The sequence below is a fragment of the Eumetopias jubatus genome, unplaced genomic scaffold (genome assembly GCF_037043125.1).
Source record: "Eumetopias jubatus isolate StellerSeaLion01/CBP00866 unplaced genomic scaffold, mEumJub1_p1.0 scaffold_11, whole genome shotgun sequence".
In the NCBI taxonomy this organism is placed as follows: Eukaryota; Metazoa; Chordata; class Mammalia; order Carnivora; family Otariidae; genus Eumetopias; species Eumetopias jubatus.
Window position 1 is genome coordinate 39768219 of NW_028274817.1, and position 72089 is coordinate 39840307.

Consider the following 72089-nt stretch of genomic DNA (forward strand, 5'->3'; position numbering starts at 1 on the left):
CAGGATTGGTTCCTTCTGGAGGCTCTGAGGGACAATTTGTTTCATGCCTCTCCTAGTTTCTGTTGGTTCATGCCATGCTGGTGGTGTTAAATATATATAAATATATAGATATACATGTATATATATTTATATATGTTATATATGTATTTGTGTTAATATAGTTAATATATTAACTGTAGTATAGTAGTTAATTATATAACTATATAAATAACTAAAATTATGCTATAGAATCTATATAACTATAGTTATATAATAAACTATATAATTATATTTTATATTATATATAATACTATACTATATTTAATACTATTATTACTATTAATACTGTTAGTATATAAATATTTTATATATACACTATATTTTAATATATTTTATATACATAATTATGTAATTACACATATAAATATATTTTTGCATAAATTATGTAAAACATAAGATTATGTATAGGTACATATATATTTATATATGTAACATATTTATATATGTATATATGCACATTATATGCATATGTATATAACATATTTTTATTATAAATTTATATATAAATATAAAAATATATATTTATATACATAAACTATATTTTACATATTTTATATAGCTATAGTGATTATTTATATATTATATTAAGGGCCCTTATGTGGGCTTAAGAATCTTAGGGGTTCACATTAGACAAAAGACACACATACAACTCTTACTTAGATAAGCCTTTTTTTGGTGCATACTCAGAGCCCATGCCCCAACCCTAATTATGCTACAGGTACCTGGGGCCCTGAATTTGTTCCCCAAATGGCCCCATATCTCAAGCCCCAAGAGGCCTGGGTGCTCCTCTTCACTGAGTCTGTGCTTCTGAGGGTTGAATGACATTGTCCGTGTTATACTGCCAGGAGTGAGAGGTAACCAAGAGGTGATGGTTATATGCAGGTAACAGGGAACAAGTGGGCTACATTATCCACATAAGTGCATGTGAAGCCTCTCTTGATGAGGGAGGAAGCTCAGGTACATAGAGAAGGGGAGTAGGCTGAGTTCTAGGGATTGGGGTGTGGACCATGGGCCCAAGGTGGGAGGGCCCACTCTCCTTAACATCACTAGAATAGAACTTTGAGTACTCTAAGTATGGAAGGCAGACCCTAAATTGACTTCTAATAATCCCAGTCTTCTGGAATTCATACTCTTATATAATCCCCTGCCCTGTGATTTCCTTCTACACCAGGCCCAGCAAAGGGCAGCCCTTGACACTTCAGGTATCCAGATGTATAGTTCTGAACTTCACACAACAGACTATTCCAGACTTATACTCATGACTGACAGATTGGTGTTTTTAAATTTTCTTGATAAACTAAATAAGAAAACTATATTACTAAAATACACCCAGTATACTAAATCCGAACCTGGTCTTTCAGATTGTTAAAAAGGTGAATTTTTCATGTTATTGGAGATAAGATTTTATTTAAGTTTATTGGTTGATTTAAACCTTTATATATGGCAAGAAGTCCCCAATTGAACTCTTGCCCTGAAACCTTTAAATATTACAAATGTTACTGGTGATCCAGCTTGAATATTTGGTCTATTACCCCTTACCCTTCCTTGCTCCCTATCACACTTTGTTACCTAAGGACAGAAAAGGTACTGCCCCTTACTTTGTAAATGTAGCTGGATTCTATAGTCCATAACTCTATGGGGCTTGGACCTATGGACATAGTCCCTGGGCAAGGCTAAAGTATAACCACTAGCCATTCTGCCCCTCTGCTTATACCTGACCCCACTGACACTCTCTCCCACATATCTCACTTCCTATGCATATATTGTGTGCACAAATCCACTTAAGACCACTTCTCTCCTGTGAAAATAGCTAGTGGGAGGCTCCCAACCATCATCTTGTTCAGGCACACCTGTATGGAGCCCATTTATGATCAGCACAATCCTTCTTAAGAACATTTTCCTTTTCTGAACTTGTTAACATTCTATTTGATTTCTTTCCCTATTGCAAACAGACTGAGGTGCATAACAGAACAATTTCTGTTTTTGTAATTTTATGTTTTCATAAAGCAAAGACCAAGGATGCCACAAAAAAGCTGGGAACTTGTCAGAGTGTGACTCTTCGCATTTAGACATCCTTAAACTCTTTATTGTACACAGAGTTTTATTGCTAACTTTTGAAAGAAAATATTAATGGAGGATTTTTTAAAGATTTTATTTATTTGAGAGAGAGAGAGAGAACACGTGCACATGAGCTTGGGGGAGGGGCAGAGGGAGAAGCAGACTGCTCGCTGATCTGGGAGCCTGATGCAGGGCTCGATCCCAGGACTCTGGGATCATGACCTGAGCTGAAGGGAGACACCCAACCGACTGAGCCACCCAGGTGCCCCTTAATGGGGGGATTTCCAGAATGAGACTAACCTTACATTGGTTCACTCTGAGAAAAAGTAAAAGGGTTTGAGGTGTATCAGCTAGCATAAAACACAATTATCTTGGCAATGGTACCTACCTCAGTTAACTATTTGCCACGGGAATAAGAAGGAAATATAAGCAAATGCATCACCTCTAGGAGCCTGAAAATGCTCTAAATAGCATCCCAGTTTGCCATAATTACTTTAAGTGCCATTGCATTTGCTGAGATATTGACCAAGTGGCAGAGCAGCTTGCATGGCAGCCTGGTCCTGTTGTCTCTTCTTACTCTGGTCCTTGCTAAAAATTGGAAGCCTTTAGATTACTCAGTAAATAGGTAGGAGTTGTACTCCTAAGTAAGTGTCAGTGTGGTCAGTTAATAAGTTGTACTCCAAGGGCGCCTGGGTGGCTCAGTTGGTTAAGCGACTGCCTTCGGCTCAGGTCATGATCCTGGAGTCCCAGGACTGAGTCCCACCATTGGGCTCCCTGCTCAGCAGGGAGTCTGCTTCTCCCTCTGTGACCCTCTTCCTTCTCGTGCTCTCTGTCTCTCATTCTCTCTCTCTCAAATAAATAAATAAAATCTTTAAAAAAATAAGTTGTACTCCAAATACATTGCCCTCAGAATCAAAAGAAGCCCACTACTCATTGTGCCTATTTCTTAATAGTAATTGAGGCCTGATGTGGTGACTTGTCCTTCTCTTTGGAAGGGATGTTTCAATCTGAAGAGGACGTTTCAATATCCCTAGGCTTATAGATCCCTAGATAATTCACCAGGGAAGACTGCCTTTGAATTTTTGTGGAGTTCATTTCCCATCCTCTGACATGCATGCATCCTACCATGGTGTTTAGAATAGTTGCTACATCCTGTTCATCAGGTCCAATCAGCATGATATCATCAATGTAATGGGACAGTGTCCTGTGGAATGAAGTGGAATTTTGTGAAATAAAGAGGCAATCAAAGTCCTTGAGAACCAGATTGTAACATAGTGCTAGGGCACTGATATAGCCCTTCATACTGTCCTTGTAGATAAGAGTGTTCTGATTACTCCTAAAGAGTGTTCTGATTACTCTGTAAAGATCACTGTGTTGGGTCAAGCACTAGATGAAGTCTGTGGCTTGAGTTCAGGGGCCATAGCTATACTGTTTATAAAATACCCATCTTTGCTCAGCAAACATGGGAGGCTAAGGGGGCTCCAACAGCCTGTGCCTCCACAGAAACACCAACAAACTGAGCAAAAATTGTCAGAGTAAACTGTCAGAACTCTGGAATATTACCAAAGGACTACAGTAATCAAGTGAATGCTGAATTCAGAAAAGGGGACAAATATGGTAGGAGAGCTTTGTTGTGGCACTTAAATTTGCCTTGCCCCACTCTCCTTCTTGGTGTGATGCCAGACTTAAGGATGGCAGCCTGTATCTACCCCCATTCCCACCTCCGAACCCCATGGGTACCTGGTTCTAGGAGTAGAGTGGAACTTGTTCCCAAGGAATTGTGTTTGTCTGTTTTGTCTGCCTGGGGGTTCCTTGAAGCACTGAAGCAAGGCACTTGCCTTTGTTCTGCCCAACTCGAAACTCTCAGGATAGAAAAATGGCTAAACAAGGGGTGCTCCTTGAAAATATTGAAAGGCAAGTGAACAAGCCATTGGTGCCTGGGGCAAAAGATTATAGTCTGAATAAATAGTAAACACATCAAAAGCCTGGGAAGACAAGCTCTGGAGAGTTACTTGGGGGAATAAGGGCTTTGGAAAGCTTTCACATATAACGGGGAATCTTAAAAAGCCACATGCATGCCCAGAGCATGATGAATGTTTAGACAAGTCTTGAGAAGGCCCTCACCTTTCACCAGTGGCTGATTTTAGGCTCAGACAAGCAGAACATTAAGGCTAAGGTAGTATTATAAATGGATTGGCTAAGCACTTAGTGTTCCAACACACAGCCAATCTGCAAAGACAAGAAAGGTATTTTTAAAATTATTTTTATGAACTCCAGGAATTTAAGAAAATTCTTGCCAAACCACCAGTTGACCACAAGCTAAAGTAACAGAGACTTTAAAGACAACACATGACAAAGTCTTTTAAAAACTAGTTTAGAAGAACCATGAAACCAAAAGCAACAATAACACACAGCAAGCAACAACAAAGCCTAAGAAGAAAAATCTGATTTTCAGAGTTACTACATTATTATATCCAAAACATCCAGTTTTTATTTTAAAAAATTAGAAGGCATTGAAAGTAACAAGAAAAGTATGGCTTATTCACCAGAATAAATGATATTAACCGTAAATGTCCCTCAGACATAAAGACATGAAAAGATGCTCAATATCATTAGTCATTAGGGAAATGCAATCAAAACCACAAGGTAATACCACTTCACACACAAGAGATTGGCTATAATAACAAAGACAGATAAGAACAAGTGTTGACAGAAATATGGAGATACTGAAACTCTCAAACATTTGCTGGTGGGAATCTGAAGTGGGTGCAGCCACTGTCGCAAATGGTTTAACAAAAAGTTAAACATCTACTTTGCAAATAACTCAGCAATTTTACTACTAGTTATATGTCTGAAAAAACTAAAAACAGGCATTCAATCAAATACTTGCACATGAATGTTCGTAGCATCACTATTCACAATGGCCAAAATGTAGAAATCACCCAAATGTCCAATAATGGATGCATAAATAGACAAAATTTGTTGTATCCATCAAATGGAATAGTATCAACCACAAAAAGGAATGAGTACTGTTACATGCTATGACATGAACGAACTTAGAAAACATTATGCTAAACAAATGAAGAAAGAAGCTAGAGACAAAAGGCTGCATATCGTATGCTTAATGTTCAGAATGGGCAAATTCATGGAGACGGAAAGCAGATTAGTAGCTGCTGGGGACTGGGAGAAGGTGGTCACTGCTTAATGGCAATGAGATCTCCTTTGGGAGTGATGAAAATGCTTTGGAACTAGATAGAGGGGATGATTGCCCAACATTGTGAATTTATAATGCCACTGAATTGTTCACTTTAAAATGGTTAGTTTTATGTTATGTGAATTTTGCCTTGATTTTTTTTAAATGTTCACCTTTAACCACAGGAATCATGCTTAGAAATTCTCACAAGTCTATGGGATCTCAGGAATGAGACTAAATGAAATGACATTTGGATCAAGTCTTCACCTCATGCTCAACCTCAGTCATAAATTTATTGATAGGCAGCATCAGCATCAATTCCCTTTCCCTTACTTCATATCCTTTGAATATTTGAATATATATAGGATATGTGAATATTTGAATGTATATAGGTTATTTGAACATATATAGGTTAAATTCATAGATTTAACTCCTCTATCTAACCCTTGCTGACTTACCTGCTCCTCCCTCCCTTTTCGCTCTTGCCGGGTAAGACTATCCTAACCAAGGCTTATTACAACTGACTGCTTCTTCTCACCTTTACTTTTTTTTTTTATTATTATTATGTTATGTTAATCCCCATACATTACATCATTAGTTTTTGATGTAGTGTTCCATGATTCATTGTTTGTGTGTAACAGCCAGTGCTCCATGCAGAATGTTCCCTCTTTAATACCCATCACCAGGCCAACCCTTCCCCCCACCCTCCTCCCCTCTAGAACCCTCAGTTTGTTTCTCAGAGTCCATCATCTCTCATGGTTCCTCCCCCCCTCCGATTTACCCCCCTTCATTCTTGCCCTCCTGCTATCTTTTTTTTTTTTTACATATAATGTATTATTTGTTTCAGAGGTACAGGTCTGTGATTCAACAGTCTTACACAATTCTCACCTTTACTTTTATTATAGAACTTGCAATCCCCTCAACTCTCAGGAAATTGCTTGCCCTTTGTTATTAATTTATTCCTGGCCTTGACCTGCTGCACACTGAAAAACTAGAGCATTTTCAAATGGGCTTCCTGTTTCCTTAATCTACTAAACTTTGTCCTTCCTACTTGTACCCATTCTTTAGTGTGTCACTCTGTCTTTGGAATCCTCTCCCCAATATATAATCGTGAAAATAAGATGCACTACACGATGGACCACTGAGAGGGATGTTCACTTGTTAATTAAGTATTACCTCTCATAGTGAACATCCACAGAATGACTCAGCAGGAACCTGAGCTTTCTCTTTTGATGATTAATTCTATCTTTAAACTGCATTAGATTCTTAAGAATAAGATTAAGATCGAATCAGCAGGTGCTCAATGAATACTTGTGCACTGAAGCAAATCAATAAAATGGTGTTTAATGCTATGTATTGCCTCTGTTTTAAAGCATATTGGATCTTGTTTAGGTCAGTGCAGGAGGGTGGATGCCTGGGGGTGGAGATAATGGCAATGATGATAACCTGTTCTGTTGCATTAAGCCCAAGCCAGTACTATAAGAAACAACCCTCAATTAACAGGTAGGGTAAACCTCAGGACAGAAATGACTTGCTCCCATCAGCGTTTTTTCTAGCACCAAGCACAGTGTTTGGCACATAGTAAGAGTTCATTGCTTGTGTTTAAATGAAAGAATGAATGAATGGCCAGATAAAATAAGGATTTATGCCTGCAATATGATTAACAAAAGAGGTGCTGTAGAAATAGCATTAAACATGAAATTAGAATCTCTAGGTTCTAATCCTGATCTGTGGACTCCATATGTGGCTTTCTGTGTCCTTTCCTTTTTCTAATCCTCATACATATCTGGAAAACAATGGTTTGGTGGTGGTGAAGACAATGGACAAGGTGATTTCTAAGGGCATTCTTACCTCTCTAATGTTTTATGACAAGAGTGACTACATCTTGATAAATGATGAATTGATCAAGCACAGGGAGTTGGAACATGGCTGTGGAGTATGCCATCATGGGATTCAAGTTTCAGCCTCTATTAGAGAATGTGGAAGAAACAAGATGTCTCAGAACGTGCAGACTCAGAGGGAAAGTCAGTGGCATTTGTCATTGTTAAAATATTTTCTCTGCTATGCTGGACAGTGGCACTGACTAAAGCTAGAAGCCAATATAGCATCACCCTGATGCAGAACCTTGGCTGAAAAGAGGGAAATGCCGAAGGCCTAGGGAAATTACAGTAAAATCAAGGGTAAGTCAAGGGCTGCATTAGTACATAGATCCCTAGGAAGCTGGAACTTGAAAGGTCTGGAGCATCTATCCAATTCAACCTCTTAATTGAAGTAATAGTAAAACAGACTCACAAAGGGGAAGGAAATTGGACTAATGTTACATACGCAGTACATGCAGTATCAGAATCAGGGCCAGGGCTGCTAATTTCAAGTCCAGTGCCACCACTGTGTCTTCAGATTAGAAGCACCTGCCTCTCTGTCCCTTTGGTCTCTCTGTTTCTGTCTCTCTCCCTCTCTCTCTCTTCATTTTCTTATAGCACATAAGAGGAAAGTCTATGAATGATCTAGAATTGGAAGAAAAGGTATGATCTGGGCATAATTTTGCCTGTACTTTCACAGGATGATCAGACCCCATGTTAAGAAACTATGTCATGTAAGCTGTCACAGAATTCTAAAAACTCAGGGCAGGAAAGGACTCTGTCACTGAGTCCACTCTTACTGAGCATTTTTGACAGCTCTGCTGTTTAACTATTTTCTTTATTAGAAGGTTTTTCTGATATTCTAATCATATCAGAATTCTATTGCTTTTGGCTAAAAGCCATTATAACACTCAGAGTGGAGTGGATATGATGTCAGCTTTAAAATAAATTAAGAGGATTAAAATGGATCAAATGAGAGTACTTTACTAAGAGTGAGTCATATTTTAAGATTGTGTTCATAAAACATGTTCTCCAATTCATGCATCTGTGGTCATTTTATATGTAGCATTTAAGCCAGTTTTCACTTGGATTTCTGATATCATCATCACAAAATAAAAGACTACAGGTTATGCTTGTATCCATTCTGTGTGGTAATTAACTTTTTTTCCTCTATAATAATTCTAAATTCTTGGGATTGAGGAAAAAATATCATAAATGTGGAAGGACCTCCCACAGAGGCAGAATTGCAGGGTTGGGAGCATCCATCTGTAAAAGTCAGCAGTGGATTCATGGAAGTTAACCTGAGGTTGAAAAGATAAGATCAAGTGAAGATTGACACAAATTTGTTAGTTTGTTCCAAGTACTAACCTGTGAGATTCTGTTTTTTTAAATATATATATCTTTTTAAAACCAAACCAACTGTTTTTTAAATAGCTTCATTGGGGTACAACTCACAATTAACTGCATATATTTAAGTGTGCAATTTCATTTAAGTTTTGACATATGAACACACCTATAAAACCATCACCACATCTAAAATAGTGAACATATCTATCATTCCCTAAAGTTTCTTCATTTTCTTTTGTAATCTTTTCCTTGATCCTCAGATAATCATTGATCTGCTTTCTGTCACTGTAGACTAGTTTGCATTCTATATAAATGAAATCATATAGCATGTACTCTTTTGGGTCTGATTTCTTTCAGTTAGCATAATTATTTTGAGATTCATTCATACTGTAGCATGTGTTAGTAGTCCATTTTTATTGCTGAGTAGTAATCCATTGTATGGATGTGCCACAGTTTGTTTATTCATTCACATGCTGGCACATGTCTGTTGCCAGTTTTGGGCTATTACAAATAAAGTTACTATGAACATTTGTTACAAGTCTTTGGACATAGGCTTTCATTACTCAGGTAAATAGAGGTGGTATGGGTCATATGGTAGGTACATATTTAACTTTTAAAGAAACTGCTTAAATATTTTACAGAGTGGTTGTACTGTTCTACATTTCCAACAGCAGTGTAGGATTATTCCAGTTGCTCCACATCCTTGTCAATACTTGCTATAATTGGTCTTTGGAATAGATGCATTCACTACTTTAGTTATTGGCATCATCATTTGAGAGTGATCCATGTATCTTTATCTCCTTCACCCTTCCATATCCAGCTATTCACCCTTCTAAGTATCTCTTCAAAGAATCAGCTTTTGATTTCATAGATTTTTCTCTACTGATTTTTTACTTTCAATTTCATTAATTTCTGCTCTAATTTTTATTATTTCTTTTCTTCTGCTTACTGTGGATTTTATTTACTCTTCTTTTTCTAGTTTCCTAAAATGGAAACATTGCTTTTAAATCTTTTTTTTTAGTTTTTATTTTAATTCCCATTAGTTAACAGTGTTATATTAGTTTCAGGTGTACAATATAGTAATTCAGTACTTCCATACATCACCCTGTGCTCATCATGACAAGTGCACTTCTTAATCCCCATCACCTATTTATTCTTTCTAAAATATGCATTCATTGCTATAAATTTCCCTTTAAGCACTGCTTTCACTGCATCCCACAAATTTTGATAAGTTGTATTTTCATTTTAATTAATTTCAAAATATTATTTAATTTCTCTTGAGATTTCTTCTTTGACTCGTGTTATTTAGAAGTGTATTGTTTAATCTCTACACATTTGGGGGTTTTCCAGTTATCTTTTAAGTTTTTTTATTATTATGTTCAGTTATCTTTCTATTATTGATTTCTAACTTAGTTCCATTGTGGCCTGAGAACAAACATTATACAATTTATATGTTTTACAATTTGTTAAGGTGTGTTTTATGGCCCAGAATATGCTCTAACTTGGTGAATATTTCATGTGTGTGAGAAGAATGTGTATTCTGCTATTGTTGGATGAAGTACTAAGTCTCTCTTGAGCTCATTTCTTCATTTCCTTATTAATTGCCACACCTTTTGTTCAAGTCACCAGTTTTCACCTGAATTACTGCAATAGTTTCTTACTCATTTGTCTGTGATCGGTCCAGCTCCCTCCAGTGCATCCTCTATTGTGCCACCAGAATCATAAGTTAAAAATTTATGTCACTTCCTATTGCACACATAATAAAGTTGAATCCCCTCAAGCTATCCTATAATGCGTTGCGTTATCTAAGCCCTGACTGCCTTTCTGGCCTCATCTCTCTATTCCATGTTCTACTCACCAGTCATCTTTCATGACAGGCCCTTTCCTGAAGCTTCCATTCTCTCTCCCTGCATTTGTACAGTTACCCATGCTGCTCCCTCTGTTTACCTCTCTCTTGTTTTGCCTGACTAAACAATTCTACTCATTCTTTAAGACTCAAAATATCTATATTTTCTGACATTGTTTGCCTAGTAAGGCTCTGTTTCTACATGCTCTCATATTACTGTAGCAGTTATCTTACCATATTGCAATAGATTGCCTATTTGACCTCCCTTATTGCCCATGGGCTTCATGATAGCAGAGTCCTTAGCACAGTAGTAAAGCCAAAGTTAAACATTTTAAAATTGATTACAGTTTCAGTTGACCATTTCAAGGACAGAAATATTGTGATGGAGTAGGACTATTTTAGTATTTATTCAACAATACTTTGCTAAGCATTAACTACTGTTTTGAGGGCTGACACAATGGAAATGAGTAAGATACAGGTTTTGCCCTCAAGATGCTCAAAGTCTAGTAGGAAATGAAATGAAGACGGCTCTGGTAGGGACAAGTCCAGAGTCAGTAAAAGAAATACAAAGTGCTTATCAAGTATTAATTCTCAAATGGAGCAAAGGAGGTTAGAACACTGTTGGACCTCCCCCCCCCCAATATTTAATCCACTCTTTTTCTAAAAATATTTCCTGACTGAATGTATTTGGAAAGAAAAATGTCTCCTAAAAGCAGTCACTACAAGGAAGCCATAAACAATTTGAAATAGAATGTATTAACTACTCCAAGATTCATAACCAAAAAGTCAGGGTTTGAAGCAGGACAAGGAAGAGATGGTGAAAGAAGCATTCAGTAAAATCATCAGAATCTTTTATTTGGCATCGTTTAGTTCCAAAAACACAAATTCAGCTTCTTGGTCTGATTCCTGAGCTTTTTGAATGGTTCTGATGATCAGAGCTAAGTAAGAGAGTGACTAGGGAGACTAGACTCTATTTTCTGGCAAGAGTGTAGTTTGAGAAAAGGTGTTTGTTCACTTGCTTCTAAATGTTTGCTCTGAGTTAAACAATGCCTAACTTGTACTTTCCCAAAGCCCCTCCAAGGCCCTCAACTCTGATCCTCCATCTAGCTACTATTTATATTCAAACTATGTTTTGCAACAAAGTTTATTTCTTACAAATCTACCTCTGATTTCTACCTTAAATCCTTTGTTGTCTCAAAATTACATTTGAGGAGAAATTTTATTTTTCCTCTGGGTCTATTACTCAACTTCTTAATATCGTTAATTCAGTTTTGGCAAAATCAAAATTGCACTTTTCTAATGTGAAGTATAGTTGACATACAATGTTACATTCGTTTCAAGTGTACAACATAGTGATTAGACAACTCTACACATTATGCTATGCTCATCACAAGTGTAGTTACCATCTGTCACCATACAGTGTTACTACAATACCACTGACTATATTCCTTATGAGGTACCTTTTATCCCTGTGACTCATTCTTTTCATAGTTGGAAGCCTGTATCTTCTACTTCCCTTCACCCATTTTGTCCAGGCCCCAGCGCCCCCTCCCTAGCAGCCATCAGTTTGTTCTCTGTATTTATGGGTCATTTTCTGCTTTTCTTGTTTGTTCATTTGGTTTTAGATTCCACCTATGAGTGAAATCATATAGTGTTTGTCTTTCTCTGACTTATTTCACTTAGCATAATACCCTCTAGGTCCATCCATGTTGTCATAAATGGCAATAAATGGCAAGATCTCATTCTTTTATGACTATTTAATTGTATATATATATATTTCCATTTTATATCTATATCACCATTTTGTGACTAATATTCCATTGCATATATATATGCATATATCACCTCTTCTTTATCCATTCTCAAAATTTCACTTTTATCATTCTGTGAAAGATTAATCCACTCAAAAACAAGGCCAGTGTTGACATTGATACAGTGGCTGATTTCCTGCCTGATATAAAATTTAAAAGTACTGGCTTGCTTTTCTCTTTGATATAAACATGACAAAAATCAGAGTTGATATGTGTGAATGAATGCAAATAGCATTGGGAGTCCTAATATATCTAGTAATGAGAGAATCTTGGTGTATTTTTCCATACACAAGGGTGGGCTTGTCTAACTATCACTCACATGTGCTGGCTTCAGAGGTTTGATTCAGAAGGTAGGCTGCAATTGCAAGAAGACTAAACAGCTTCTATCTTAGAACAATGTTCAATTTGTTTGTTGGTGTTGTTCTTGTGGACTCTGACTTTCTGGGTCTTGGATCCTACCTGCTGACCAACTTGGACCTATAGTATTTGTTTGCTCCTTCTTCCCTTTCTTAACTCCCCTAGACTTGACTCTTAGCTTTTCTGGAATTGGGGTTCTTCCATAGTTTTATGCATAGGTAGGCTCCCAGTACTAGGGCCTTTCAGGTATCCCTGTCCCATTGATGACTATAATTTGGCATGACACTCTCTCTAGGTCCAGGTAGGGAGTAAAATGACTTTGCCTTCCAGATTGTGCCTTGTAGTGTCCTCGTAGGTTAAGGTATACACCTCCATGGGTATTCCTTTACCTGCACCTACCCCCACCATATCACTCTCTAGTTATTTTGCTTGATTCTTACTGTCACCTCTAGATTTTACAACTGCCAAAATAACCTTCTGCCCCACTAGAGTCAGAATTGAGCTTCTAAATCTAATGACTTTTATCTGAATTATTTACTCTTTGTCCTTTACTATTTCCTGCATCTTCTGAAAGGGAGATGTACTGTATATGGATGAGATGACCTACAAGCACTGCATCTGAGGAAGCAGGTTGTATTATAGTGTACAGTTGATCCTTGAACATGGGGTTAAACTTCATGGGTCCACTTATGGGCAGATTTCCCCCCCCCCCATATAATACATTTTCTTTTCTCTAGCTTACTTTATTATAAGAACACAGTATATGATACATATAATACACAAAGTATATGTCACTCGAATTTATGTTATCGGTCAGGCTTCCAGTCAACAGTGGGCTGTTAATTAAGTTTTTGGAGAGTCAAAAGTTATACATGGATTTTTGATGGTGTGGGGGTCAGTGCTCCTAACCCCTGCATTGTTCAAGGGTCAACTGCAGTTATTAAGAGCATAAGTTGTGAAGCCAGAGCTCTACCTCTTACCAGGTGGTATTAATTTGGGGGAAGTTATTTAATCTCTGTGTCTCTGGTTTCTCATATACAAAATATGAATAATAATTGTACATATCATATATAGTTGAACAATTAAATGAAAAAAATCACATAAGGCTCTGAACACAGTTCCTCACAAACAATAAGTGCTCCATAATTTTTAGGTATTATTAGTATTATTAATCCAGTATATCAGAGAGTTCATATCAATTCTTCTTACATTAAATGGAATGAGTTGACCAAATTCCTCTATGCCAGGTTAAAATTTAGACTATGAAAGAGGAATGAGCCCATGCAAGTTACCATACCCTAGGATTAGAGGAGCTTAACACTAACACTAGCTCTGTTAAGCTGAGGAAGTAGACACAGGAGTAGTTCCCCTGAAAGTGCCTTTGCTTCAAATGTATACTACAGAAGCCTGTAACTTTGGAATCAAATAAGTAGAAACAGAGCCTCCCAGAAGTCACGCAAATGGCCTCCCAAGGAACATTATTACTAAGATTTTGCTCTGTGCAATTCTTGAGTCCTAAGGCCTTAGTGTGTCATGGGATAGATGTTTAGGATAAAAGCCATCCTTCCATAAGGATGACAATTCTTATGTTAATGTGAGTTTGAATACTTGAACTGAAAAGAGAGAATTCATATTGGTTTTGAGTGTCCCTTAGTCGCCAGACTGTTCTGTAGATATGAGGTTTATAAGACATTATTCTGTGGCTCAGGTGCTTCTTTGTGTCTACGGGAGCGTGTTTGTTTGAGTGTCTTCACCTCTGGACCTGCCACCCTCCCAATTTTTGGAGTGCTCCTTCCAGAGATATTTTAAATCTTGCATTCTCTATGGTTCTCAAGACTCTTGGACACTCACTATTTGGAGCAGAGTCCTACTCTGTGTTCATTATCCTTCCTACCAAATGACTCATCTAGGTCTTTATACCAAAGACGGCATAGGAGCATGCTACTTACCTGAAAATTCGAGCTCTCAAATGTTATTCATGTCATTCAATGACCACAGGGTCAAGTGTAAAATAAGGTGAATGATAGGAATATTTTCAGAATGAAAAAGGCCAACACATTTCTGCCACAAGCTCAGTGGATCACTGTATCAGCCAAGGAAGAGTACAGTTTGGATCTCCCTTCAAGCAAGAATTTGCCATTTAGCTGCAAAAAAGTGAAGTGAGCTGAAAGCCTCCAGCTATTAGCACTTTCAGGATCCATCTCAGCTTTTGAGGCAAAACCACATTCTTCCTGAGCAGGTCCCAGACAATGACTACCAAAAGCTTTGCCACTTCTGCCCAACACAGAATTCATCTAATGAGAAATGTTTGCTCCATAGCTCCCCACCGGATTGGCTGAGACTTTGTCAGATGTGCATTGAAATGAAATCTAAGGCTTCTTCTACCCAGTCCTGCTTCATCCTTCCTTTAATTTTTCACAGATGCCTCCCTATAAACTTCTTGTCCTCCTACATCTCTAACCTAGTATCTACTTCCTGGAGTACCCAAATAACACAATCACTAGTTGTGATGTAAGCACATTTCAGAGAGAGTTGATATATTTATTTCCTTTACCTCTATCCTTATCATCTTTGTCCTCAAAACATATTACACATATCATCAGCTGAGGTGTGTATATAAAGGAAAATAATGAAGAAACATATTCTTCCATGTTGATCATGACAGCCAGCCAATTTGCTGTTACAAATGGATAAGTGCTTCCACCCATCCCAGAATTATTCAAACATTTTTAATAGGCCAGATGGTTCACAAAGTAAAAATCTCCAGAGAGCTTATAATCAAGTCTAGGTAAACAAAGGCAAGATGGGGAAGGTAGCAATTTCTTGAGACATGGAATCTTTGCATACAGTGCCATGCTATTTGTGCTAAGTAATTTCCCTGTCCTTTTCAACAAAATCTGAAGGGATATCATGAACTAGCCCATTACTGTCTGTCAGGGCAAATTCTTGGTCTTTTCCATTACTTTAGGTGAACATGACTAGCAGCTGCAAACTTTACTACAATATCTCTAGACTGGCCAGTTGAATGTAAAATCAGAAAAATTAAAATGTGAAATTGGCTCAGTGGAAGCTCTGAGTCATATAGTTTTGTTTAATGAGCTGCAGATCATTTCTCAAATAGTGTCTTCAGTTACAAATGGGACCTCCCCACACAAGTAAAGAGTCCAAAAATTCTTGCCTTCTTTTTTTATATTGTTCTTTGTGAATAAAATCATTCCTCATAGTCTTATTAAAAAAATCTTCCCAATTCAGAAAAAAAAGGTGAGGGGCTTCTACTTCTAAAGAACACTGGATGCTCATGCCATCTGTAGCCAGTATAAGGCGGTCTTCACTTCATTCCAGAAATTCTTGAGACAAGAAAAGGCGTCAGAACCTCAGCCAAAGCATTTTCCTCTTTTGTGCTTCATTGAATTTTGCCTGAGACCCTCTCCAACCTCAGCCAAAATGCATGGCTTCAAGGCAGGTTGTCAGAATGTAACCAGAGAATGAAAATGTCAAAATATTGGCTCTTGAGTTTTTCAAAATCCATAAATTCAGCGGTAGACAGAGAAGATTTGGAAGCATTTGTAACCCAGTTTTCTTTTCTTTTCCTACCTGATTCCACAGTCTGGGGAGTAAAGAAGGAACAGACCACACGGAAAGTGATGGAGTCAAAAGGGAGAAAACAAAAGTTTCACTGGAGAAAACCAAATCAGTAACCTTCATGAGAGACATGTTTCAAAGAACCTGTTGCTCACTGATTAAGTAGTCTAACAGGAACAATACCTGCCTACAGCCATTCAGCAACCCAAGCCCCTCATAAACTCCTGGACACCTGAGCAAGGTGGGATGATAAAGAACCGCCTTGAGATCTCCTAGGGAATCAAGACTCCCGTGAAATACCCACTGGCACAAGATTTGCTCTTAATCTCAAATGGTCATTGCTGTAGAGGCATTTACCACCAGTTGATCCACTGGAATTGTTACGTCAGGGTTAGAAATCCTGAAATAGTCATGCTCTATCCATTACTAGCAGTCCTGGTGGAACAACATGAAGTCATCTGAAACAGAGTGCTCTGGCCATTACAGCTAGGTTTTGAAAATGGCTAAATCTACTCAAATACTTGCTATTTTCTGATAACTTCCAAATCTCCTTTTTTAGCCTTCACCTTCTAATTTTATGTGACTCCATTTATTAGTCGGTGTTCTAGCAGGAAACATATGGCTCTCTCAAACTGGATAACTGAGGAGGGTTTAATAAATGGACTGTTTACTGAGTTGTGGGCAGTGCTTAAGGAAACCAACAAGGTTCCCTGGGGCTATTAACTGTTGGAACCCATGCTTTCCTTAGGTCTGAAGGAATAAGAGGTGCATTTACTGGAACCAAAAGGGAGATGGTAGCCATATGGAGAAAACTGTCTGACAGTTGTGAGTTTCAGTATAGGGGTAAAATAAATCTTTGGCAGGCTAACAGGGAAGTAGCCAGGGAAATAACTGCTCTGTCCTCAATCTCCTCCAGCCTTACCACTGATCTCCTGGGGATGCCTCTCACTGGCTGAAATCAGCTTGAAACCTGAGGGTGAGGGGGCTCATTGAAGCACTCCATACAGGGCAGATGGGGGGGGGTGGGGCGTTCTGGAGGGCAATGGAAAACATTCAGCACAGACAAATTGGTAGGAACTAGAAATACATGTAAGAATTCCCTTGAAAGCCTTGCTGCCCTTGAGAATTTGAGAAAAGCTATGAAATATTCACAACAACAACAAGCACAAATAAATATAAACATTTGATTTTTGCATGACTTTTGAAGAGAGTTTTAGCCTCTGTGGCTTCTCCACAGTGTCTCTAGGAGTTTCATGGATACCAAGTTAAGAACCCCCTGCTCTGGAGGAATGCATGCCATCCTGTAATAATTTTTATTTCTTTAGCTGCCCCTTCCCAGTGTTTTCAGCAACCTAGATATCCCAGAGTAAAGCCGGCACCTTTGGCCAACTGCAAGTGAGCCAACCAGGCCTGTTCTTTTCTCAGAACTGCTGTATCTGAGTAGCAGAGTTCTGAAGAAACAGACAAAAAATATGGGGCTAGCCATGTGATACTGGGTTACCTAGCAACACTGACTGGAAGGCTCTCTTTCCCGAACCTCTTAGCAGAGAAAATTGGTTTTAAAACTGTATGAGAGAGATGGGGGTGGGGAAGCAGAGAAAGAGACAGGGACAGAGAGACACAGAGTGAAATGCAGAGACAGACAAAGTCAGGCAAAGGAGAGAGCTTAGTAAACAAACAAATAAAAGAAATGAGAGAGAATGAAAGCAAGTTTAGGGGAAAAGGGAAATGGAAAGAAGTTCGGGGAGTGGGCTGTGAGGTGAACAGATATCATAGAAAAAAAGGGAGAGTAGCAAAGGCCAAAAAGAGAAATGTCCAAAAGAGAAAGTGAGGGTTTGATGAAGCGGGAGCAATTCCTTTTCCCCAGGTCCCCTCACTGATGGCTGCTGTGTGACTTTTATTCCACAATACGTTACCCAGTCTCTTTTTCCTAATTAAGCCTTTTTCCTCATCAGTCAAATGCTCAGGTGCAGCAGCAGTAGCACCAGAATTCTTTATTAAGCACTGCTGGGACGATAGCATTGCTCAGGCCGGTAAAGATCCTTTCAAAATAAACACAATAATGATTTGTCCCCTGAGCAAAGCTCTCATAGTTTACCAAATACTTTTACGTCTGTCGTCCCCTGGTGCTTTTACTGCAGCTCTGTCAGACAGTACAGGGATTGTCATTACTTCAACCGTGCACATGAAGAGACTGAGGCCCTGAGAGGAGCAGTAGTTGAGTAGTTGCCCAGGGCCTTACATTCAGTAAGGTTAGATCCAGGACTGAGCACCTGTGGCCCTGACTCCAAGTTCTAGGGCTAGGGCCAGGATGCACCTCTTTTTGGACTTTCCAATTACACACTAAGTGTGGTGGATCTGCCAGGGAGGTGTTGGCTCTCTACTACCAGCTGAGATGGGAGTGAAGAGCTATTGTAAAGTCTCAAGCCAGTAGGAGGCTTATTCTTTCAACTTCTTTCCCCCTAATGTGTAAATGTGTCCATCTGTGCCTCCAAGAACAGTGCTTAATTGGCCCAGACGTGCAGCTAGCATCTAACAACCCCTTGAGATATCCCTGGGTACCCATCCTCTCAGGAAAACCTTGCCTCTCTCATTTTCAGAATAACCACTAATGGTTGCAAAAGACCTCTTGGGCACGGGGAGGGATATTTGAGAGACAGTAGTAATTTGTGACTAGAGCCAGAGGAACTGAAAGATCACACAGAATGAGAGCACTGGCAATTGTGTGCCACGTGGTGGCTGAGTAGTTCTTATCCTCTCTCCCATGACCCTCCACTGTTTGGGAGCTGGGATGAAACAAAACAAGCCCAAGTCCTCTGGCACTAAGCTTCTTTCCTGCTGCAGTCTCCCTCTTGTCTGATCTATCCTGTACCTGCTGATAGATTAAAATTTCCCAAAAATGTCACTCACCTGCTTAGCAACATTCAGTCATTTGCCCATTCCTTATGGTATTAGTTTCATTACCTGGCATTCAAGAGTCACTTCATATTGCCCCAATCTTCCCTTTCAGCTTCACTGGGCTACTTGTTGATTCTCAAAATACCCATACCTCACATCCATGTCCTTATTCAACCCGTGCCTGGAATCTCTTCCCCCTTCCAATCAGACAGTATTTCCCACAAGTATCTCCACATAGCACTTAGCTTTGTAATGTGGCAAGTTGGGTAAACTAAGCTACATTTCCCAGAATTCCCTTTTCTGTAAGTTAGGATGGACCACAAGAGATTTTCTTATGGGAGATTTGCAGAGCATAGGGAAGCAGCAGCCATTTTTGAGCTCACAAACTTTGTTACTTATCTACTGTCTCACCTTGTTGGTATAAGGCAGGAGTCAAGCCTTCAACCATTCTATATTCCCCTGGATCCTATTTCACCATCTGACTTCTGTACTAGGATGTGTGCTTAGTTTAATGACACAGGGCTCTAACTTCTCCATGATATTTATGCCACCAAGGTTAGAGACAACAAGCATGGACATGGTTTCCGTTCATCCCTGTGAGCTCCAGAGCATGCCTGTGGATTCCATCATGTTCTTGCTCTCTCCCACCTTACATTCATCTTCCCTGTCCTGCTGCCTGATTGTGTGCTTTAAGACATAAGATCAGATGCAAAGGTAACAGCCCTATGGAGAATGTTAACCAATGTCAAATCTCTGTGACAAATCCATGTATAAAAAAAAATTCTTTGTAATCTGTTTCTCTTCTCTGATTGAACTTGAATGTAAGTTTCTTGAGGGCAGAATAAATGCCTTTGATATTTTCACAAATTTTACAGGTTACAACATGCTTTCATATTCATTATTTTGAAAATGTCGAATTATCACAACCAGAGCCACCACAACCAGTCATGCATTAAGCAGTATTACTTTCATCATCCTGGTATTCAAGTTTTAATGGGACTGCCACTCTTCCCCTAAGTTGGGCAATATGGCTGTCATGGACATCACAACCATTTTCAGTGAATTGCACAAAGATTTCTTCTTGTTCTTTCTTCTTCTTTCTTCCTTCTTCTTCTCTTTCTTCTTCTTCTTTTTTCCTCCTCCTCATTCTTCTTCTTCCTCTTCCTCTTCTTCTTTTTTAAAAAAGTATCAATGGCTCCTGTGCCTCCACTTGCCCACACACTTGGCCTTGCACCACAGTGGAGACAGTGGCAGAGAAGGCCTGACCATCACACATTGCAGAACCAAGAGGCTTTGGCCACCCTTGCTGTTGCATGAGTGAGTCCCACTGTGCAAAGCCTCCAAAAATTTGCATACTCCTTGTTCTGATGAGAAAATGTGAGGGGAAACGGGTGGTTACTTCATTTGAATGATGAAGTAACTTGCCAGATGTCACACAATGAATAGGAGGCAGAAGCATGGGCTGCACATCTAATGTAACATACCTTGTTATTTTTCAAACAAATGATTCAAACCATTTATTCTTGATCAGGATGAAGCATAGATGATGCTTCTTGTTCTCCTACTTTCCCTTCTACCATTTTCTTTTGCCTTTTAAGGACAGTTATGAGTGGGCTTACAATAATGTTTGCCTTACCAAAGGAAACACCCATTCCACAATGAATTGGCATTTGTCCTTTCCATGGCAAGAACATGTTGAGGACAAAATGGTGAAAGCCACTTTAATTGAGGAAATGCCTCTATGATGGCACATGATCTAGACAAGGGTTTATCAAAACCCTTTCCTGAAATATACAGCCCTTGAGAGATAGTTATTGTTCTGTTTGATTTGCTAAAGTTGTTTCATATAAGTATTATCTACATAGAGGAATCCCATCCATAATGGAGAGAATAAGACCTAAGAATAAAGCAGAACTGAAAAATGGAAGAAGAGAGAAGAAAATGAGTTAATATCATTTGAACTACTGGGTATACCTTTGAAATTCCCAGTTATTTAAGCCAATAATTTCCTTTGGGCTTAAGTCAGTTTGAAAGGTGTTTCTGTCACTTGTAACTAAAAATCCCTGACAATTAGACAGGCTGGGTGTCTCAGGTGGTTAAGCGTCTGCCTTTGGCTCAGGTCATGATCTAAGTGTCCTGGCATTGAGCCCTGAGTTGGGCTCTCTGCTCAGGGGGAGTCTGCTTCTCTCGCCCTCTATGCTCTCTCTCTCTCAAATAAATAAATAAAATATTAAAAAAAAACTAAGAGCTTTTAGTTAAAAGCTTTAAAATAGTGCTAAGTAAAGTATTTAAATTCCATAGACCAAGTTCTAGCTTCAGTTCTATGAGTTTTGCAGGTCAGTTCTCTTTTCTGGGTCTAAGTTTTCCCACCAGTATAAAGAAACAATTTTACCAGATGATTTCTAATGGTACATCCAGCTCTAGTCTTTGGAATAACAATATTCCCAGCTCTTTCTAGAACAACAAAAAGCATTGAGTTGGGGATAGGAGATAAGAACTGTAGCCTCCTCTGCCTCTGTTTAGCTGGGGGATCTTGGTCAAAATATATCCCCTCTAGGGGCGCCTGGGTGGCTCAGTTGGTTGAGCGACTGCCTTCGGCTCAGGTCATGATCCTGGAGGCCCAGGATCGAGTCCCGCATTGGGGTCCCTGCTCGGCGGGGAGTCTGCTTCTCCCTCTGACCCTCCCCCCTCTCATGCTCTCTCTACCTCATTCTCTCTCTCAAATAAATAAATAAAATCGTTAAAAAATATATATCCCCTCTCTGGGTCCCACTTCCCCTCCCACACCCATGTGCAGAAGTTAGATTTGCTGCTCTGAGGAGTTTGCTATAGCTCTAACATAACTATCTCTCAAGGGCTGTGTATCTCAGGAAAGGGTTTTAATAAACCCTTGTCTAGATCATGTGTGTTTCTGAGTCTCTGAGAGCTCATGTCTAAATCATGTCAGGGACATTTCCTGCATTTCCCACTTCTCTGGATGTTTGTAGGTTTTTCTATTTTCGCATGTCTGAAATATGTTCTCAGTGAGTCCTTAAACCTAGAAAACTTTGTGCTTCTTCTAGGGAAAAGCCTATCTTGCCCCACTTTGCCTCACTCAGGAAAGGTTAAGATGTTTTGATATTTTCCTTTGTTATGGCATAGTTCTTCTGAAAGGATTTGATAAAAAAAATTTCCTTTTTATTCCACTACCTGGAGGGTGACCACTTGGAGAAAAAAAGTGGGGTATGGTAGATGCCAGAGTTGGAAACAGCTTTCTGTACCCGCAGGAGATAAGCTATTGATACTAAAGTTACAGATGAAGAATCACTTTTACTCTAATGCCCCTATTTTCAGATGCTTATGACTTTAAGGAATACAAATGAACACATGTTTTAGAGGTCTAACAGGGAAGAATTCTCAGATGATGGAGTTTTAGTAAACATGTCATTATCAAGTCTTGTGAATCACATCATTACAGTGGGATCAGTTTTGAGGCATGAAATTTATGTTACTCTGAAGTCTAAGCAATGGATTATGTATACTTAGAAGATAAGAAAGCATGGATTTTCATCATCAAATCTGTGGGAAAAGAAAAGAGCTTAAAACTGTCCTTAAAATGTACCTAAAATTTGGCTCTTCTCTCTCCCTCACCCAATTAGTTGTTTACTATGATGCCCTCCTTTCCATTTTTCTTGCCTTACTTTAGACCCATCACTTCCTTACAAATTATGAACTATTTTCATATACACAAAGTTATACAACATATATGTAAAGTATACATCATAATAACATAAAAGCCTGTATACCCATCACCAAGCTTGAGAACTAGAACATGGTCAATGCCTTTGAAGCCCACCTGTGCCCTCCCTGATTTATCCCTTCATTCCTTCCCAGAGGTAATTACTGTCCTGAATTTTGTTAATAATTCACTTATTTTCTTTATATGTTCACTGCACAGGTATGGTCCTTTAAATGATGTGTCATTTTGGTCAATTTTTGGACTTCATATGAATGTGATTATACTATATGTATTACTTGTTTGCTTCTTTCTCCCCACACCAACAATTTTGTTTGTGAAATTTATCTGTCTTGTGTGCATTTGTAGTAATCAATTTTCATATGAATCAGTTTTATGAAAATGCTACAATGTATTTTCCTGTTGATGAACATGTGGGTTGTTTTTAGTTTTATTCTTTTGCAAATTATGGTGCTATGAAAATTCTCATGCATGTCCCTGATGCACATGTACAAGAGTTTATTTAGAGCAGTGTCTCTCAATTGAGGGTAATTTTTTCCCCTCAGGGGATATTTGGTAATGTCTGGAAACATTTTTGGTTGTCATAACTGGGGGTGAGCTACTGACATCCAGTGGGTGGAGGCCAGGGATGCTGCTAAACATCTTACAATGCACAGGATAGTTCTTCATAACCTAGAATTATCTGTCCCAAAAATGTCACCATTGCTGAGGTTGAGAAGCCCTAATCTAGAGTATATACCCAGAAATGAAATTTCTGAGTCATAGAGTCTGTCCAAGTTCAACTTTACTAGGTAATGGCAATTATCTTCCAAAGTCGTTGTACCAAATGAGATTTCTACTTGTTTCACATTGTCACCAATTCTTGGTGTCGTTACCTTCATTACTTCTTGCCTGAACTTTTGCCATAGTCTCCTAACTTTCTCCTATCTCTCTCTTTCCCCTCATAGATCCATCCTTCATATTATTGCTGAATTAATCTTCCCCAAGCCCAACTCTAATTGGGCCAAATTCCTGTAAGGTAAGTTTTGATGACTCTACTGTATACAACAAAATAAGCCTGACATTCAAGACCCACACAAAAATGGTCCACACAAATGGGGACTAGTTCGGTACACCTAGTAACACCAACCTATTAAGTAAGTAGTCCTCAAATAAGCTCTGCCCTTTCTTTGCTCCCTGTGCCATCTTTATCATTGAAGACTTACCCTTTCTTACAGTCATTTCTTAATTAATTTATATTTCCATTCATTCAGTTAGTCAGTACTTCTTTACTGAGCACCTACTATGTACCAGGCAGATTCCAAATACTGGAGATATACCAATAAGTAGGACATCCAAGACAGCTCTCTGACTGCTCCTCTCCTGGCTTCCCCCACCATCAAACCCTCTGAGCTCAGCAGCACCCACCACAGTTAATCCCAGGAATCTCTAGCTTCTGGAGCCTAATGTTTTCCAGCCTCCAATCCTGGCCCTCATCCATCAGGTATTGTCCTTCCATCCAGGCCTGTGTTATGGGTATCTAAAGGGACTGGAAGAGGGAAGGGCCCCATGGGGGAAGAGAGATGGGCTCTTCCCTGCCTGTCCTGCCAGGGTTGGTATTTGCTGGCTGGTGTTCAGACAGGCTCTCCCTATGGGTCTTTCCTGGGTGCTCAGGCTTACTCCTGTTGCTTGTCCTGTCTGGCCTGTCCTTGATGGCCATCAGGTAGATCTGGAGGAAGCTATGGTGAAAGGGCACGACAGAAGCCACATACTCCACACACCAGGGCCTTTGTCTTAGATGCACGGTAGCTGCCCAGTGAGTTGTGGAGCTCTAACTAGGGAGCCTTCAGACTGAGCTGGGTCTGAACTAAGAGTAGAAAGCAGGAAGAGGTTTCTCACTGCTCTGTTTACTTTTAGATGCTTCTTTGCACCTCACAAAAAAAAAAAAAAAAGGAACTACTGCCTTTAACCCTCGGTTTGGGAGAAATAGTAAAAGTATTTGAAAAGTAGGCCCTATGGAAAATTTGCCAACTTCTGCCCCATTGTTTCCCTACTCTGTGTTCTGGGTCCATGTACAATAAGAGTAAGGACAAGGGGTAACTGCAGTTCTTTAAAATCCCTTTTCCTGACACTTTAGCTTTACAGATTACCTTGCAAGTTTCCTTGCAGGTACACTAAGGCTAACAACTTTGTCTTTCACTGAGGTTGGACTTTGGGACACTTCAGTGGGAGGCTGAGGAAAGTCAATGGACACTGATGCTACTTGGTGTATGTATTATTCAGTGTTGTACTCTAAAGCATAAGGGAGCTGACTTGCTTAGGTACCAAAGTGAACAGGTCTCCTTAAAATTGGTCATCATGTATCCCAATGGGTCATATTTTCAAGAGGATTTTTTCATGTTAAATTCAAATTTATTTCTTGACCTCTGAAGACTATGATAATTCAAAGATTCAATTTGGTGTGTTCTCTTGCCAAGCTACATCTAGACGACAGGTCTCTGGGCAGCATTTGCAGCAATCTGGTTGCCTCACAGCTAATTTAAGGTATAAAGAGGCTTTTGCACTGCATCTACATCAATCTTATACTAAACAAATTACCCAAGTCCAGGAAAACAATTTTATTACTTTTCCTGAGGCATCATTAGAAACATGCTGAAGTCCAAGAGAGGTGAGAAGGTTGTTTATTTCTTCACTCAACCAATAAAAAATTACTAAAAGGGTATCTACTCTATACCTGGCCCTAATCTTGTTATCAGGGATACAAAGAAAAAGACACAGTCTCTGACCTCAAAGTTGCTCAAAGTCTAGTAGCTAGCAAAAAGTGCAATGGTTAGCTCAAAGTCTATTGACTAGCAGAGCAATGACCAAAGTTCAGTTGGATAAGTGCCATGATAGTGCAAAGTCAGCACACAGGAGTACGAAGTAAGGTGAGTTTTGAAAGATGAGGAGTTACTTAAAAAGCAACATGGTGATGTAGAAAAGGGAACTCCAGGTAGAAAGAATATGTTCAGAGAAAGTCAGAGGCATGAAAGAGTATTTTGGGGTACTGCCAATGTTTCACTGTGACTGCAGCAAGGGATTTTTTAAGGTGGATTGGCAGGAGGTGAGAGTAAAGAGGCAGGCAGGGGCCTCAGTTGCCAGAGATAATAGTTTAGATTTCATCCTTAAGACTGCAAGAAGCCATCAAAGGGCTCTAATCTGGGAAGTGGCTTGTATTTTAGGTATGTCACTCTGGAAGCAGTGTGAAGAAAGGATCAGAGAGGGGCAAGAATGGAGTGGTTGACATAGGAATGATTTACGTGAGAAATGCTGAAGGCCTAAACTAAGATAGTGGTAGAAAGCATGTTGAGAAGTGCATAGAATTGAAAATCTGATAAGATTTAAGCCATGGCTGGATGTGGGGATGCAGGAGGTGTTGAAAGCATAGGGGAATAAGTGGTAATGGAGGTATTGCCAACTTAGTAAATTTGAGTGTGGACAGGAAGAGAAGATAAAGAGGAGAATACTCCAAAACCAAACCAATGGTAAGAGGAGAGAGAAGAGGGAGAGGACAGATGGGCAGAAAATAAAGAGGTCGAGGAATAGGATGTCTCACCAGGATAAAAGAACCTGAGTAGAGGGAGTAAAAGAATGAGAGAGCAGCATAACTAGGAGGTTGTGGTCCAAGACTGGGGTATTTTTTAGAGATTTTATTTACTTATTTGAGAGAGAGGGGGAGAGAGAGATAGAGAGAATGAGAATGAGCGGGGGCAGGGGGAGGGAAATAGGGAGAAGGAGAAGCAGGCTCCTCACTGAGCAGGGAGCCTGATGCAGGGCTCAATCCCAGGACCCTGGGATCATGATTCAAGCCAAAGGCAGCTGTTTAACTGACTGAGCCATAGTGTGTCGCAAGCAGGTGTCCTAAGACTAGGGTATTTTAACTTTGGATGTCAGAGGTAGAGTAGTTTAGGGTAAAGAAAAAAAGTGTGTGTCTGTGGTACACTGTGGTTAGTATGGTGCAGAGAAGTTCACCGGAAATGAGAATATTAAATTGTTGAATGATTGATGTAGATGTTGGAGTCATCTGGAGGATGGCAGGATGGGCAGAGACCAGTGGATGGCTATGGTCAGTGGATAATAAATAGCATAAAGGAGTTATAGGAGGGGGCATAGTAGGATGGCATAAACCTCAAAAGACAGAGATTATTTACAGAGATAATGAGGAATGGTCTAGAAGCAATGTAAGAGTTAGGAAAACCCATATTTCTTCTGGCACTGAGATACATGGTGTATGAGAGAACAGAATCTCTACTGGAGAGGATTTCAGGGTAAGCTATGTCCTCAATGAACAGCCAGGTAGCAGTTAAGAACTAAAGATGAAGGTAACAGTCAGAGTAGATGTTGAAATGGAGAGGTTTCTGGGTTCCCTGTTCTGTTTCATTAATGTATTTATCTATTCTTGTGCTATAACTTGACTGTCTTAATTACTTTGGCCTTATAAGGAGACTTACTATTTGGTAGAGTGAATCTTCTATCATCTTCCTTAGGAGTATCTTGACTATTTTTGATCCTTTGATTTTTCCACAGGCATTTTAGAGTTAGACTGACAAATTCCACAAAATAGGATCTGTTAGAATTTGATTGCAACTGCATTGAATTATCAACAAATTGTAGTATAACATATTTATAATACTGAATGTTTCAATATAGCATATTACTAACTAATTCTTAAAGGAAACCAAGAAATATTTAGACCTGAATAAAGGAAATATTCAGTATTTCTCGAAGTTTAAAATATACCTACCCTACATCCAGCAATACTACCACTAGGTGCTTAACTTAGAGAATCCTATGTGCATGCACACCAGCAAACATGGCCAAGAAAACCCAGAGCTGCATTGTTTGTATTAGTCCCAAACTGAACACAACCCAAATTCAAAAACTAGTTCAATGAGTATAAGAAGTGGTATGTCCATAAATAAGATATTAGTCAGCAAAGAAAATGAACAAACTTGGCTGCATACAAGCTGGATGAATCTTATGAACATTATATCAAGCAAAGAAAAGGACACACAAGAATATATACTATACTATATGAGGCCATTTTTTTATAAACTTGAAAAAGTTATGCATAATGCATAAATAGATAATAAAAGTATACAAAATAACAGGGGGTGTAAAGAAAAAGCCTGAGGGACTTTTGGGAGGCTGGTCATGTTTTATTTGCCTGAGGTAGTAGTTACATGAATGCCCACATTATGATTATTCCTTATACTCTATAGTTATGTTTTATGCACTTTTCTTTAGGTTTGTTGTGTTTCATAAAAACAGCTTAAATATTACTCAGCAGTCATACTCCCATATTTGGACCTCTTTATAGTGTTTATTTTGAGGACACACATGTTCCTCCATGCATTAAAGCAGGCCCTGTGTGTGTATGTGTGTTTTGGTAGAGATTGGAGTATTGGAGAGGGGTAAAGGATGTCACATATCGTATTAAAATCTGTTTGATGAGAAGATGATCTAACAGGATTCCCCTTATGTGCAATTGACCCTGCCTCTTAAAATACATACACATTTGTATCTTTGGGGTAAATACCTAGTAGTATGATTGCTGGGTTGTAGGAAAGATACAAATGTAGTCATCTGAAGAGGCACATGAACCCCCAATGTTTATAGCAGCAATGTCCACAATAGCTAAACTATGGGAAGATCCCAGATGTCCATCGACAGCTGAATGGATAAAGAAGATGTGGTACACACACACACACACACACACACACACACACACACACACACACACGAATATTATGCAGCCATCAAAAAGGATGAATGCTTAACATTTACATTGATGTGGATGGAACTGGAGGGTATTATGTTGAGCGAAATAATCAGAGAAAGATAATTATCATATGGTTTCACTCATATGTGGAATATAAGAAATAGCACAGAGGATCATAGGGGAAGGGAGGGAAAACTGAATGGGAAGAAATCAGAGAAGGAGACAGACCGTAAGAAATTCTTAATTCTAGGAAACAAACAGGGTTTCTGGAGGGGAGATGGGTGGGGGGATGGGGTAACTGGTTGATGGGCAGGCATGAAGGAAGGCTCGTGATATGATGAGCACGGAGTGTTATATGCAACTGATGAATTACTAAACTCTACATCTGAAACTAGCGATGTACTATATGTTGACTAATTGAATTTAAATAAAAAAACACACACTGTGAGTAAATCTGCTTTCATTCATGACAATAGACCCATTCCAGAATTTTTTCACTTGACAAATATTGGTAATCTGTATTAGTGGCTCTGAAATCATAGCATGCATAAAAACTATTTCAGGGGAAGACTGCCAAATTGCAAAATCTTTGGAGTCACTCCTAGTAGATGATGCAGCAGGTGGACAGATACCCCTAGAGATTCTAATATAGGTGCTCCAGGGACATAGGAAACCAACACTGCAGTGCCTACTACTTCCTTTCGTTTCAGCTTCATGAATAAAAATGGTCAATTTTATTTGACTTCTGTCCCAGTTCTAAAGCACTCCAGGGCCTCCTATTCACTAATGCCATGGTTTCTGGTTCTCTGTCCTCTGGTCTCTTCCCTCTCCAGAGCACTGATCTTACCTGATCCCTGCAGGTTGGTTCTCTCTTAGCTCCTTGACCCTCACTGTAGAGTATTTCATCTCTCTTCTCTCTTTGCAGGTAGGGTTTGTATCTTTCCCTTTCTTACTCTCATCCCAGAATGTGTAATGCTGGGCTGAATACACAACAGAGGCTTGCAGAGTGCAGTTTTGCCTCCTCAGACGATCTGAACCTCAACTCCCTGTTTTATTACTCCCCAGATGAGCAGACCAGATATAGCACATGCTTTTGTAGAAAAAAAAAATCCCAAATAGGCTGCAGAGAAGATCATGAACCAGCCTTCTAATTAGATTCCAATGATATAATGACACCCACTTCAGACACAGATCTGGCTGTTCTTCATATTGCTTGAGTATTTCTATCTCAAAATTGCAAGAATATTCTTCAAAAATTACCACCATTCTCAAGTGATTGGATTTTTCAGTTTTTGGTGCTTTGCTTTAAACTTCACAGACATCCCAGCAATACTGAAAAATGCCCAGTCTTTTCTATTTCTTCATCCTTCTCTTGAATTCCTAGGTATTTTTTCAATTTGTATAGATCAATGCTTTTCCCAAGGATCCACTGAAAAAAGTAAGACAAAGTCTCTATCCTTGTGGAGCTTATGTACAGGTGATGTACAAAAAATTAAACAAGATGATTTCAGAGAGCAAAACCTGCTCTTCAGAAAGTAAACATGGAGAGTAGATATGGGTTACTCTTAGATTAGAAAGAGATGACTGTAATGAAGTGAAAAGTTGAGCCATCCACCTATCTGAGGGAAGAATATTCCAGGTAGGAGGAACAGTAAACATCAAGCAAGCCCTGAGGCAGGAGTGTTCTTGATGTGTTTGAGGAACAGCAAGAGGGTAAGGAGAGCTTTGGCAAAGTCATGCAGGTTAGAGTGGAAGGAAATGATGAGTTTGTTTTTTTATTACAAGTAGAATGGGAAGCCAATGGAGGGTTTCAAGCAAGGAGGTTAGAGGATCTTGTTTTCATTTTAAAAATATTTCCTTTATCTTCTGTGTTGGGAGTAAGATGGAGAGTTCTATGAGAGAGAGCGGAAACCACTTTAATGCATTTAAGCAGAAATGCTTGCAAAGGTGTTGAAAGAGCCAGAAGAATAAAATTCTAGGATGAATTTCCAGAACTGTTTTCTTGAATAATACCGTAGAACTGGTATAATCAGGGGGGTTGGAGAGTGAGGAATCCATAGTCCTGATAGCTGGCTCTAGGACTACTCTGGCTCTGCTGTGATCATCACAAATTTTAGCTTCAAGATCACACTGCCCCATTCTCCATCTATAATAAACAAAGCATATATCTCATGCTTTGCCTTTTGATACCCACAAAACTAGGAACTATACCTTGGGACCTCTATTATTGCTGCTACAGAAGAAGCAAAAGCTTCCAAGACTCTGCTCACTAGCAGAAACCAGAAACCACAGAAGAAACATAGACTACACCTCCATCCCCTTTCAAATCTCATACAGGTTTATTTGCTTTGGCAGAGGCTAAGTTATCTGTGGAAACCAGGACATAAGGGCAAAAGTTCAGAAAATGTAGATTAGCTTTCCAAACTATCATTCAGTAAGGTTCCCTGTGATTGGGGTTGGAATGAGGGTCAAGTGAGCTAATCTATGATATTTGCCAGAGTGGAAATGGGGAGACCAGTTAGGAGGCTGTTGTAGTTGTCCACTTGAGAGATGATGGTGGCTCAGACCAGAGCAAAAAGGACAAAGGTGTTGAAAAGTGGTTAAATTTGTATTTTACTCAGAAAATAGGACTTGCTTATAGATTGGAGCAGGGTTGGGGAAAAGAAGAACAAAGTGTGAAGATTAATACTTCCTTCCTCCCTCTGCCCAGCCACCCAGTTTTCTTTGCAACCTTCAAGCCTGGTTTAGGAGCCCCTTTTATGTATATCACAGTATCACTCTCTATTGGAATCCTTTGTTTCATCATCTTCCTTTTTTCTAAACAATCATTTCCCCAGGGACAGAATTTGTATCTGGCTGTGCCTGGCACAGTGCCTGGTCTCTCAGTAAATTCTGTTATACGAATGAATGAAGGAATACTGGATCACAATGAGCTCACCACCTCAGTGGCCCGGGGAATTTCTCTGTCCTAAGGGCCCCTTATTACTCCTTGCTTATTGCCAGCGTTGCCAGGTGGGCCTACATCTTGCAGTGTGCACTGTGAAACCATCTGGGTAGCCAGAATCTGGAATCCAAGAGAGGAGCATGGGACTGAGCCATACTCAAGCCAATACACATCATGTTCAGCTAAATATCCCCTTTGCTATCCATGGGAGTGATGGCTCTGAGCACGCAAAGCTGCTGACAGAAAGGTATAAATGTGGAAGCTGCTGCTATAGAAACTACCTGAAATGTAACTGAGAAGTAAAGGGGAAATAGTGAGTTCACTATGGACGGAGAACTTTGAGCAAAATTACATTTGAAACACTTAAATTTGGTGACAACAATAAAACACCAAGTCCAATCATTATAAATTACAAGGTGAAATGACAAGGTGGTTCCACGTAACTCAGGTGTTTGACACCCCTCCTGGGTAAGCCAGAAACTATGCTTTAGATCTTCCAAAGAAAAACTATGATGAATAGTCAGTTGCTTTGTAAATTGCCACTTCTAAATTAAGGGGTAAAGTAGTCGTTTAAGTATTAATTTATTGTGATTCATTGAGCTTAATAGTTTGTATACTCCTTGGGGTTCTAAACCTTCCTGGAGCTTGTGTACGGAAAGGGCCTTTTCTCATATCCTGGATTCCAGGAGGCGCAGGCTGGGGCAGACATATCTGGGATACATTCCAGGCACCGGCTCCTCCTGGCCTGCATTATCTAATCCTTCTGTACACCTGCCCCTGCCTTCAAAGAGAGTAACACAGCTCATCTCAGGAACCATGAATAAGGCCAGCCTGCTCCAATGACTACATTTTTCCCTCTAGTCTACTTCAGTGATCCATATTTTTCCTTCTCAGTTGTCCTATCAACTGGCCAGAAAGTGGCCACCTAACTCTGGAAGATCTTCCATTCTTTGAGAATTGACTGTGTGCTCAGTAGTTTTAGGTGCTTTCCATGAATTAACACTTTACCCTATAAGGAAGTCCTGTTATTATCTCACTCTAGAGATGAGGAAGCTGAGGCACAGAGAAGTTAGGTAACTTGCTTAATACACAGCTAGTGAGGGGTAGAGCTGGGATTCAAACCCAGGCAGGCTGCCGTTAGTCTAAGTTCTGACTTCCATTATATCATTTCCCCTCCCAGCTGGAAAATGGGAAGAATGATAATATCTATTTTACAGGGTGGCAGTAAGGATTAAATTATTATCATTAGTCCTCTGGAGTAGGGTGGTCATTTTCTGACTAATGAGCTGGGTTAGAGAGTACATTTTGCAAAGTAAGTTGCAGACATAGGCCTCAAGCTGAAACAAGCATTTCCACTTTTAAAAATAAATCCAAAGTGAAGTTCTGCATAAACGGAGTACCATAATAAAGCATTTCAGTGGAAAGAAGCACTCTTAACATGTCTACATTTAATGGAACACAAGAAAGGTCACTCTGACTTCAATTCAATGACTGACTCCTAAATAGGATCTACAGGTCTACAGTGAAGCTTTTCCAGACGTAATAGCTTTTGGAAGAGGTTTATGCACTTGAATATGTTTGCAACCTGTTCCAAATGCCCTTTGCCCCCTACTTCGGTCATGCTGGCACTAACAAACAGAGCCTTGGTGGCTGTTTGTCTGCTAAGGTATGTTGACCCTTTATGCTCCACCTCAACTCACTATACTCCATGTGGGAGAAACAAAGTCTAGAGGAACTAATTCACTGTAATGAGCAATGTTCTCATAAACAACATCAGGAACATAGAAACTGTCAGAAGAGCTGTGGTGGGTTCCTGTTATCTTATTTTATGGAAATTGATGCTGCACAAATAATGTTATACTCACCTCTGGTTTCTATGCTAGCCCACTCTGTAAATTCAAGGGATTAAATGGATGTAATATGCCCACATCCTGGAGAGCAAGCTAGAAAATGGCTTTCTTAAAAATCCCATAATATCCAAGAACAAACCAATGGCTTAAGTTAGGCTCGAAAGCTAAGAAATAAATTAAATATATACTTCAAGCAACCATTCCCCATGGATTTGACATTTCTGAAAAAGAGAAAGCTGTAACAGGAGAGCAAATGCAGCTCCTTGCTGATTAAGGAGGCAACATTCAGTTCAGTGGAATTGATCAATTGTAGACTGATTTTTCCCCACTCAGACTTCTACAATGTCAATTAGTACCTAAAATGATTTCTGTAATTTGTCTTTTAGGATGTCAGGTGTTAAAATTACTTTTCAGTGTAACCCACACAAACCCTGATTGGGTTTATCTGTTTATTTGTTAAATGGGATAGGAATTCAAGGAATAAATCATGGAGGACAGAAAGAGTTTATTTTTAAAATGAGACAGAATATGGAGAGAATGCAGCTAGTTATGCAAAAAATGAAGCTTACAGATTTTTTTAAAAAGATTTTATTTATGTACTTGAGAGAGAAAGAGAGCACAAGGAGGCAGAGGGGAAAAGAGAGAGGGAGAAGCAGACTTCCCCAAGCAGGGAGTCCTATGTGGGACTTGATCCCAGGACCCTGAGATCATGACCTGAGCCAAAGGCAGATGCTTAACCCACTGAGCCACCTAGGTGCCCCTGAAGCTTATAGACCTTTAAGGGAAATAAGACACACACACACACACACACACACACACACACTTCTAATAAAAGGTACTATGTGATCAGGGCACAAAGAGAGCCACACAATGCATTTACTCACAGGTGGCTTTGGCTAGAAGAATAGATGATACTGGATTTTTTTTTAAGGATGGGATTTTGGAAAGAAAACTGAATATCTTTAAGAGAGAGTTGCTCAGCGACTGGCCAGTAGCCCCATTAGGTTGAAGCTGAGTGTGCATGACAGGAAGGGCAGGAAGAAGCTATCTAGAAGGGTAGGTTGGAGTCAGATAGTAATGGTTAGATGCTGAAAGGATTAAAGAGGGGGTGAACACCAGAGGTGAAAAACCAATCAGAAGGTGACTGCAAAAGTCTAGCTCAGGGAGGGTGCCTAGGTGAACACTGTTGGAGTTCAACTCTTAGTTTCGGCTCAGGTCATGATCTCAGGGTGGTGAGATGGATCCCTGTGTCAGGCTCTGTGCTCAGCAGGGAGCCTGCTTGAGATTCTCTCTCTCTCCCTCTGCCCCTCCCTCTTCAAATAAATAAATAAATCTTTTTTTAAAAAAGGTCTAGGTCAGGGATGAAGGCTTGAACTGGGGTCAGCAGCATTGGCTTGAAGAGAGCACAGTGGGAGAAGCATCATGAAGACAGTTTCGGAAGCCAAACTGAAAGCTACAATCAGCCTCACATAAAAGCCTAGATAATCAGAGGAGCAAGATGGCAGAGGAGTAGGAGACCTGGATTTCTTCTGGTCCCAGGAATTCAGCTAGATAGGGATCAAACCATTCTGAACACCTACGAACTCAACAGGAGATCGAAGAAAAGAATAGCAGCATCTCTCTGAACAGAAAAGCGACCAGTTTCCGGAAGGTAGGACGTGCGGAGAAGTGAATCCGAGGCGATATTCGGGAGGATAGACGGCGGGGGAGGGGGCCTCCGTTGGCCACTTCTGGCAAGTGATAGAGCCGCGGAGCACAAAATCGGAAATTTTAGAAGTCCGCTCAGCTGAGGGACATCGCTCCAGTGGCTAGGCAGGGGTGGAACACTCTCGGGACAGTGTGGTCTCAGGACCCCTGGGGTCATAGAATGACCGGGGGTGCCTGAGTGTGGCAGAGATCCCAGGTATCAGAGCGGGGAAGCCGGCTGCAGAGATGGAGCTGGGGAGCAGGCTCTCAGCTCGGGGTTGCCATAAACCGTGATCTGCGGCACAGTCAGGCCACTGCTCCTCCAGCAGGGACCCAACAACCGGCAGATCCGGGGAGACTCCCCTTCCTCCCCCGGGAGGAGTGGCGCGGGAGTGCACCACAGGGATCTGCTGGATTTGGAGACTCCACACGGGGTCGTGAGCCAGAGATAGAAACACTTGGTCACAGGCCGGGTGAGAAGAGAGTGTGGCCAGAGACCGGGGAGACGGGAGTGACTGACTGGTTTTCTCTGGGGCTCAGTGAGGAGCGGGGCCCCCGAGTTCTTGACTCCTCTGGGGTGGAGATTGGGAGGCCGCCATTTCACTCTCATCCTCCAAAGCTGTACGGAAAGCTTGCAGGAAACAAAAGCTCCCGAGAGCAAACCCGAGCAGATTACTTAGCCCAGACCCGACAAGGGCAGGGCAATTCTACCTCTGGCAAAGACATTTGGGAACCATGGCAACAGGCCCCTACCCCAGAAGATCAGCATAAACAGCCAGCCAAGACCAAGTTTACCCATCAAGGAGAACGGCAGAACTCCAGTGCTAGGGGAATACTGCACATAGAATTCATGGCTTTTTTCCCATGATTCTTTAGTCATTCAAAGTTAATTTTTTTAATTTTCTTTTTCTTTTTTTTTTTAATTTTTCTTTTTCCCTTTCTCAACCAACATCTCATCAATCCCTTTTTTAAAAAATCTTTTTTATTTTTCATTTTAGAGTCATATATTCTAGCCCCTCATAGTAGTTAACTTTATTTTTCATATATATATATAAGTTATTCTCTCGTTGAAATTTTGGGATACAGTTTCTTCTAACAGACCAAAATATACCCTAAATCTCTAGTGTATGGCTTTGTTCTATTCTCTTGCCTGATCACATTCTCTCCCTTTTTTTTTAATTCCTCTTTCTTTTTTCAAACAACTTTTTATCAATTCCTTTTATAAAATCTTTTATAATTTCCATCTTTACAGTCATATTCCATCCCTACATTGTATTAACCCTTTTTGTACATATATAAGTTTTTCTTTCTTTAAAATTTTGGGAGGCACTTTCTTCTAACAGACCAAAATAGGCCCAAAATCTAGTGTGTGGCACTGATCTATGCACCAGCCTGATCATATTTGATCATATTCTGATTTATTTATCTTTTTCTCTTCTTTCTTTTTTCTTTAAAATTTCCCTTCCTTTTCCCCGGTTTCAGGTCTCTTCTAATTTGTTTAGTGTATATTTTTCTGGGGTCATTGTTACCCTGTTAGCATTTTGTTCTCTCATTCATCTATTCTTCTCTGGACAAAATGACAAGATGGAAAAAATCACCTCAACAAAAAGAACAAGAGGCAGTACTGACTGCCAGGTACCTAGTCAATACGGACATTAGTAAGATGTCAGAACTAGAGTTCAGAATGACGATTTTAAAGATACTAGCTGGGCTTGAGAAAAGCATGGAAGATATTAGAGAAACACTTTCTAGAGAAACAAAAGAACTAAAATCTAACCAAGTTGAAATAAAAAAGGGTATTAATGAGGTACAGTAAAAAATGGAGGGTCTAACTGCTAGGAAAAATGAGGCAGAAGAGAGAATCAGCGATATAGAAGACCAAATGATGGAAAATAAAGAGGCTGAGAAAAAGAGAGATAAACAACTACAGGATCACAAGGGCAGAATTCGAGAGATAAGTGATACCATAAGACGAAACATTAGAATAATTGGGATCCCAGAAGAAGAAGAAAGAGAGAGGGGGGCAGAAGGTATATTGGAGCAAATAATAGCAGAGAACTTCCCTAATGTGTGGAAGGAAACAGGCATCAAAATCCAGGAGGCACAGAGAACCCCTCTCAAAATCAATAAAAATAGGTCAACTCCCCGACATCTAATAGTAAAACTTACGAGTCTCAGAGACAAAGAGAAAATCCTGAAAGCAGCTCGGGAGAAGAGATCTGTAACCTACAATGTTAGAAATATTAGATTGGCAACAGAGCTATCCACAGAGACCTGGCAGGCCAGGAAGGACTGGCATGATATCTTCAGAGCACTAAATGAGAAAAATATGCAGCCAAGAATACTATATCCAGCTAGGCTCTCATTGAAAATAGAAGGAGAGATTAAAAGCTTCCAGGACAAACAAAAACTAAAGGAATTTGCAAACACAAAACAGCCCTACAAGAAATATTGAAAGGGGTTCTCTAAGCAAAGAGAAAGCCTAAAAGTAACATAGACCAGAAAGGAACAGAGACAATACACAGTAATAGTCACCTACAGGCAATACAATGGCACTAAATTCATATCTTTCAATAGTTACCGTAAATGTAAATGGGCTAAATGCCCCAATCAAAAGACACAGGGTATCAGATTAGATTAAAAAACAAGACCCATCGATATGCTGTCTGCAAGAGACTCATTTTAGACCCAAAGACACCCCCAGATTGAAAGTGAGGGGGTGGAAAACAATTTACCATGCTAATGGACACCAAAAAGAAAGCTGGAGTGGCAATCCTTATATCAGACAAATTACATTTTAAACCAAACAGTATAATAAGGGATGAGGAAGGACACTATATCCTACTTAAAGGGTCTATCCAACAAGAAGATCTAACAATTGTAAATATCTATGCCCCTAACATGAGAGCAGCCAATTATATAAGCCAATTAATAACAAAAGCAAAGAAACACATTGGCAACAATACAATAATAGTGGGGGACTTTAACACCCCCCTCCTCTAAGGAAAAGATCAGCAAGGAAATAAAGGCTTTAAATGATACGCTGGACCAAATGGACTTCACAGATATATTCAGAACATTCCATCCCAGAGCAACAGCATACACATTCTCCTCTAGTGCCCATGGAACATTCTCCAGAATAGATCACATCCAAGGTCACAAATTAGGTCTCAAACCATACCAAAAGATTGGGATCATTCCCAGCATATTTTCAGACCACAATGCTTTGAAACTAGAACTCACTCACAAGAGGAATGTCAGAAAGAACTCAAATATACGGAGGCTAAAGAGCATCCTACTGAGGAATGAATGGGTCAACCACGAAATTAAAGAAGAATTTTAAAAATTCATGGAAACGAATGAAAATGAAAACACAACTGTTCAAAATCTTTGGGATGCAGCAAAGGCAGTCCTAGGAGGAAAGTATATAGCAATACAAGCCTTTCTCAAGAAACAAGAAATGTCTCAAGTACACAACCTAACCCTACACCTGAAGGAGCTGGAGAAAGAACAGCAAATAAAGCCCAAACCCAGCAGGAGAAGAGAAATAATAATCAGAAAAGTAATCAATGAACTACAAACCAAAAGAACAGTAGAACAGATCAACGAAACTAGTAGCTGGTTCTTTAAAAGAATGAATAAGATTGATAAACCCCTGGCCAGACTTATCAAAAAGAAAAGAGAAATGACCCAAATAAATAAAATCATGAATGAAAGAGGAAAGATCACAACCAACACCAAAGAAATACAGTCATAACAACATATTATGAGCAACTCTATGCCAGCAAATTAGATAATCTGGAAGAAATGGATGCATTGCTAGACCTGTATAAACTACCAAAACTGAACCAGGAAGAAAAAGAAAACCTGAGCAGACCTATAACCACTAAGGAATCAAAAATCTCCCAACAAACAAAAGCCCAGGGCCAGATGGTTTCCCAGGGAAATTGTACCAAACATTTAAAGAAGAATTAATACCTGTTCTTCTGACACTGTTCCAAAAAGATAGAAATGGAAGGAAAACTTCCAAACTCGTTTTATGAGGCCACCATTACCTTGATCCCAAAACCAAAGACCCCATCAAAAAGGAGAATTACAGACCAATATCCTTGATGAACATGGATGCAAAAATTCTCACCAAAATACTAGCCAACAGGATCCAACAGTACATTAAAAGGATTCTTCACCATGACCAAGTGGAACTTATCCCTGGTATGCAAGGTTGGTTCAACATCTGCAAATCAATCAATGTGATACAAACATTAATAAAAGAAAGAACAAGAACCATATGATCCTCTCAATAGATGCAGAAAAAGCATTTGACAAAGTATAGCATCCTTTCCTGATCAAAACTCTTCAGAGTACAGGGATAGAGGGTACATACCTCAATATCATAAAAGCTATCTATGAAAAACCCACAGAGAATAACATTCTCAATGGGGAAAAACTAAGAGCTTTCCTCCTAAGGTCAGGAACACAGCAGGGATGTCCACTATCACCACTGCTATTCAACATAGTATTAGAAGTCCTAGCAATCAGACAAAAAAAGAAATAAAAGCCATCTGAATCGGCAAAGAAGAAGTCAAACTCTCACTCTTTGATACTTTATGTAGAAAACCCAAAAGACTCTACCCCAAAACTGCTAGAACTCATACAGGAATTCAGTAAAGTGGCAGGATATAAAATCAATGCACAGAAATCAGTGGCATTCCTATACACCAACAACAAGACAGAAGAGAGAGAAATTAAGGAGTCGATCCCATTTACAATTGCACACAAAACCATAAGATATCTAGGAATAAATCTAACCAAAGAGGCAACGAATCTGTACTCAGAACTATAAAATACTCATGAAAGAAATTGGGGAAGACACAAAGAAATGGAAAAACGTTCCATGCTCATGGATTGGAAGAACAAATATTCTGAAGATGTCAATGCTACCTAAAGCAATCTACACATTCAATGCAATCCCTATCAAAATACCATCCACTTTTTTCAAAGAAATGGAACAAAGAATCCTAAAATTTGTATGGAACCAGAAAAGACACCAAATAGCCAGAGGAATGTTGAAAAAGAAAAGGAAAGCCGGTGGCATCACTTTTCTGGACTTCAAGCTCTATTACAAAGCTGTGATCATCAAGACAATATGGTACTGGCACAAAAACTGACACATAGATCAATGGAACAGAATAGAGAGCCCAGAAATGGACCCTCAACTCTATGGTCAACTAAACTTCTACAAAGCAGCAAAGAATGTCCAGTGGAAAAAAGAGAGTCTCTTCAACAACTGGTGTTGGGAAAACTGGACAGTCACATGCAGAAGAATGAAACTGGACCATTTCCTTACACCACACACAAAAATAGATTCAAAATGGTTGAAAGACCTAAATGTGAGACAGGAGTTCATCAAAATGCTAAAGGAGAACACAGGCAGCAACCTCTTCGACTTCAGCTGCAGCAACTTTTTCCTAGACATATCACCAAAGGCAAGGGAAGCAAGGGCAAAAATGAACTATTGGGACTTCATCAAGATAAGAAGCTTTTGCACAGCAAAAGAAACAGTCAACAAAACCAAAAGACAACCGACAGAATGGGAGAAGATATTTGCAAATGACATATCAGATAAAGGGCTAGTATCCAAAATCTATAAGGAACTTATCAAACTCATCACCCAAAGAACAAATGATCCAATCAAGAAATGGGCAGAAGACATGAACATTTTTCCAAAGAAGACATCCAAATGGCCAAGAGACACATGAAAAAGTGCTCAACATCGCTGGGCATCAGGGAAATCCAAATCAAAACCTCAATGAGATACCACCTCACACCAGTCAGAATGGCTAAAATTAACAAGTCAGGAAACGACAGATGTCGGTGGGAATGTGGAGAAGGGAACCCTCCTACACTGTTGGTGGGAATGCAAGCTGGTGCAACCACTCTGGATAACAGTATGGAAGTTCCTCAAAAAGTTGAAAATAGAGCTACCATATGACCCAGCAATTGCACTACTGGGTATTTACCCCAAAGTTACAAATGTAGGGATCCGAAGGTGTATGTGCACCCTCATGTTTATAGCAGCAATGTCCACAATAGCCAAACTATGGAAAGAGCCAAGATGTCTATCGACAGATGAATGAATAAAGAAGATGTGGTGTGTGTGTGTGTGTGTGTGTGTGTGTGTGTGTGTGTGTGTGTGTGTAATGGAATATTATGCAGCCATCAAAAGGAATGAAATCTTGCCATTTGCAACAAAATGGATAGAACTGGAGGGTATTATGCTGAGTGAAATAAGACAATCAGAGGAAGACATATATGATCTCACTTATATGAGGAATTCTTAATCTCAGGAAACAAACTGAGGGGTGCTGGAGTGGTGGGGGGTGGGAAGGATGGTGTGGCTGGGTGACGGACATTGGGGAGGATATGTGCCATGGTGAGCACTGTGAATTGTGTAAGACTGTTGACTCACAGACCTGTGCCTCTGAAACAAATAATACATTATATGTTTAAAAAAAAAAAGAAGAAGATATTAGGAAGCGAAAAATGAAGGGAGAAAATCGGAGTGGGAGGCAAACCATGAGAGACTATGGACTCTGAGCAACAAACTGAGGGTTCTAGAGGGGAGTGGGGTGGGGGGATGGGTTAGCCTGGTGATGGTTATTAAAGAGGGCACGTACAGAATGGAGCACTGGGTGGTATATGCAAACAATCATGGAACACTACATCAAAAACTAATGATGTAATGTATGGTGATTAACATAATAAAATTAAAAATAAATAAATAAAAAGCCTAGATAATCAAGAAACACTCTTTCTTACTGTACCAACATCTAAAGTCTTTTCTCAAAATGGGAATCAGTTATGATAAAACCATAAAAGTGTAAATGAGAGATTAGTATGGGATACCCCATTTGATGGAGTCAGGGAGTACAATGCCCATGCAGTTACTTCAGGGGCTTATTTGATTATTGGAAAGCCATGCACACAGTGAAGAAGGATGCCAATGGTAGAAGCAGACAGCACAGTTGGTAGTATGCTCTCAAATCTGAGACAGTCCTATGCCACTGCCCTTCCCCCTCCATACCCTCAATAGTTCCTTGGATGGTATTTATCCTCACCCTTAGTCCAATTGCTCCAAGATCCCATCTGGGCATGAAGTCTCCATAATTAGCAGGGTGGTCTCAGAATCCACTTTTGTGTCTGCATTTCTATTGTTTGGGATTTTTAGAATATTAAAACTGAAGTTTGGAAAGGACTTCACCGTTCAGCTGGCTAACCCATCTGAATCCTCTCCATAAATTTCTACAGCGTAGTCATGTATTCTGTCTTTGAACATCTCCAATGATGGAGACCTCATTCCATTTTTGGCTTGTCCTAAATGTTATTTCTCTGTATCAACCCTTCTCTAACAATTATTGTGTCACTACTCTACTGTGTAACTACCCTTGATGTCTTTACTCACTGGATCTCATTTAATCCTCATAATATCTAATTTTACAGATGAGAAAACTGAGGATCAGAGAGAGTGGCTTGTCTAAGGTCACACAGCCAGTGAGTGCAGAACTGGGATATGAGCTCCTAAATCGATATGACTTTGATGCTCCCTCCATTAGAACTTAGTCTAAGCCAAAATCTGTCTGCCTTATAACTGCCAGAGTTATAACATCCCCTCCTGGAAAGAGGGTGGCTCTATGAGGCACAGTTGGAGATGTAAAATCTTCTGGATCTCTTTCATCACCAAAACACTTGAGAAATGCTGAAAAGACTATCAAAATAAAATGAGATGAAAACACAGAGAGAGGCAAACCATAAAAGAGACTCTTAACTATAGAGAACAAACTGAGGGTTGCTGGAGGGGGGGTGGGCAGGGGGATGAGTCAAATGGGTGATGGAGATTAAGGAGGGCCCTGGGTATTGTATGCAACTGATGAATCATTAAATTCTACACCTGAAACTAATAATACAGTATAGGTTAATTAAATTGAATTTGAATAAAAAATTTTAAAAAATTAAAAAAAATAAAAAGGCAAACAAGGCCATGCAGCAAAGCCTTCTGATAGAATGACTGTTCTTACTTTCTCTGACTCCTCTAAACATGGCAGTCAGTCTTCTACTCTCTCAGTACTCACCAATGAGCTTACTGATCGACAAATCTGATGGTCACTTCCAAATCCTCATCTTCTATGAAACTCCAACTTCTGGAAGTTTTCCCCTCCCTTAGAGTCTGAGATACTTCCTTACAACTGAACTGGCTCTTAAAGGAAGAGTAAGAATGTGTTATGCAGAGGAGAATAACACATATTCAAATTCCTACTCAACATTATCACTTACATGCCCAATAGTCAATGCAAACATAAAATGTGAAGATTATTCTTATATTACATCATACACAAAAATTAACTCAAAATGACCTAATCGAAGAATGAAAAAGTGAAAACTATAAAACTCTGAGAAGAAAATACAGGAGAAAAGCTTCATGACATTGGATTTGGTAATAATTTCTTAGATATAACACTAAAAGAACTGGCAACAAGAAAAATGATAAGTTAGACTACATCAAAATTAAAAATCCTTGGACATCAAAGGACATTCTCAAGAGAATGAAAGGGTAACACCCTGAATGGGAAAAAATAATTGCAAATCATTAGTGTAGGACAACAAGTTGGTGTTGTAGACTACTTGGATGTGGGGAAACCCCACCCCAGGTACACACATCTGGTGGCAGAATTGTTATGAATGTGGTAGTAGTGTTTTGTATGAGTGGAAAAGGAGACAACAGGAGGGAAAACTGGGGCTTCTCTAATACAGCTGGTGTTGGTGAAGTGAGATTTCCTACATTGGCCCTGGGTCATGGAAACATGTGCTTTGGGAAAAGAAAGGATGAAAGGGTGGGGTATAATGAACTTTTGACTCCTAGGTGGCCACACGGTTACCCTTGGTATGGAGTAGCAGCTGTGCTGCAATCGGTTACCAATAGAATTTAGAGATGGATGCAACTCCTTGGGAATTGGTTCACTAGATACATAAGGAAATGCAAACTGATAAGAAAAAGGAAAATATTCAATCCCTTGGTTGTTATTTGTAATACCTAAAATGAAATTAAAAGAGAATACTGGGTCCAATCTTGATGCTAGACCAAGCTCAGATTTCAGTCAGTCTGAGCTTTGGCCACTAGCTTCAAAGCCAAGAGAAAAATTATGCAAGGACCAAGGAAAGTCCCTCTATAATCTCTGGTCACCAAGAAGGTAGTCAATGTTGGTGGAGGACAAAACCAAGAAACTACTGAAACCAGAGTGATGCCTGATGGGCTGAGACCCCAAGAGGGAGGGCTTCAGGCCCCTCTCCAAGAGGATTCTTGGCTGTGCATAAGAAAGAATTCAAGAACAAGTCATTTAGAGAAAGGGACAAAGATTTTTTAAGTCTAGAAGTAAGAAAGGACCTACTTCATAGACAAAGTAGTGGTTTCTACTCCCAGATGAGGAAGAAGATCCCCCCTTTCCTCTAGTGAAGGGTTTTATAAGTTTTTTAAAATTAGCTGACTGTATAGGGAGGGGCTTACTCTTTAACTTTGGGTTTATCATTTACATTGGGCAGTTAGTTGTTTCACTAAGGGCTATGAAATTATCCACAGGGAGCAATTTTAAGAATGTCCAGGCTTTGTGGCCTTTACTGCCAGAGGGAGTGGGGTATTGCGGTCTTCCATGAGTTGGATATTGTGACTCATTTTATAACCTGCTGACTTTTAGGTTAAGGGTCAGCCTAAGACCAAAATGGCTTTACTTTGGTCATCTTGTCTCCTGAGTCTCCCTTCCTTCCTGCCTCAAGAGGATATAGTGTGAAGGAGTTGTTTCATTTTGTGAATAAGTATCATCAGCTTCCTGAGGAACCTTTATTGAAATGGATTTTGAGAAGGACTAATTTGGAGGCTGTGTCTTTGGCTGTGAGTGCTGCAGAGTGGAAGTGTTAGAGGCAGTTAGTTAGGTCCTAACAGGAGGCCTGGAGCTCAGCAAAAAGGATGTCATTGCCCACTATGGGGAAAGTCAGAGGCCTGTCCTGGCAACACTTGACAAGAAACTGGATTGACCCAAGATTTGGGGGGGGGGTTCCATGACAGAAAACCCCAGACCAAATAAGTAAGAAAAAGCATGAAAACCTGCTTCTAAGAAATCCTTGCCTCAAATGATTAATATTTCACTCCCTTGTGAACAACTGTCAATAAAAGATAGAAACCCAAACCCCAGCGCTTGCATATCTCTGTCTCCATCTCTGTCTCTCTGTCCCTCAAGCTTGCCACCTCTCACATCTTGAGAGTATAATTTTGCTTTAATAAACTTTACCACTTGTGTCACTTGTCCACAGTGTTGTGTCTGTCCTTGAATTCTTTCCCCCTGAAGAGACTGAGAGCCATTGGTGACATCTTTGGGACAGGCTGGGTCGAGGCCTCAAAGCCCAGGGTTTCCCCAGTTCACCAGGTAACAGAAGAGTCTGTTGGGTTGATGCAGGACCCACACGGCTTACTACTGAACATTCATAAATGATGGCTATATGTGATTCAGACACACAGGAGATTATTCCCAAGGGAACATCTAGTCTGGTGGACTGGATAAAAGCCACTGTAAGACCTTTTTTATCCTGAGAAAGGGGATTCACCCCCTGTGAATGCCACCTTGAATACCCCCAGTCAAAGCTGCTGATATGCTTTGTATGTAAGCCATGTGGACTGGTTTTATGAAAGCTGAAATATTTTATCCACTGAATATGCCAATTACTCGGGTCATGATAAACACTGTGGTTAAAAGGGCCTCTTTCACCTGGGTACCCCCAAAATCTTACTGCTACAAAACAGAAGGATAATTTAGGACCCTTATTGAACTTTCTGTCTCAGCTTCCCTTCATGGGTCTTATAGATGCTAATAAAAATATTAGGTTAGTTAACATGAGAATAGGAAAAGGCAAGGGGAGGGCCAAGGGATTTCCAAAAAAAAGTAGAAATTTTTAAACAGTTATGATGGAATAAGGTGAATAAGACAAATATTGATAGGAGTGAAACAAAGAGGAAAAAGAAAGGGGAGAGTCTCAGGATTTGTCCCGCAAGGTAAAAATCTTTAGATGATTTCTTAATAGAAATGGGATGAATAAAGTGGACATTGATGGGGTTAAAATGAAGGTTTTAATATAGCACTACCAAAAGTTAGGAGGGCCAAAAGGCCCTCTTGCTGGTCCCCTAACATTAAAATGCTCCTAACAAGTCTAGTCTATTTATCCCTGTTTGAAAAATTTTAAAAAGCATAAAGGCTGAGTTTATAATGAGAAACACAATTGCTTGTGTTTCTGGCAGTGGTTAGGCATTTTAATCAAGTTAAAGACTGACAAAAAGGGCCAGGGGTGCTTGGCTCAACCCCTTACTGGACATTCAGAGCTTTTTGTATAAAAGTGGGTAAAATGATCAGAGGGTGGAAAAGAGGTTTTCAGGACTCACTGACATAGGAATCTCATGCATTGTGGTACCAAAATCCACTGGTGAAGCCCAGACATAGGCTATAGTTAGAATGAGAGAACATTAAAAATATAAGTTAACAATAAAAAAATATATATATAAGTTAACAAGATTATGAAAGTTGAGAGAGGGAGGCAAGATGGCAGAAGAGTAGGGGACCTCGTTTTATCTGGTCCATTGAATTCAACTAGATAACTATCAAATCATTCTGAACACCTATGAATTCAACCTGAGATGTAGGAAGAGTATCGAGAATTCTACAAATAGTAAAGCAACCACCTTTTTTGCAAGGTAGGAGGTGCAGAGAAGTGAATCTGAGGGGATATATTAGAAGATAAATGGTGGGGGGAAGGGACACTCTGTAAGCTGGCTACCAGAAAACGATATATTCCCAGAGTACAAAGTTGGAACTTTTAGAATTCTGCTCCAGTGACAGACCTCCCTGCCTGAAAGGTGCTTAGGTGACGAACTAGGGCAGAATCCTAGGTGGGACAGTGTGGTCTCAGGATCCCCGGGGCCATGGAAAGAAAGGGGGTGCCTGAGCCCACAGAGTTCCCAAGCACTGGAGCAGGGAAACTGGCTACAGAGTGGGCTCTCAGCTCAGTGTGCCATAAACCTTGAACCAGGGCATGATCAGTGATTGCTCTCCAGGTGGGAGCCCTGCAAAAGGCAGAAATAGAGTGACCCTCCACCTTCCCCCAGGAGAATCGGCGCAATGTGCAATGTAGGAGTCTGCAGAATCTGGTGAACAAAAAGTGAAGATTGCTTTTCTCTGAGGGCTTACTGAAGAGAGGGGGGCTCAATCTTTCAGCTCCAGGGCTGAGGATCAGGGCACAGCCATTTTCATCCTCTGAAGCAGGGCAGAAAGCCTTCAGAAAATAAAGCCACAAAGAAGAACCCTAAGCAACTTACATTGAGCCCGGCCCCCTGGTAAGGCGTGATGCAACTCTGCCCAGGCAAAGACACCTGAAAATCAGCACAGCAGGCCCTTCCCTCAGAAAACCAACTGTAACATCATGTGAATACCAAGTTTACCAAGCACACATAACTGCAAAACTCCAGTCCTAGGGGAAAATAGTATATAGAATTCGAGGTGTTTTTCCTCATGATTCTTTTCTTTTCCAGTTTAAAATTTTCCTTTTCTTTTTTCTTTTTTTCCTTTTCAATTAGTTTCTTATTTTATCAACTCTTTGTTTTTAAATCTTCTTTTAACTTTCATTTTGTAGATATTTCTTCATTTTGGGCTTACTTTCACTGTATTCAGTTCTATTTTTGTATACATATATAAGTTTTGCTTTCTTTACAATTTTGGGATTTAATGTCTTCTAACAAACAGAACAAAATACACCTAGGACTAAGTGTATCACCCTGTTTTGTCCACCTGGGAGATTATATTCTCTCCTCCCCCTCCCCCCCCCTTTTTTTTTTTGGTTTCTAAACTCTTCGGATTGTCTCTTGTGTATTCACTTGGGTCGTGGTTGATATTTTTTATTTTGTTCTCTTGTTCCTTCTCTGGGAAAAATGACTAGAAGGAGGAATTCACAACAAAGGAAAGAACCAGAGGTAATACTTTCTGCCACAAATCTAATCCATATGAACATAATTAAAATGTCAGAGCTGGAATTCAGGATAACACTTATAAAGTTACTAGCTGGGCTTGCAAAAACCATAAAAGACACTAGAGAATCTCTTAGTGCAGAAATAAAATCTAATCAGGCCAAAATTAAAAATACTTTAACTGAGATGCAGTCTAAATTGGATGCTCTAACAGCTAGGGTAAATGAGGCAGAAGAGAGTCAGTGACATAGAAGACAAAATGATGGAAAGGAAGGAGGCTGAGGAAAAGAGAGAAAAACAACTAATGGACCATGAAGGGAGGCTTTGAAAAATTATCAATACCATAAAGTGAAATGATATTAGAATTATTGGGGTCCTAGAGGAAGAAGAAAAAGAGAGAGGGACAGAAGGGATAGTTGAGCAAATCATAGCTGAGAACTTCCCTAATTTGGGGAAGGAAACAGGCATTCAATCCAAGAGGTAGAGAAAATGCCCCCCCAAAATCAATAAAAAAAGATCAACACCCCAACATATAATAGTGAAGCTTGCAAATTTCAGAGATAAAGAGAAAATCCTGAAAGCAGCTCGAGGCAAGAGCTCTTTAACCTGCAATGGTAGAAACATTAGACTGTAAGCAGTCCTATCCAGAGACCTGGCAGGCCAGAAAGGGCTGGCATGATATATTCAGGGTAGTAAATGAGAAAAACATGCAGCCAAGAATACTTTATCCATCAAGGCTGTCCTTCAGAATGGAAGGAGAGATAAAGAGCTTCCAGGAAAACAGAAACTAAAAGAATTTGTGAAAATTAACCCAGTCCTGAAAGAAATATTAAAGGGGATCCTGTAAGCAAAGAGATAGCCCAAAAATAGACCAGAAAGAAACAGAGACAACTTACAGAAACAGGGACTTAACAGGCAATACAATGGCACTAAATTCATATCTTTCAATAGTTACCCTGAATGTAAATGGGCTAAATGCTTCAATCAAAAGACACAGGGTATCAGATTGGATAAAAAAGCAAGACTCATCCATATGCTGTCAATGAGAGACGCATTTTAGTCCTACAGACACCTCCAGATTGAAAGTGAGGGGGTGGAGAACCATTTATCATGCCAATGGACCTCAAAAGAAAGCTGGGGTAGCAATCCTCATATCAGACAAATTAGATTTTTAACCAAAGACTGTAGTAAGGGATGAAGCGGGACATTATATCATACTTAAAGGGTCTATCCAACAAGAAGGTCTTACAATTATAAATATTTATGCTGCTAACTTTGGATCAGCCAATTATGTAAACCAATTAATAACCAAATTAAAGCAACACATTGATAATAATACAATAATAGTAGAAGACTTCAACACCCCACTCAAAGGAATGGACAGATCATCTAAGCAGAAGATCAACAAGAAAACAAGGGCTTTGAATGACACCGTGGACCAGATGGACTTCCAAGATATATACAGAGCAACAGAATACGCATTCCTGTTCCTAAAGCAACAGAATACACATTCTTCTCAAGTGCACACAGAACATTCTCCAGAACAGATCACATACTGGTTCACAAATCAGGACCCAAATGGTACCAAAAGATTGGGATTATTCCCTGCATATTTTCAGACCATAATACTTTGAAATTTGAACTCAATCACAAGAGGAAATTTGGATGGAACTCAAACACTTGGAGATTAAAGAGCATCCTACTAAAGAATGAATGGGTCAACCAGGAAACTAAAGAAGAGTTAAAAAAATTCATGGAAACAACTGAAAATGAAAACACAACGGTTCAAAACCTTTGGGATACAGCAAAGGCAGTCCTAAGAGGGAAATACATAGCAATACAAGCCTTTCTCAAGAAACAAGAAAGGTCTCAAATACACAAGCTAACTTTACACCTAAAGGAGCTGGAGAAAGAACAGCAAATACAGCTGAAATCAAGCAGAAGAAGAGAAATAATACAAATTAGAGCATAAATCAATGAAATAGAAACTAAAAGAACATTAGAACAGGCCAACAAAACTAGAACATGGTTCTTTGAAAGAATTAATAAGATCAATAAATCCCTAGCCAGACTTATCCAAAAGAAAAGAGAAAGGACCCAAATTAATAAAATCATGAATGAAAGAGGAGAGATAACAACCAACACCAAGGAAATATAATTTTAAGAACATATTATGAGCAACTATGGCCAACACATTAGGCAGTCTGGAAGAAATGGATGTACTCCTGGAAACTTATAAACTACCAAAACTGAAACAGGAAGAAACAGAAAACCTGAACAGGCCAATAACGAGTATGGAAATTGAAGCAGTAATCAAAAATCTCCCAACAGACAAGAGTCCAGGGCCGGGTGGCTTCCTAGGGGAATTCTACCACACATTTAAGGAAGAACTAATATCTATTTTTTTTGAAGCTGTTTCAAAAAATAGAAAGGGAAGGAAAACTTCCAAACTCTTTCTATGAGACCAGCATTACCTTGATCCCAAAATGAGACAAAGACCCCACCAAAAAGGAGAATTACAAATATCACTGATGAACATGGATGCAAAAATTCTCACCAAGATACTAACCAGTAGGATCCAATAGTACATTAAAAGGATTATTCAACACGACCAAGTGGAATTTATTTCTGGGCTGCAAGGGTGGTTCAGCATCCACAAATCAAGCAACATGATACATCGCATTAATAAAATAAAGGACAAGAACCATATGATCCTCTCAATTGATGCAGAAAAAGCATTTGACAAAATACAGCATCCTTTCTTGCTTAAAACTCTCCACAGTGTAGGGATAGAGGGTACATACCTCAATATCATAAAAGCTATCTACGAAAAGCCCACAGCTAACATCATTCTCAATGGGGGAAAAAACAGAGATCTTTTCCCCTAAGGTCAGGAACACAACATGGATGCCCACTCTCACCACTGTTGTTCAACATAGTACTAGAAGTCCTAGCCTCAGCAATCAGACAACAAAAAGAAATAAAAGGCATAGAAGAAGTCAAACTCTCACTCTTTGCAGATGATATGATACTCTATGTGGAAATCCCAAACGCCTCCACCTCAAAATTGCTAGAACTCATACAGCAATTCAGCAATGTGGCAGGACACAAAATCAATGCACAGAAATCAGTTGCATTTCTATACACTAACAATGAGACTGAAGAAAGAGAAATTAAGGAATTGATCCCATTTACAATTGCACCAAAAACCTAGGAATAAACCTAACCAAAGAGGCAAAGGATCTGTACTCTAAAAACTACAGAATACTTATGAAAGAAGTTGAGGAAGACACAATGAAATGGAAAAACATTCCATGTTCATGGATTGGAAGAATAAATATTATTAAAATGTTTACGCTGCCCAGAGCAATCCACACATTCAATGAAATCCTTCTCAAAATACCATCAACATTTTTCACAGAGCTGGAACAAGTAATCCTAAGCTTTGTATGGAACCAGAAAAGACCCCAAATAGCCAGAGGAATGTTGAAAAAGAAAACTAAAGCTGGTGGCATCACAATGCCAGACTTCAAGCTCTGTTACAAAGTTATAATCATCAAGACAATATGGTACTGGCACAAAAACAGACACATAGATCAATGGAACAGAAGAGAGAGCCCAGAAATGGACCCTCAACTCTATGGTCAACTAATCTTCACAAAAGCAGGAAAGATTATCCAATGGAAAAAGGACAGTCTCCTCAATAAATGGTGCTGGGAAAATTGGACAGCCACATGTAAAGACATGAAACTGGACCATTCTCTTACACCATACACAAAGATAAACTCAAAATGGATTAAAGATCTAAATGTGAGACAGGAATCCATCAAAATTCTAGAGGAGAACACAGGCAGCAACCATGGCTGCTGCAACTTCTTGCTAGACACATCTCCAAAGTCAAGGGAAACAAAAGAACAAAAGGAAAAGTGAACTCTTGGGATTTCATCAAGATAAAAAAGCTTTTGCACAGAAAAGGAAATATTCAACAAAACTAAAAGGCAACTTTCGGAGTGGGAGAAAATATTTGCAAATGCCATTACAGATAAAGGACTAGCATCCAAAGTCTATAAAGAACTTATCAAAATCAACACCCAAATAACAAATTATCCAGTTAAGAAATGCACAGAAGACATGAACAGACATTTCTCCAAAGAAGACATACAAACGGCCAACAGACACATGAAAAAATGCTCCACATCACAGCATCAGGGAAGTACAAATCAAAACCACAATGAGATACCACCTCATATCAGTCAGAATGGCTAAAATTAACAAGTCAGGAAACTGATGTTGGTGAGGATGCAGAGAAAAGGGAACCCTTTTACACTGTTGGTGGGAATGCAAGCTGGTACAGCCACTCTGGAAAACAGTATGGAGGTTCCTCAAAACATTAAAAATAGAGCTACCCTATGACCTAGTGATTACGCTACTAGGTATATACCCCAAAGATACAAGTGTAGTGATCCGAAGGGGCAACTGCACACCAATGTTTATAGCAACAATGTCCACAATAGCGGAACTGTGGAGGGAGCCCAGATGTCCATCGACAGATGAATGGATAAAGAAGATATTGTGTGTGTGTGTGTGTGTGTGTGTGTGTGTGTGTGTGTGTGTGTGTGTGTATGCAGCCATCAGAAAGAATGAATGCTTACCATTTACATCCACATGGATGGACTGGTGGGTATTATGCTGAGTGAAATAAGTCAATCAGAGAAAGACAATTATCATATGGTTTCACTCATATGTGGAATATAACAAACAGTGCAGAGGATCATAGGGGAAGGGAGGGAAAATTAAATAGGAAGTCATCAGAGAGGGAGAAAAAACATAAGCCATAAGAGACTCTGAACTATAGGAAACAAATTGAGGGTTGCTAGAGGGGAGGTGGGTGGAGGATGGGGTAATTGGGTGATGGGCATTAAGGAGGGAACATGATGTGATGAGCGCTTGGTGTTATACACAACTGATGAACTACTGAACACTACATCTGAAACTAATGATGTACTATATGCTGGCTATTTTAATTTAAATAAAAAAGATGAAAAGAATAAAAATTAAAAAAACAAGATTATGAATGTTGAAATGTTTAAAAAGGCTTTATGTAAAGAAGTTGTGTCTCCTTTACCTACTGTTTCAGGGAATGGATATTATGTCATACTGGGGAACACTTTCCCTACCTAGTATTGTAAAACCAAAAACCTTTTAATGAAGTCCTAATGGGAGCTACAGTTAGAGTTTTAAGGGTTAATGGAATCAAGATAAAAGTCTGTAGGAGAATTGGTATGTTTGAACATGCTTTATGTGAAGAGGTCGTGTCTTTTTTGTCTGATTGCATTATGGGGATGGCCCCTCTATCTGACTGGGGAGCATTTCCCTTACCTAGTACCATAAGACAGAAGGCATGCAAATCCATCCTTCAAGCAATGCTAATTGGACATGCTAAATGGAAACCAGTAAGATTGCCTGAGTCCACAAAGAATGGACTAGAAGCTAGAGTTTTGGTGGGGACAAATTCTCTATGACAAATGGCCACATAGGCTGTGCCCTCTACAACTCCAGGGGCTACCAATTACCATTTGTACAGGACCCCTGATCCTCACCCCCTGGGAACAAGAGCAGAGGCAGGGGTGACTAGAGGCCAGCAAAATCAGCAGCCCCACTTATGGGCAGGGTAGATAGTAGCAGCTGGGACTCCACTGTAGTGGTAGAGGTCTATCCATTAGTGCATCAAAACCTCCTCTCTATGACCTAGCAATTGCACTACTAGGTATTTACCCAAAGGATACAAACATAGTGATCTCAAGCGGCACCTGCACACCAATGTTTATAGCAGTAATGCCCACAATAGCCCAAATATGGAAAGAGCCCAGATGTCCATAGACAGATGAATGGATAAAGAAGAGTGGTGTATATATATACAATGGAATATTATGCAGCCATCAAAAAAACAAAATCTTACTATTTGCAATGACATGGATGGAACTAGAGGGTATTATGCTAAGTGAAATAAGTCAATCAGAGAAAGACTATCATATGATTTCACTCATGTGGAATTTAAGAAACAAAACAGAGAATCATAGGGGAAAGTAGGGGAAAAATAAAATAAGATGAAAACAGGGAGGCAAGCCATAAGAGACTCTGAACTATAGGAAACAAATTGAAGGTTGCTGGAGGGGAGGGTCAGTGGAGGGATGGGGTAACTGGGTGATGGGCATTAAGGAGGGCACTTCATGTAATGAGCACTGGGTGTTATATGCAACTGATGAATCACTAAACTCTACCTTGGAAACTAAAATAAATAAATAAATAAATAAAAATAAAAATAAAAACTAAAACCTCCCTCAATAGGGTCTCTGTTTCCTGTGCTTTATTCTTTTCTGTTACACCAAGTTTCTGAAGAAGTTCAGTCTGTAAGTATCAGTCTGGCTTGCCTGAATTCAGATAACCATTTCACAGTGTATACAAATACCAAATTATTACATTGTACACCTGAAACTAATATAATGTTCTAGGTCAATTATATTTCAATTAAAAAGAAGGGAAACATATAAAAAGGCACATTCCACAGTTAAACCATGAGAACTGAGAACCCCTGGTGGCTAAAAGTGGTAGTGACGACAGCCTTGCCAGATGGGTGATTGAGAAACCTCATGGGGTTGAGGAAATGAGCAGGGAAGTTGGGACACACAGGAATACCCTTCTGTCAGGGCTGTTCATTAACAAATAGGCATTATTATCACCTCTGCATTTCAGATGAGAAACAGATTCAGAGGCCGTGGCACTAGATTTTCAGATTTGTAGTCCACTACCTTTTCTAGTACACTATGCTACAAGTCCCTGAGATAAATACCTTAGAGTTAATGGAACATTTTCCCAGCCCCTGCCCTTCCATGGTAAGGGAGGGAGATACTGCTAAAACATGATATAGATGTTTAAAAGACAGGTTTCTGTAGACTTTAGTGATACTTGGTCCAGATTGATGGTGCATACTGCATACTATAAATGAAGACAGGTTAATGTCTTTGCTGTTGGACAGCTTTCTAATTGGCTTGGGGTTAGGCTTTCCTGCCTGCCTAACATCTTCTCTTAGAGAAGAAGTATTCTGTGGGGGTTTTGGGGGGGGGTCCTTATGGATACATAAGAATGCTTATTCCTCAATCAATGAATGAAGGACTTTAAGCAAAATACTTGAAATTCTTAGAAGAATTCACGAACAGTTATTTTGGCTTAGATTGTTGTCAGGAAATTTCAGAAATTCATGGGAGCACAGAATCTCTGGTACAACTTTCAATATGGAGCAGAGTTGCCTCTATCACGTTCCAGACAAGTAGCCATTCATTAGTTAGATGAACAGCCGTAGTAACGAGTAGAGACCTCACTCCCTTGAAATATAGCTCATTGTATTTTTAGGTCTATTACAAATATAAACCCTGCAGGAATTCTATGCAGGCTGAGCATAGGTAGTGAGTGAAGGCATATGGTCAAAGCTGAAGGTTGTAATAAAATACCCTGGGAAAAAAAATTGTTCATTTTATATACTTTTCCTTAGAAATAGTGAAAGTTGGATGGGGGAGAGGAGTAGAAGAATTTCTACATGGTTTCACTTTTATTCTGCTTTCTCTCAGAAAGTCATATAAAAGCATATTTCTCCAGGGTGCCTGGGTGGCTCAGTTGGTTAAGCGACTGCCTTCAGCTCAGGTCATGATCCTGGAGTTCCGGGATCGAGTCCCACATCGGACTCCCTGCTCAGCGGGGAGTCTGCTTCTCCCTCTGACCCTCCCCCCTCTCATGCTCTCTCTCTCTCTCTCAAATAAATAAATAAAATCTTTTTTTAAAAAGTATATTTCTCCATCCTCAGAGCTCAGCTGCTACTGGCATTTTATTTCTGTATTAATCAGGGTTCTTCAGAGAAACAGAACCGATAGAATATATATGTATGTATGTTACATATGAACATAGGTAGGTAGGTATGCATTTATTTATGATAGGTAGACCATACATTATGGAGACTGAGAAATCCTATGATTTGCTGTCTACAAGGTGGAGAACCAGGAAAGCTGGTGGTGTAACTTAGAGTCCAAAGGCCTGAGAATCAGGGGGCTAATGGTTTAAGTCCCAGTGTGGGTCTGAAAGTTGGAGAGCCAGGAGCATCAATGTCTGAGGGCAGGAGAAGATGGATATCTCAGTGTAAGCAGAGAGGATGAATTCACTCTTCCTCCACCTTTTCCTTCTTTTCAGGCCATCAGTGGATTGTATGATGCCCCCTTGTATTGGTGAGGGCCATCTTCTTAGTCTACTGATTCAAGTGCTAATCTCATAAAATTAACCATCACAATTTCTACAGAGAATATTCACCATTTTTATATAACCCATGAGATAAGGGATACATACTTATAGGATGATGGCCTTCCATGTAAGAAAAGAAAACTGGGAACAGCTCCTAGGAGCTTCGACAAATAGATTCATTAACAAATGAATTTAATTGATTAGGAATGAAATGGATAATACCTTTATAAAATAGTCTTTCATGGTAAGTTTGAGAAAAGGACATTTTAAAGGCCAGAGTCTAAAGGCTCATCTGCTTCTCTCAATCTGTTCTGTTCCTGCCTAAGGCTAATACTTCATTATATCTAATTTGGATCATTAACATAGCCTTCTTTCTCTTTGTTTTTTTTTTTTCCACTTTCAATACGATGTGTGTAGGAGTGGATTTCTTTTTATTTATCCTGCCTAGGGTTCAATAGGCTTCTAGAATCCATGGAGTGTTGCCTTTCATCTGCTCTGGAAAATTTTTGGCCATCATCTTCCCCATTTTTCTCTCTTGTCCTTCTGAGACTCAAATTAAATGTACTGTAGACCTTCTCACTCTATTCATTGTGTCTCATATCACACATTTTCTTCCCCCCCCCAATAATTTGTTTCACCAGTTAGAATTCTGTATGATTTCTTCTGATCTATCTTTCAATTTAATAATTCTCTCCTAAGGGAGTGGCATGGTAAATTCAAAGTGTTGAATGGGAAAAATCTGTAGCCAAGAATACTCTATTCAGCAAGGTTATCATTCAGAAAAGAAAGAGAGATAAAGAGTCTTCTGGACAAACAAAAACTAAAGGAGTTCATGACTACTAAACCACCCCTGAAAGAAATATTAAAGGGGACACTTTGAGTGGAAAAGAGAGACCAAAAATGACAGTATAAAGATATGAAACACAAAAGCAGTACAAATGGATATTTCCATAAAAATATCACTGAAGGAACTCACAGAAAAGGATATAAAATATAATAACATATACCTAATAGGTGGGGAGGGGAGGAGAAAAGAATGGGTTCAAACTTACTCAACCATCAACTTAACATAGAATGCTATATGCAGAAGAGGCTATAGACAAACCTAATGGTAACCATATATCAAAAAACACTAATAAATATACAAAGAATAAAGAGAAAGAAATCCAAATATATCATTAAAGAAAATCAGTAAAACATGAGAAAAAAATCAACAAAGGATCAGAGAAAATCTTCAGAAACAACTATAAAACAAGTAAAAAATGACCATAAATATATATTTATCAATAATTACTTTGAATGTAAATGGATTAAATCCTCCAATCAAAATACACAGGGTGACAGAATAGATTAAAAAAAAATAAGACCCATCTATATGCTGCTTACAAGAGACTCCTTTTAGACCTAAAGACACCTGCAGATGGAAAGTAAGGGGATGGAGAAACATGTATCCTGCAAATGTATGTCAAAAGAAAGCCAGAGTAGCAATGCTTATAATCAGACAAAATAGACTTCAAACAAAGATTATAACAAGAAACACAGAAATCATAAAGGGGACAATTCAAGAAGATACAACAATTCTAAATTTTTATGCACCCAACATAGGAGCACCCAAATACATAAAACAGTTAACAACAAACATAAAGGAACTAACCAAAAATAATTCAATAATAGTAGGGGACTTTAACACCCCACCTGTAACAACAGACAGGTCATCTAAACAGAAAATCACTAAGGAATCTGGCTTCCAATGACACACTGGATCAGATGCATTTAACATATATTCAGAACATTCCACCCTAAAACAGGAGAACACACATTCTTTTCAAGTGTGCACAGAACATTCTCCAGAGTAGATCACATATTAGGCCACAAAACAAGCCTCAACAAATTCAAGAAGATCAAAGTCATACCATGCATGTTTTCTGACCACAATGCTATGAAACTAGAAATCAACCACAAGAAAAAATCTGGAAAGACCACGAGTACATGGAGGTTAAATAACATGCTACTGAACCATGAATGGGTCAACGAGGGAATCGAAGAATAAATTAAAAAGTGCATGGAAACAAATGAAAATGAAAACACAAAGGTTCAAAACCTTTGGGATGCAGCAAAAGCAGTCCTAAGTGGGAAGTATATAGCAATACAGGCCTATTTCAAGAAGCAAGAAAAGCTCAAACAACCTAACCTTATACCTAAAGTAGCTAGATAAAGAACAACAAATGAAACCTAAAACCAGCAGAAGAAAGGAAATAATAATGATTAGAACAGGAATAAATGATACACATAGTAAAAAAAAAAAAAAAAACAATAGAATACATCAATGAAACCAGGAGCTGGTTCTTTGAAAAAAATCAATGATACTGATAAACCTCTAGCCAGACTGATGAAGAAAAATAGGGAAGGATTCAAAAAAATAAAATCACAAAGGAGAGAGGAGAAATAACAACCAACACCACAGAAATATAAACAATTAGAAGAGAATATTATGAAAAATTATATGACAACAAATTGGAAAACCTAGAAGAAATGCATAAATTCTTAGAAATAAATAAACTACCAAAACTAAACAGGAAGAAATAGAAAATCTGAACAGACCAATTATCAGCAATGAAATTGAATCAGTAATCAAACTCCCAATGAACAAAAGTCCAGGACCAGATGGCTTCACAGGCAAATTCTACCAAACATATAAAGAAGAGTTAATATGTATTCTTCTCAAACTATTCCAAAAAAAAAAAAGAAAGAAAGAAAGAAAAGAAAAAGAAAAGGAAGGAAAACTTCCAAACTCATTCTAAGAGGCATTACCCGGATACCAAAACCAGATAAAGACACTACTAAAAAAGAGAACTAGAGGCCAATATCTCTGATGAACATAGATGCAATAATCCTCAACAAAATATTGGCAAGCCAAATCCAATGATACATTAAAAAAATCATTCACCGGGCGCCTGGGTGGCTCAGTCGGTTAAGCGACTGCCTTCGGCTCAGGTCATGATCCTGGAGTCCCGAGATCGAGTCCCGCATCAGGCTCCCTGCTCAGCAGGGAGTCTGCTTCTCCCTCTGAACTTCTTCCCTCTCATGCTCTTTCTACCATTCTCTCTCTCTCAATAAATAAATAAAAATCTTTAAAAAAAAAAAAAAATCATTCACCACAATCAAGTAGGATTTATTCCTGGCTTGCAAGGGTGGTTCGATATTGGCAAATCAATCAACATAATATAGCATCACATCGATAAGAGAAAGGATAAGAACCATCTAATCATTTCAATAAACACAGAGAAAGCACTTGACAAAGTACAATATCCATTCATGATAAAAACCCTCTGCAAAGTAGTTCTAGAGGGAAGATGCCTCAACATAATAAAGGCCATATATGAAAAATTCACAGCTAACATCATACTGAATTGGGAAAAACTGAGAGCTTTTCCGCTAAGGTCAGGAACAAGTCAAGGATGTCCACTGTCACCACGGTTATTTAACATAGTACTGGAAGTCCTAGCCACAGCAATTGGACAACAAAAAGAAATAAAAGGAATCTAAAAAAAAAGAAAAAAGAAAAAAGCAAGCAATTAAAAAAAAAGAAATAAAAGGAATCTAAATTGTCAAGGAAAAAGTAAAACTTTCACTATTTGCAGATGACATTATACTATATAAAGAAGAACCAAAAGACTCCAACAAAAAACTGCTAGAACTGATAAATGAACTCAGTAAATTCACAGATACAAAATCATTGTACAGAAATCTGTTGCATCTCTATATACCAATAAGAAGCAGCAGAAAGAGAAATTAAGAAAACGATCCCATTTACAATTGCACCCAAAATAATAAGATACTTAGAAATAAACCTAACCAAAGAGGGGAAAGATCTGTACTCTGAAAACTATAAAATATTGATGAAAGAAATTGAAGACAACACAAAGAAATGGAAAGACATTCCATGCTCATGGATTGGAAGAACAACTATTGTTAAAATGTCTGTACTACCCAAAGCAATCTACACATTGAATGCAACCCCTATCAAAATCTCAACAGCATTTTTCACAGAACTAGAATAAACAATTCTAGAATTTATATGGAACCATAAAAAACCTGAATAGCTGAAGCAATCTTGAAAAAGAAAAGCAAAGCTGGAGGCATCACAATTCCGGACTTCAAGTTATATTACAAAGCTGTAGTCATCAAAACAGTATGGTACTGACACAAAAGTAGGCACAGAGATTGATGGAACAGAATAGGAAACCCAGAAATAAACCCACAACTGTATAGTCAATTAATCCTCGACAAAGCAGGAAAGACTATCTGATGAGAAGACAGTCTCTTCAATAAATGGTGTTGAGAAACCTGGACAGTGACATGCAAAAGAATGAAAACTGGACCACTTTCTTAAACCACACACAAAAATAAACTCAAAATAAATTAAAGACCCAAATGTGACACCCGAAAGCATAAAAATCTTAGAAGAGAACATGCAATAACTTCTTTGAGACACTGGCCATAACATTTTTTTTTCTAGATAGGTCTCCTGAGGCAAGGGAAACACATGAAGAATAAATATTGGGAGTACATCAGTGGCACCTGGATGGCTCAGTTGGTTAAGTGACTGCTTTCAGCTCAGGTCATGATCCCAGGGTCCTGGGATTAAGCCCCATATCGGGTTCCCTTCTCCTTGGGGAGCCTGCTTCTCTTTCTCCCTCTGCCTGCTGCTTCCCCCTGCTTGTGCTCTCTTTCTCTCTGTCAAATAAATAAATAAAATCTTTAAAAAAATAAGTATTGGGACTACACCAAATTAAAAAGCTTCTGCACAGCAAAGTTAACAATCAATTAAGCTAAAAGGCAACCTACAGAATGGGAAAAGATATTTGCAAATGGCATATCCAATAAAGGGTTAATATCCAAAGTGTATAAGGAACTTATACAACTCACCACCCAAAAAACAAAAAAATCCAATTAAAAAATGGGCAGAAGACATGAACAGACATTTCTCCAAAGAAGACATCCCGATGACTAACAGACACATGAAAAGATGCTCATCATCACTTACCATCAGGGAAATGCAAATCAAAACTACAGTAAGATTATCACCTCACCCCCGTCAGAATGGCTAAAATCAAGGATATAAGAAACAACAGGTGTTGATGAGGATGTGAAGAAAAAGGAACCCTTGGGGCACCTGGGTGGCTCAGTCATTAAGCGTCTGCCTTTGGCTCGGGTCATGATCCCGGAGTCCTGGGATCGAGCCCTGCATTGGGCTCCCTGCTCAGTGGGAGGCCTGCTTCTCCCTTTCCCACTCCCCCTGCTGTGTTCCCTTTCTCACTATGTCTCTCTCTGTCAAATAAATAAATAAAATCTTAAAAAAAAAGAAAGAAAAAGGAACCCTTTTGCACCATTGGCGGGAATACAAACTGGTGCCACCTCTCTGGGAAACAGTATGAAGATTCCTCAAAAAGTTAAAAATAGTAGTACCCTATGATTCAGGAATCACACTACTGGATATTTACCCACAGAATACAAAACCACTAATTCAAAGGGATACATGCACCCCTATGTTTATAGCAGCATTATCTACAATAACCAAATCATGGAAGCAGCCCAAGTGTCCATGGATAGATGAATAAAAAATAGGTTGTACATATATGCAATGGAATATTATTCAGCCATAAAAAGCATGAAATCTTGCCATTTGCAATATGGATAGAGCTAAAGAGTATTATGCTAAGTGAAATAAGTCAGAGAAAGACAAGTACCATATGACTTCACCATATGTGAAATTTGAGAAACAAAAGAGTAAAGGGGAAAAAAAAGAGAGAAAGATAAAGCAAGAAACAGACTCTTAACTATAGAGAACAATCTGATGGTTACCAGAGGGGAGGTGGGTGAGGAGATGGGTTACATAGGTGATGGGGATTAAGGAGTGCACTTGTTGTGATGAGCACTGGGTGACATATTAAAGTGTTGAATCACTATATTGTATACATGAAACTAATATAACACTGTATGTTAACCAACTGGAATTAAAGTAAAAACTTAAAAAAATAATTCTTAAGTCTATTTTTCTTCATGGTACTTATCCTTGTCTAACAGTTGTGTTCCTCTTCTGTTTAACACATTCACTGAATTCTCAATCATTATATTTTTTAGTTCTAGATATACAATTCGATGGTTTTTCAAATTGACTATGTGGCTTTTTAGGATTTTTCTGTTCCCTGTGGACATTTTAAAGCTTATTTTTTTCTTTTTTGAACTACAGTAAACCACAGCCTGTGTCTCATAATTCTGATAACTGAAGTCTCTGAATTTGTTTTCATTGTCTATTCTTTCTTCTGGCTGTCACAGTGCATTTTTCTTTGTGTGCCTACTTATCTCTCTGTGCTACTGTATTATTGAAAAATTACCTGTGAGACCGATTTCAGGCCTAGAAAGACAGAATCTTTCTGCAGAGAGTATTTTCACTTGCTGTTGACACATGCCTATCCAAGACTACTTTAATCCAAGTTTAACCGAGGTTCCTTGGAGCACCCTTGTAATGGGTTATCCTGGATGCAAGGCCATGCAAAGGCTTGTTCCTTCTGGTTCACCATTATCCTGAAGGGGTAGCCACATAGTTTCAGCCTAAAGTGGCTAAGTGGCTTATTAGATCTACTCATGTGGGATGTGAGCTTCTACTTTTTGTCCCCTTTGCCCATGAGGTCATCAAAACCACAGCTCAGTTCCACAATACTTTGTTCTGGATTCAGCAAATGCCCTTGGGCAAAAGTGGTTTTGAGTGCTGGACATTTCTATCTAGGTCCTTGTCTTCTAGATTTTAGCCTCATTATTTCTTAGCTCTTAATGAAGGTCATTTCTTGTTATATTTCATCTAGTTTTTTTTTTTTTAGTTGTCCTTATTTGGGCTGGCTAGTCCAAATTACTCAGTCTGCCATTACCAGAAGCAGAGGTGTACAATATCCTCCTCACTGCTCTCCTTATCCCCAGTCTTTCTCTTCCCTCCAGCTTCTCCTTCACAAAGTTACTGAAAGTTCCTTCCTTATTGTGTCATTTCCCCTGCACAAATCCTTCAAAACCTTACTGTTGAAGATAAAACAGAAATCAAATTCCTTAGTTTGGACAATCAGATCTGAAACTCTTTTTTGCTTTACTTATTCACTGAGTAGCTATTTACTGTGCACTCACTAGGCCAGGTGCTCCCTATTCTTTTGATTCTTACCTTTTTTTTTTTTTTTTTTTTTACCTCTTGTCTTACCTCCCAACTCACCATACACTCCAGCCAAACTGGAATACTCACTGTAATGTGGCAGAGCTGGGTCAGAATACAGATGAGCTAACTCCTAGATCAGTGCCCTTTACTTTACACCATGATCCCATATTCAGGTTTAAGTGCATTCAGTCTGGGTATTTATTTATATTCTAATAAATTACCTAGACAAATCTCAACACATAAAAATTATACTGGCTTTTATATATTTCTTATTGCCTTTTGGGCTTTCATGTGAGTCTGGAATGTAAGCTCTGAAAGTGAATTAACTATTGCATTCAAGTTTTTAGCAATCACTATAGTCACAAGGACTCCTAGGGGGAAAAAATTTAGGCTTGCTTCCTTTGACAAATGTGGCACTGATTGTGGAATTTGTTCCAGGGTGCTAGGAAAAAAACCGGCTTGCAAACAAATCTACTCCCATCTGCTGGCGGTTGCCTAAAATACCAGTCAAAACCAACTTTTCACTGAAAAAACAGTTCTGGAACTAGGCCAACCCAGAAATAGGATTCTAGTTTTGGCCTTTGCCAGTATGTAACCTTGAGCCAACCCCTCTTCCTCCTCTAGGCTTCAGTGTCCCCACGTGTACAATTCAGGTTCTTGGCAAAATTACTCAAATGGCCGTTCCATTTTTCCTAAGCAAGAATTGTCTCTACAAGGATGCCTGAGTGACCAGGGACAAGGGAGGAAGGATTAACAGCAGGAGGGGTGGGCCTGACAGGCCCACTCCTGTATGTGTTGGTTAGTGATGTTCCCACCTCTTTTTTTTTTTCCTAATCTTGCACCCATGTGGGAAGGAAGCGTTTCCGGCAATGAAAGGAAAAAGAGGGGGAAAAGGAGAGGGGAAACAAAGGTGCTAGGGTGTTCAGCTGGTTACAAGAAGGCAGGAAATTATGAGATATGTTTTAAAAATGATTCTAAAATGGCAAAAAAAAAAAACCCACAAACGTGTGGGTGGTTGTTGAGGTGGGGTAAAGTGTTAAATCTTTAGCTGTGCCAGCTACCCCCAGGAATTCCACACAACTGAAACTTTGCAATATGCTGGGCACAAGCATTTCCAACTCATTTACCAAATACTGAAGGAAAGAGAAAGGGAACAATGTTTCTGCTGGAATGTTCTAGTTAACCAAGAGTGAACTTGAAATCTGTTTTGATTTCAACACTTTTAAATGGCATGCCTTAAGAGGTTCAAAGCTGGTGAACGCGACTGAATTCTATTTGTTGAATGCCCATCTGGCTTTTGTGCTCTGAAGAGTCCTCTTTCTAAACTTGTTTCAAATTGGACCTGAGATGGGAAGGACAGAGGGTAATGAATGGAAGCATTTTCTCACTCTGGGATATCCTTCTATCCCACTGGACTATCTATGTTCAGGGTAGTGGAAAGAATAAATGCCCTCTAGTCAAAATGCCAGGCTTCTTTTCATGCCTTCTTTTCCCCTTCTTTGGTGTCAGCCAAGAACACTCCAACTCTGTATCCTCTAGTTTGTGTGTGTGTGGGGGTGCTCCAATTTCTGTCCTACTGAAAAGGGTCACTCCTGCTGTGGCCAGAGCCCCATCATAAAATTTATTTGCTGATCCTCCTCCACTCTACCCAGAGGCGAGGCATTTAGGTTTATTGGAGGCTCAAGCGTCTGGGAATGACCAGCAGTCTGGTACCTCCTGCTTCCCCTAAGAGTCTACCTCATTCAGAATGCAGATTCATCCAGGGCAATCAAATCACGGCACTTCCTTCACCACAAAAACCAACCTCTTGGGCACAAGCTGTTCCAAGAGAAAAGCAAATTTTGCATTTTTGCGGGGGGGGGACGCGGAGGGGGGTTACGTCAAGCAGTCGACCCTTGCCCAACCTCCAGCAGTCAAGGTGCTGGAGCTGGCCCAGGAGAGACTGCTGATGCCTTTAAGAGCAAAGGACTGGGCAGTGCCCTAGTTGGGGAAGGTGGCAGAATTTTTCATCTTTGTGTATGGCTCCAGGCATCTGCACGATTGGCTAGGTCGGCGCTGCCATGGAGTGGGCGGAGCCAGCGGCGCTCCTGGCTCAATGCCTACCCAGTTGCAGCTGCGACTAGCTTCAGACCGAGCGTAATTCAAAGCGGCGGACGGGTCCGGTGGGCGCGGCGTGGAGTAGAGCTCCTGCGTGGCTGCTTCTCTCGCCGCGCGGGGCTCGGGGCTCGGGGCTCTGGGCTCCTGGCCGAAGCCTGCGCTTTCTGCTCCCCTTTGCCCTCTATGCTCAGCTCTTAGAGGTGACTCTTTGCAGAGGAGCTAGCGCCCCCTCCCCCGCCTCCCTCCCCCCATCTCCGCCTCGCCTGGTACTTCTCGCTCACCTCCCTCTGTCCTTGTCCTGATCCTCGGCCTTCTCTCTTGTTCTCCGTAGATCTCAGCTATGCTATCCCGGGCTTTCTGGGAGCCGCCGTCTTCCTACTGTTCTTCAGGACCTGGCTCCTGGAGGGCGACGCCCCCCCTCCCCCCCCCGCCTCCCGCCTCGAAATTCCACTTTGACCTCTAATGAATCCTCCTCCAACGTTCCCAGCGTCGTCTTGGACCCTCTTTTATTGGTAAGCTGGTCGCTAGGCTACGGTGAGCTGGCAGGAGGGGCGAGTGGGCGGTCTCTTGGTAGGGGTTGGCTGGGGGACGCTTGGACCTGGGCTTCTGAGCCCCTGCTAATGCACCCTGCCTGTCAGCCCCTGAAGGGGTTGGTGGTGGTAATGAGGGTGGCCAGTCGAGATGGAGTCCTGTGTTTCAGCCCGTATGTTACAGTGGCACCTGAAAGCACCCAGTTTCAGTGTGTGCGCAAATAGCAGGGGGTTGGGGATACCATCACCCCAGGGTCCACCCATCCATCCCCCAGGGACTAAGGTCCCAGGCAGTTTGCAATCATGGGCATTGGCCCTGTGTGTGTGTGGGGGGGGGGAGGGTTGTGGGGTGTTAACTTCAAACAGAGCAAAGAGCAATTTTATTTAAGTAAAAGAATGAGATTATTTGGGAATAGCAGAGGAATTGCAATTTGTGACAAGCAAGCTATGGCAAACCGTAAGCAAGTCCGAAGAGACAAAGGGAAGGTCAGCTTTTATTAGGTTTTGGGAAGAAATTGGGGAGGGTTCTGGACAAAAGTTGACTGGAGAAGATGGGGGGCAATCTGAGGATGGGCAAGGTTTCTCACTGATGGCAGGTGGTGATTAGTGGGTTGTCGCTGGGGCAGGGAGGGGTCTTCCTTTTCTTAAAGACACGTGAAAAGTGCCCTCTCTTGTAAATGTAATTATCTTCTTCCTGCTGGTTATGTAGGCTGCAGTGAGGTGTGTACTTGAGAGGTCCCCCTCTGGGGCTTCCTGACTCCATTTTAAATGATGTTTCCTTTATTTATTTTCACATTTACCCCTTTTGATCAAGATCTTTCCTCGAAAGTATTGCTGATCAAGAGTCAATTTTCAAATTTAGTGTCCCTCGGTACCAGGAAAGATCTTTCCTGGTTGTCATTGGCCCACATTGGAGAGAATGTGCATAATGATTGGAAATCAAGGCCACTTTTGAGGAGTAAGGAAGGGTAGAAGGGAGAACTATCAGTCACTTCCCATCTAAAGTCTATGTCTTATCAAGGTCATAAACATTGGAGATCATCTCAAAGGGCAGAGCTAGCATCACCCTATTTGATGCATTATTTTGCAGAAATTTGATGGGCAACAGGTAAAGTTTAAAAATAATTATGCAAGCAGAATTAAAAGTAATATGACAAATGCAGTTTATAGGATGGTTCCAAACCAAGGCCCCGAACCCAGCTAAATAGATCAAAAGACCAGGGGTCATTAGGTGAGATCTGTTGTAATCAATGCACATGTTCCCTGATCTCGTGTAATTGAATTTCTACTTTTCCAGAGGTATTTATCCATGTGCAACAGGTGGTATTTGCTATTGCACATCTTGTTCAGCAAGTAGATAATCAAAGGCTATACGATTGTCCAAAACTACGTTAGTAAATGAGTCAAGTGATAGTTGATGGGATGCTATTGCTTTGGAATTGGCTGTGGAATTGGCCAGCTCTCCTAATGTTAGGGGAAGATATCTGATCATGTGTTCTTTGGCATTTACTACAATCCAAGGAAGTAAATCTCTCCCTATGGAGGCAAACCAGGGGTCATGTATGCCTCCTAGAAATTCCCACTTAAGATGGCTCTGGAGGCCTAATGGGGCAGACCAATGGGAAGTCTCTTGATTTGTTATGGATGTTAACAGGAACAATATTAAATGCCCCAGTAACACTGACTTCCAAGTTGCCAACTGTCTACGCATCTGTATGCCCATAGGAAATGTCCATTGCCAACAAAACCAGGTGGAACATAGAAGACTCTAGCTAAGGTCTGGTTATTGATAGATTCCTTAACTGGAAATTTCCTGACTGAGCCTTTGAAGTCATGGGTCAGAGGTGTTGGGATGACATTCTGTGAGAGTCCCATCTTTTCCTAAAGGGATCTTTTCTAAAAGCCTTGCAAAGAGGGATAAACTTATTTGTATTTCCCTTGGGTACAGGGAGACAGATCACAGTTCTATAAGGAAAAGAACCTGGGGGAGACAGATCACAGTTCGATAAGGAAAAGAACCTGGGGGAGACAGATCACAGTTCGATAAGGAAAAGAACCTGGGGGAGTGAACCTGGCAAAGAAGGAAGGATGTAACTGAAGTAGTATGATTATGACTAGGGATAGTCATACTGTATTTCAGTGTGTGAACACCTGGTTGCAATAGGCCCACCTGCTAATTAACAACTCTAGGCTTTTGGGTGTAATCAACAATGGCATTTGGGCCTAGAAAGAAATTAGTTGTAGGTAATACCATGGGATCTCTGACATCGTGAACAGATTGGAACTTCTTGTGATAGATCCAACAGTCAGAGAGGTTTCCCCCTTTTGCAAAGGATTGGAAATGTAGGTAAGGGCATTGTCTTTCCCAGAAAGAGAGGGCAAAGAGCACAAGCAAGGGAAAGAAGGTATATACATGCCTGGCCTCGTCCTGTCATCTTGAGAAAGTTATTTCCTTCAGCTGCTATCTGCTTCAGTTCCTGGAAATCTTTATTTTTGGGTCACCAGTTGGTGTGCAGGTCCAGTCAGTGTTTGGTGCTTTCCTTATGTTTTTATTTTATTGGTTTTTTTTTTGAAGTTTTATTTTTTTAAAGATTTTATTTATTTGACAGAGAGACAGCGAGAGAGGGAACACAAGCAGGGGGAGTGGGAGAGGGAGAAGCAGGCTCCCCACTGAGCAGGGGGCCCAGATGCGAGGCTCAATCCCAGGACTCCGGGATCATGACCTGAGCCGAAGGCAGACTCCTAATGACTGAGCCACCCAGGTGCCCCCCTTTTTAAGTTTTTTAAAAAGATTTTATTTATTTGAGAGAGACAGAGTTAGAGAGTGTATGAGTGCGGGGGAAGGGCAGAGGCAGAGCAGGGAGCCTGATGCTGAGCCAAGGGCCTAGATCCCAGGACCCTGAGATGGTGACCTGAGCCAAAGGCAAATGCTTAACCGACTGAGCCACCCAGGCGCTGTTGGTGCTTTTTTAAGAAGTGACACGGGAATCCAAAAGTCTGTTCCTTGGAATTCGGCAGCACAGGGGTTGGTTAGCAGCACCTGACTAGGGTCCTTTCAGTGGGGTTGAAGAGAGTCTTTCTGGTCCTTGTGAGTGGCTATAGCTCGCCTTGTGCTGAAGTAGCCAAAGGCAAAGATGCTGCTTCAGTTACTTCAGAGGGAGTTGGAATTATCCAGCACCATTATTTGCCATTTTCACCTTCCAAATAAGAACTGCCAGTGAACCATGACAAATTAGCATCAACCAAAGGAGTTTCCTGTAATTCATCAAGGAGTCAGGAGGTGATCTGTTAGAGTCAAACAGTATTGTCTGGAGTATTGTCCTAGAGGAGGGAAGAGTAGAGGAGTTAAGGTTATTACAGTGAGGAAAAGTTATGTGAGGAGCTGTGAGCAAGAAGATTTCATAGGCAGTGAGATGACCGGCTGAAAGGTGTTGAGTATGATAAGAATTTAGGTAGGGCTGGAGGCTAATAGAGCATGAGGGTTGGGAACAACAAAGTGACGAGGCATAACAATACTGTTTATTGTTCTGAGATCCTTGACAGACCCCCATCCACAGTCATTAGAATTTAGGAAGGCTTTATTTTGTGGGGCACAAAGATGGCTAGAGGGGACCCCATGACTATTCCTTCAGTGCCCTTAACTCAAAGGACAGTGGCAGGAATGGCTCTGAGGCAAGGGAGGTATCCTCATGCCACAGGGTCTAGCTGTTGGCTATATTACCCTATGGATTGATGGTGGTCCCCATGTTTTTGGTTGAATACTCCCAAGGTCATTCCCTTTCCTTTCATATATAATAGGGAAAAAAGGAAGTTGGTAATTGGGATGTCCAAGGGCAGGAAGATTTATTAAGCTTTCTTTTAAGGTATTAAAAACTAGGACATCCTGAGCTTCCCAATTAATGGGGTCAGGTTTGGTGTTCTTTAGTAATGGTATGTAAAGGCTGAGCCATGAGAGAAAAGTTAAAAATCCATTTCTGACACTAGGCAGCCAGCCCACCTGAGAGAACCTTGTAATTGGCACTTAGTTTTGGGGAAGTTCAGGATTCTATGAAGGCTCCTTGGATCTACGAGTAGCCCTTGTTCTGAAATTAGGTGCCCTAAATAACGAATTTGAATTTGGACAAACTGCAGTTTTTCCTTGGAGACCTTGTGTCCCTTTAAGGCTAAAAATCAGACGGATGCCGTCCTCCTGTGAAAAGGGGACAAATGATTAGTATCCTTACAACTAGCTCTAGTGTCATCAGAGATGGAACAAATAAATGAATTAAAGGTTCAGAGAGGGAGACAAACCATGAGAGACTCTGGACTCCAGGAAACAATCTGAGGGTTACAGAAGGGGGGAGTGAGGGGATGGGGTAACAAGGTGATGGGTATTAAGGAGGGCACGTGTTGGGATGAGCACTGGGTGTTATACGCAACTAATGAATCGTTGAGCACTACAACAGAAACTTATGATGTATTATATGTTGGCTAACTGAACATAATTTTAAAAAATTTCATTTGCTTCACCTAGTTGGCTATTTTGGTCATTGTTGTCAAATTATAGAATTTATTTCCCCCTTTTGAGAGAAAGAAATTCTAACATGGTATTTCTCCAAGAAATCCCGGCCCAATAAATGAATTGAGGCAGAGAAACTAAGGAAAAAGGGGTGGGTATCTCTCAGAGGGCCTAAACAAAAGGGGATAGGTTTAGAGACAGGAACTTGTTGAGGTTTATTTGACACCCCCCTCCCATCTGAATCATGTTAGTACTAGAGGCAGGGGCTATTTGATAACAGTGGAGTTGAACACCAAGGGCGTAGGTACGGTGTCAATAACGACAGAGAGAGATTCATTTTTTATCTGGAGAGTTGTTTCTCTAAGCCGGTTAAGAGCAGGATTGGGAAAAGCCCCTGCAGTTCCTTGGAGTTCCGTCATTGAGAGTTAGGAGGAGGGCACTTGGAAAGGTTGGTTAAAGCATGGAAGGCACTTGGAGTGCTTCAGCTTAATAACAGTCTTTTTTCCAATGCTCTGGCTTTTTGCAATAATGACAAAGATCAGGAGGGTTTTGTTTTTGTTTAGGGGCCTCCATTTGTTTTGTAGGAGTTGTAAATTACCAGCCTATTCTTAGGGTTAAGCCAAAACCTGTTGACTGGAATAAGATTCGGGCCTGTACCCAGAAGCCCAATGAGCCCATGCATAATTATTATAGCCGGTTCCAAATTGTTTTCAGAGAAAATTCTGGTCTTTTAAATGTCAAATCCACAGGAGTAGCTTTTAATTCTATGGTTGTTAATGGGCTGAACCGGGATCTTTCTTTCCTAGTTAAAAAGGAACAAGATGGAATGGGAAATTATGTCCACTCCAGGTTCAATTAATTTAGCAAATCACTTCACCCACACCCTAGATGATTCAGCTAAAAGGAAGACCACTAAAGTCTCTAATTTACAACTCCAACAAATGTTGTTTCAGGTGTACAGTATAGTGATTCAGCACTTCCATGTATCACCCTGTGCTCATCACAACAAGTGCACTCCTTACCATATAGTCTATTTAATTTTAGGTTCACGGTTTTTGTTTTTTAGGACAGAGAATGTGCACGCACGTGTGTGTGCTTGTGGGGGGAAGGGGCAGAGGGAGAGGGAGAGAGAGACTTAATCTTAAGCAGGTGGGGCTCCATCTCAGGACCCTGAGATCATGACCCGAGCCCGAGTCAAGAGTTGGATGGTTAACCCACTGAGCTAGCGCCCCTGGTTCACAGTGTTCTAATTTGGTTCTGAGAAAAACAAGAAAGGAAGGAAGAAAGGAAGCAGGGGGTACCTCACCCTCTTAATACTACCAAAAAAGCTTGCCCCTCACGGATCCTTCTGATTCATGCTATTTCAGAGTGCAACCCTCCTGTGTCCTGCAGGGTATGAAATGCCCTCCTCTTTGAGACTGTGAACGTATGTGACTGTTGCTCTTTTCTGTCTAGAGTTGGGTGATGTGTGTTTAGC